We start from the raw sequence: 72,089 nt of genomic DNA, 5'->3' as shown, positions 1-72,089 counted from the left end.
CTTAACCTTCTTTCAGGCGGGATGGCGGGATGGGCTTTATTTGGGTTTCACAACCGCCTAGAGGTCGTTCTGGGGGCATTTTACTTGGCATAAATACAAACACTATGGATGTTTTGGCTAGTTCGGATGGTGAGTTTCACGTTAAACTCCATATTCGCAACAAAGTCAACAACTTCACATGGACCCTCGTCGCCGTGTATGCGGCAGCCCAGGATGAGTTCAAGGCCGGATTTCTCCGTGAATTGGTTAATCTGGCGAAAGATAATCTGAAGGAAATATGCCCTAGAGGAAATAATAAAGTTATTATTTATTTCCTTATTTCATGATAAATGTTTATTATTCATGCTAGAATTGTATTAACCAGAAACATGATACATGTGTGAATACATAGACAAATAGAGTGTCACTAGTATGCCTCTACTTGACTAGCTCGTTGATCAAAGATGGTTATGTTTCCTAGCCATAGACATGAGTTGTCATTTGATTAGGAGAATGATGTGATTGACTTGACCCATTCCGTTAGCTTAGCACTTGATCGTTTAGTATCTTGCTATTGCTTTCTTCATGACTTATACATGTTCCTATGACTATGAGATTATGCAACTCCCGTTTACCAGAGGAACACTTTGTGTGCTACCAAATGTCACAACGTAATTGGGTGATTATAAAGGTGCTCTACAGGTGTCTCCGAAGGTACTTGTTGAGTTCGCGTATTTCGAGATTAGGATTTGTCACTCCGATTGTCGGAGAGGTATCTCTGGGCCCACTCGGTAATACACATCACTATAATCCTTGCAAGCATTGTAACTAATGAGTTAGTTGCGGGATGATGTATTACGGAACGAGTAAAGAGACTTGCCGGTAACGAGATTGAACTAGGTATTGAGATACCGACAATCGAACCTCGGGCAAGTAACATACCGATGACAAAGGGAACAACGTATGTTGTTATGCGGTTTGACTGATAAAGATCTTCGTAGAATATGTGGGAGCCAATATGAGCATCCAGGTTCCGCTATTGGTTATTGACCGGAGACGTGTCTCGGTCATGTCTACATAGTTCTCGAACCCGTAGGGTCCGCACGCTTAAAGTTCGGTGATGATCGGTATTATGAGTTTTTGTGTTTTGATGTACCGAAGGTAGTTCGAAGTCCCGGATATGATCACGGACATGACGAGGAGTCTCGAAATGTTCGAGACGTAAAAAACGATATATGGGACGACTATATTCGGACACCGGAAGTGTTCCGGGTGATTTCGGAGAAAATCGGAGTGTCGGAGGGGTTACCGGAACCCCCCGGGGAAGTATTGGGCCTTAGTGGGCCTGAGGGGAGAGAGAGGGAAGAAGCCCAGGAGGTGGTGCGCCCCCTCCCATGAGGAGTCCGAATTGGACTAGGGGTGGGGGCGCGACCCCTCTTTCCCTCTCCCTCTCTTTCCTTCCCCCTTTCCTCTTCCTAGTTGGACTAGGAAAGGGGAGTCCTACTCCTACTAGGAGGAGGACGCCCCCTCCTTGGCGCGCCCCAAGGGTCGGCCGGCCTCCCCCCTTGCTCCTTTATATGCGGGGGCAGGGGCACCTCTAGACACACAAGTTGATCTGTTGATCCCTCCCAGCCGTGTGCGGTGCCCCCCCTCCACCATATTCCACCTCGGTCATATCGTAGCGGTGCTTAGGCGAAGCCCTGCATCGGTAGCAACATCATCACCGTCATCACGCCGTCGTGCTGACGGAACTCTCCTATGAAGCTCTGCTGGATCGAAGTTCGCGGGACGTCATCGAGCTGAACGTGTGCTGAACTCGGAGGTGCCGTACGTTCGGTACTTGGATCGGTCGGATCGTGAAGACGTACGACTATATCAACCGCGTTGTGCTAACGCTTCCGCTTTCGGTCTACGAGGGTACGTGGACATACTCTCCCCTCTCGTTGCTATGCATCACCATGATCCTGCGTGTGTGTAGGATTTTTTTTGAAATTACTACGTTCCCCAACAGTGGTATCCGAGCCAGGTTTTATGCGTAGATGTTATATGCACGAGTAGATCACAAGTGAGTTGTGGGCGATACAAGTCATAATGCTTACCAGCATGTCATACTTTGGTTCGCCGGTATTGTTGGATGAAGCGGCCCGGACCGACATTACGCGTACGCTTAAGCGAGACTGGTTCTACTGACTTACTTTGCACACAGGTGGCTGGCGGGTGTCAGTTTCTCCAACTTTAGTTGAACCGAGTGTGGTTACGCCCGGTCCTTGAGAAATTTAAAACAACACTAACTTGACGAACTATCATTGTGGTTTTGATGCGTAGGTAAGAACGGTTCTTGCTCAGCCCATAGCAGCCACGTAAAACTTGCAACAACAAAGTAAAGGACGTCTAACTTGTTTTTGCAGGGCATGTTGTGATGTGATATGGTCAAGACATGATGCTATATTTTATTGTATGAGATGATCATGTTTTGTAACCAAGTTATCGGCAACTGGCAGGAGCCATATGGTTGTCGCTTTATTGTATGCAATGCAATCGCACTGTAATGCTTTACTTTATCACTAAGCGATAGCGATAGTCGTAGAAGCAATAATTGGCGAGACAACAACGATGCTACGATGGAGATCAAGGTGTCGCGCCGGTGACGATGGTGATCATGACGGTGTTTCGGAGATGGAGATCACAAGCACAAGATGATGATGGCCATATCATATCACTTATATTGATTGCATGTGATGTTTATCTTTTATGCATCTTATTTTGCTTAGGTCGACGGTAGCATTATAAGATGATCTCTCACTAAATTTCAAGGTATAAGTGTTCTCCCTGAGTATGCACCATTGCGAAAGTTCTTCGTGCTGAGACACCACGTGATGATCGGGTGTGATAAGCTCTACATTCAAATACAACGGGGGCAAGACAGTTTTGCACACGCGGAATACTCAGGTTAAACTTGACGAGCCTAGCATATGCAGATATGGCCTCGGAACACTGAGACCGAAAGGTCGAGCGTGAATCATATAGTAGATATGATCAACATAGTGATGTTCACCATTGAAAACTACTCCATCTCACGTGATGATCGGACATGGTTTAGTTGATATGGATCACGTGATCACTTAGATGATTAGAGGGATGTCTATCTAAGTGGGAGTTCTTAAGTAATATGATTAATTGAACTTTAAATTTATCATGAACTTAGTCCTGGTAGTATTAGCATATCTATGTTGTAGATCAATAGCGCGCGTTTAGCTCCCCTGTTTCTTTTTTGATATGTTCCTAGAGAAAACTAAGTTGAAAGATGTTAGTAGCAATGATGCGGATTGGATCCGTGATCTGAGGATTATCCTCATTGCTGCACAGAAGAATTATGTCCTTGATGCACCGATAGGTGACAGACCTATTGCAGGAGCATATGCAGACGTTATGAACGTTTGGCAAAGCTCGGTATGATGACTACTTGATAGTTTAGTGCACCATGCTTTCCGGCTTAGGATCGGGGCTTCAAAGACGTTTTTTAAACGCCACGGAGCATATGAGATGTTCCAAGAGTTGAAATTAGTATTTCAGACTCATGCCCATGTCGAAAGGTATGAGACCTTTGACAAGTACTTTGCCTACAAGATGGAGGAGAATTGCTCAGCTAGTGAGCATGTGCTCAGAATGTCTGAGTACTACAATCACTTGAATCAAGTGGGAGTTAATTTTCCAGATAAGATAGTGATTGACAGAGTTCTCTAGTCACTATCACCAAGTTACTAGAACTTCGTGATGAACTATAATATGCAAGGGATAACGGAAACGATTCCCAAGCTCTTCGTGATGCTAAAATCGACGAAGGTAGAAATCAAGAAAAGTATCAAGTGTTGATGGTTGACAAAACCACTAGTTTCAAGAAAAGGGCAAAGGGAAGAAGGGGAACTTCAAGAAGAATGGCACGCAAGTTGCTGCTCAAGTGAAGAAACCCAAGTCTGGACCTAAGCCTGAGACTGAGTGCTTCTACTACAAAGGGACTGGTCACTCGAAGCGGAACTGCCCCAAGTATTTGGCAGATAAGAAGGATGGAAAAGTGAACATAGGTATATTGGATATACATGTTATTGATGTGTACTTTACTAGTGTTTATAGCAACCCCTCAGTATTTGATACTGGTTCAGTTGCTAAGAGTAGTAACTCGAAACGGGAGTTGCAGAATGAACAGAAACTAGTTAAGGGCGAGGTGACGATGTGTGTTGGAAATAGTTCCAAGATTGATATGATCATCCTCGCACACTCCCTGTACTTTCGGGATTAGTGTTGAACCTAAATAAGTGTTATTTGGTGTTTGCGTTGAGCATGAATATGATTTGATCATGTTTATTGCAATATGTTTATTCATTTAAAATCAGAGAATAATTGTTATTCTGTTTACATGAATAAAACCTTCAATGGTCATACACCCAATGAAAATAGTTTGTTGGATCTTGATCGTAGTGATACACATATTCATAATATTGAAGCCAAAAGATGCAAAGTTAATAATGATAGTGCAACTTATTTGTGACACTGCCGTTTAGGTCATATTGGTATAAAACGCATGGAGAAACTCCATGCTGATGGGCTTTTGGAATCACTTGATTATGAATCACTTGATGCTTGCGAACCATGCCTCATGGGAAAGATGACTAAGACTCCGTTCTCCGGAACAATGGAGCAAATAACAAATTTGTTGGAAATAATACATACTGATGTATACGGTCCGATGAGTGTTGAGGCTCGCGGCAGGTATCGTTATTTTCTGACCTTCACAGATGATTTGAGCAGATATGGGTATATCTACTTGATGAAACATAAGTCTGAAACATTTGAAAAGTTCAAAGGATTTCAGAGTGAAGTGGAAAATCTTCGTGACAAGAAAATAAAGTTTCTACGATCTGATCGCAGAGACGAATATTTGAGTTACGAGTTTGGTTTTCAATTAAAACAATGTGGAATAGTTTCACAAATTCGTGCCACCTGGAACACCACAGCATAATGGTGTGTCCGAACGTCATAACCGTACTTTATTGGATATAGTGCAATCTATGATGTTTCTTACCGATTTACCACTATCGTTTTGGGGCTATGCATTAGAGACAATTGCATTCACGTTAAAAAGGGCACCATCTAAATCCGTTGAGACGACACCGTATGAACTATGGTTTAGCAAGAAACCTAAGCTATTGTTTCTTAAAGTTTAGGGTTGCGATGCTTATGTGAAAAGGTTTCATCCTGATAAGCTCAAACCCAAATCGGAGAAATGTGTCTTCATAGGATACCCAAAGGAGACAGTTGGGTACACCTTCTATCACAGATTCGAAGGCAAGATATTCATTGCTAAGAATGGATCCTTTCTAGAGAAAGAGTTTCTCTTGAAAGAAGTGAGTGGGAGGAAAGTATAAATTGATGAGGTAAATGTACCTGCTACCTTATTGGAAAGTAGTTCATCACAGAAATCTGTTTCTGTGACTCCTACACCAATTAGTGAGGAAGCTAATGATGATGTGTTGGGAATCGTAGCATAATTTAAAATTTTCCTACGCTCACCAAGATGCATCTATGGAGTCTACTAGCAACGAGGGGAAAGGAGTGGATCTACATACCCTTGTAGATCGCGAGCGGAAGCGTTCCAATGAACGTGGATGACGGAGTCGTACTCGCCGTGATCCAAATCACCGATGACCGAGTGCCGAACGGACGGCACCTCCGCGTTCAACACACGTACGGTGCAGCGACGTCTCCTCCTTTCTTGATCCAGCAAGGGGGGAGGAGAGGTTGATGGAGATCCAACAGCACGACGGCGTGGTGGTGGATGTAGCGGCTCTCTGGCAGGGCTTCGCCGAGCTTCTGCGCGCGAGAGAGAGGTGTTGCAGGGGAGGAGGGAGGCGCCAAAGGCTGTGGTGTGCTGCCCTCCCTCCCCCCCCTTTATATAGGCCCCCAAGGGGGGTGCGCAGCCCTTGGAGATGGGATCTCCAAGGGGGGGGGCGGCGGCCAAGGGGGGAAGGGGTTGCCTTGCCCCCCAAGGCAAGGGGAAACTCCCCCCCCTAGGGTTCCCAACCCTAGGCGCATGGGGGGGAGGCCCAAAGTGGCGCCCCAGCCCATTAGGGGCTGGTTCCCCTCCACTTTCAGCCCACGGGGCCCTCCGGGACAGGTGGCCCCACCCGGTGGACCCCCGGGACCCTTCCGGTGGTCCCGGTACAATACCGATAACCCCCGAAACTTTCCCGGTGGCCAAAACTGGACTTCCTATATATAATTCTTCACCTCCGGACCATTCCGGAACCTCTCGTGACGTCCGGGATCTCATCCGGGACTCCGAACAACTTTCGGGTTTCCGCATACATATATCTCTACAACCCTAGCGTCACCGGACCTTAAGTGTGTAGACCCTACGGGTTCGGGAGACATGCAGACATGATCGAGACGCCTCTCCGGTCAATAACCAACAGCGGGATCTGGATACCCATGTTGGCTCCCACATGTTCCACGATGATCTCATCGGATGAACCACGGTGTCGAGGATTCAATCAATCCGTATGCAATTCCCTTTGTCAATCGGTATGTTACTTGCCCGAGATTCGATCGTCGGTATCCCAATACCTTGTTCAATCTCGTTACCGGCAAGTCTCTTTACTCGTACCGCAATGCATGATCCCGTGACTAATGCCTTAGTCACATTGAGCTCATTATGATGATGCATTACCGAGTGGGCCCAGAGATACCTCTCCGTCACACGAAGTGACAAATCCCAGTCTCGATCCGTGCCAACCCAACAGACACTTTCGGAGATACCCGTAGTGCACCTTTATAGTCACCCAGTTACGTTGTGACGTTTGGCACACCCAAAGCACTCCTACGATATCCGGGAGTTGCACGATCTCATGGTCTAAGGAAAAGATACTTGACATTGGAAAAGCTCTAGCAAACGAAACTACACGATCTTTTATGCTATGCTTAGGATTGGGTCTTGTCCATCACATCATTCTCCTAATGATGTGATCCCGTTATCAATGACATCCAATGTCCATAGTCAGGAAACCATGACTATCTGTTGATCAACGAGCTAGTCAACTAGAGGCTTACTAGGGACACTTTGTGGTCTATGTATTCACACATGTATTACGATTTCCGGACAATACAATTATAGCATGAATAATAGACGATTATCATGAACAAAGAAATATAATAATAACCTTTTATTATTGCCTCTAGGGCATATTTCCAACATGATGATCATGTAACTTCAGATCAAGTTACTACCGAACCTCGTAGGTCAACCAGAGTAAGATCCGCACCAGAGTGGTACGGTAATCCTGTTCTGGAGGTCATGTTACTTGACCATGACGAACCTACGAACTATGAGGAAGCGATGATGAGCCCAGATTCCGCGAAATGGCTTGAGGCCATGAAATCTGAGATGGGATCCATGCATGAAAACAAAGTGTGGACTTTGGTTGACTTGCCCGATGATCGGCAAGCCATAGAAAATAAATGGATCTTCAAGAGGAAGACGGACGCTGATAGTAGTGTTACTGTCTACAAAGCTAGACTTGTCGAAAAAGGTTTTTGACAAAGTTCAAGGTGTTGACTACGATGAGATTTTCTCACTCGTAGCGATGCTTAAGTCTGTCCGAATCATGTTAGCAAATTGCCACATTTTATGAAATCTGGCAAATGGATGTCAAAACTACATTCCTTAATGGATTTCTTAAAGAAGAGTTGTATATGATGCAACCAGAAGGTTTTGTCGTTCCTAAAGGTGCTAACAAAATGTGTAAGCTCCAGCGATCCATCTATGGACTGGTGCAAGCATCTCGGAGTAGGAATATACGCTTTGATGAGTTGATCAAAGCATATAGTTTTATACAGACTTGCGGTGAAGCCTGTATTTACAAGAAAGTGAGTGGGAGCACTACAACATTTCTGATAAATATATGTGAATGACATATTTTTGATCGGAAATAATGTAGAATTTTCTGGAAAGCATAAAAGGAGTTTTTCAAACAAAGACCTCGGTGAAGCTGCTTACATATTGAGCATCAAGATCTATAGAGATAGATCAAGACGCTTGATAAGTTTTTTCAATGAGTACATACCTTGACAAGATTTTTAAATAGTTCAAAATCGAACAGTCGAAGAAAGAGTTCTTGCCTGTGTTACAAGGTGAGAAATTGAGTAAGACTCAAAGCTCGACCACAGCAGAAGATAGAAAAAGAATGAAAGTCATTCCCTATGCCTCAGCCATAGGTTCTATAAAGTATGTCATGCTGTGTACCAGATCTATTGTATACCCTACACTGAGTTTGGCAAGGGAGTAAAATAATGATCTATGAGTAGATCACTGGACATCGGTCAAAATTATCCTTAGTGGAATAAGGATATGTTTCTCGATTATGGAGGTGACAAAAGGTTCGTCGTAAAGGGTTACGTCGATGCAAGTTTTGACACTGATCCAGATGACTCTAAGTCTCAATCTGGATACATATTGAAAGTGGGAGCAATTAGCTAGAGTAGCTCCGTGCAGAGCATTGTTGACATAGAAATTTGAAAAATACATACGGATCTGAATGTTGCAGACCCGTTGACTAAACTTCTCTCACAAGCAAAACATGATCACACCTTAGTACTCTTTGGGTGTTAATCACATGGCGATGTGAACTAGATTACTGACTCTAGTAAATCCTTTGAGTGTTGGTCACATGATGATGTGAACTATGGGTGTTAATCACATGGTGATGTGAACTATTTGTGTTAAATCACATAGCGATGTGAACTAGATTATTGACTCTAGTGCAAGTGGGAGACTGAAGGAAATATGCCCTAGAGGCAATAATAAAGTTATTATTTATTTCCTTATTTCATGGTAAATGTTTATTATTCATGCTAGAATTGTATTAACCGGAAACATGATACATGTGTGAATACATAGACAAACGGAGTGTCACTAGTATGCCTCTACTTGACTAGCTCGTTGATCAAAGATGGTTATGTTTCCTAGCCATAGACATGAGTTGTCATTTGATTAACGAGATCACATCATTAGGAGAATGATGTGATTGACTTGACCCATTCCGTTAGCTTAGCACTTGATCATTTAGTATGTTGCTATTGCTTTCTTCACGGCTTATACATGTTCCTATGACTATGAGATTATGCAACTCCCGGTTACCAGAGGAACACTTTGTGTGCTACCAAATGTCACAACGTAACTGGGTGATTATAAAGGTGCTCTACAGGTGTCTCCGAAGGTACTTGTTGAGTTGGCGTATTTCGAGATTAGGATCTGTCACTCCGATTGTCGGAGAGGTATCTCTGGGCCCACTCGGTAATACACATCACTATAATCCTTGCAAGCATTGTAACTAATGAGTTAGTTGTGGGATGATGTATTACGGAATGAGTAAAGAGACTTACCGGTAACGAGATTGAACTAGGTGTTGAGATACCGACGATCGAACCTCGGGCAAGTAACATACCGATGACAAAGGGAACAACGTATGTTGTTATGCGGTTTGACCGATAAAGATCTTCATAGAATATGTGGGAGCCAATATGAGCATCCAGGTTCCGCTATTGGTTATTGACCGGAGACGTGTCTCGGTTATGTCTACATAGTTCTCGAACCCGTAGGGTCCGCACGCTTAAAGTTCGGTGACGATCGGTATTATGAGTTTTTGTGTTTTGATGTACCGAAGGTAGTTCGGAGTCCCGGATATGATCATGGACATGATGAGGAGTCTCGAAATGGTCAAGACGTAAAAAATGATATATTGGACGACTATATTCGGACACCGGAAGTGTTCCGGGTGATTTCGGAGAAAACCGGAGTGCTGGAGGGGTTACCGGAACCCCCGGGGAATTATTGGGCCTTAGTGGGCCTGAGGGGAGAGAGAGGACAGCAGCCCAGGAGGTGGCGCGCCCCCTCCCATGAGGAGTCCGAATTGGACTAGGGGAGGGGGGCGCGGCCCCTCTTTCCCTCTCCCTCTCCCTCTCTTTCCTTCCCCCTTTCCTCTTCCTAGTTGGACTAGGAAAGGGGAGTCCTACTCCTACTAGGAGGAGGACTCCCCCCTCCTTGGCGCGCCCCAAGGGCCGGCCAGCCTCCCCCCTTGCTCCTTTATATACGGGGGCAGGGGGCACCTCTAGACACACAAGTTGATCTGTTGATCTCTCCCAGCCGTGTGCGGTGCCCCCTCCACCATATTCCACCTCGGTCATATCGTAGCGGTGCTTAGGCGAAGCCCTGCGTCGGTAGAAACATCATCACCGTCATCACGCCGTCGTGTTGACGGAACTCTCCCGTGAAGCTCTGCTGGATTGGAGTTCGCGGGACGTCATCGAGCTGAACGTGTGCTGAACTCGGAGGTGCCGTACGTTCGGTACTTGGATCGGTCAGATCATGAAGACGTATGACTACATCAACCGCGTTGTGCTAATGCTTTCGGTCTACGAGGGTACGTGGACATGCTCTCCCCTCTCGTTGCTATGCATCACCATGATCCTGCGTGTGCGTACGAAATTTTTGAAATTACTACGTTCCCCAACATAATCCATATCCCATTCTTATAGGTGGGGATTTCAATTTGCTTCAATTTCCAAATGAGAAAAGCCGCGGTAGGTTTGATAACCATTGGCCTTTCCTTTTCAACGTTGTCATTTGATAGTCTAGATCTGCGAGAGGTGTCCATGATTGGAAGACAATTCACTTGGGCGAACAGTCTTCCGAAACCGACATATGAGAAACTAGATCGTGTTTTAATGGATACTGACTGGGAGTCTAAATTTCCTATGGTGTATGTTCATGCTCTACCTCGTATCGAGGCTATATCAGACCACACACCCATTCTCTCCTAACTACTGGATTGCCACGACCACAACATAGACACAAGTCCAAATTCGAACTTGGGTGGTTGCTTCGGGATGGCTTCCATGATATGGTCAAGGAGGTGTGGGATAAAATGGTGACCGGGCCTACCCCAATACATAGATTTGATAACAAAATACATGCATTACGTAAATTCCTTGGTGGTTGGGCTAGGCATACAGTAGGTTTCCTCAAAAAGGAGAAGCTTCGTATTTCATCTATCATTGATGAATTAGAAGCTTCGGCGGAGGTTAGACCCCTATCTGAGCATGAAATCGAGATCAAGAATCATTCTAATGCACAGATAGCTAACATGCTGCGTGAAGAGGAACTTAAATGGTACCAACATTGTAACTCTCAGTTTATCCTGAAAGGTGATTCGAATACTAGATACTTCCATGGAGTCGCCAATGGCAGACACAGGAAGAAAATTATTCATTCCCTACAACAGGACAAGGGCACGATTGAGGGGCATGAGCAACTTAAATCTTATATAACTAACTATTATAAAAATCTGTTCGGAGCCCCAGGGGAAGAAAACTTCTCGATGGATGAGTCCTGAACAGATGACATCCATCAGGTCTCTGATGAGGAAAACAGCCTTCTAACAGCCCCATACTTGGAGGAGGAAGTTAGAAAGGCAGTTTTCCTAGTGGGGCATAACAAAGCTCCGGGTCCGGATGGTTTCCTTGTTGAATTCTACCAGAACTTCTCGGAAGTCATCAAACCAGATCTCCTACTTTTGTTTAGCGACCTTCATGCTGGCCAACTTGAATTGTTTCGCTTAGACTTTGGTGAGATTAGTTTACTACCTAAGGTTAACGAGGCTTAAAGGATACAACAATATAGACATATTTGCCTCCTTAATGTTAGTTTTAAAATATTCACGAAGGTTGCGACTATAAGGCTAAATTCGGTTGCTGAACATGTGGTTCGACCTTCACAGACTGCTTTATGCAAGGCAGACACATCCTAGATGGAGTCATTATCCTTCATGAAACAGTCCATGAATTACACCGAAAAAAGATGAACGGGGTGGTACTCAAAATAGACTTTGAAAAAGCTTATGAAAAAGTCAAGTGGCCCTTTTTTCAACAGACTCTCAGAATGAAAGAATTTTCTACATAGTGGCTCGCCATGGTCCATAACTTCGTCTCTGGAGGTAGTGTTGCCATTAAGGTCAATGATGACGACGGACACTATTTCCAAACAAAGAAGGGATTGCGACAAGGTGACTCGGCATCGCCCATGCTATTTAATATAGTGGCGGATATGCTAGCGGTCATGATTGAGCGTGCCAAGGTTGATGGCCAAATTGATGGGGTAGTAAATCATCTAGTTGATGGTGATCTCTCTAAACTTGAATATGCCGACGATACGATTCTCTTCATGGATCATGACCTCGAGAAAGCGAGAAATATGAAACTGGTTTTATCAGCATTCGAGCAACTCTCGGGTCTCAAGATCAATTTTCATAAAAGTGAATTGTTTTGCTTTGGCGACGCTCAAAACGAGGCCAGCCTCTACACTCAATTGTTTGGATACGGGTTGGGCCAGTTTCCGATCACATATTTGAGAATACCGATACATTATCGGAGACTCACAAATGCTGAATGGAAACACGTCGAGGAGAGACTGCAAAAAAGACTTAACAGTTGGAAAGGTAAACTGATATCTCTAGGTGGAAGATTGGTCCTCATAAATTTAATACTAATTAATATGGTACTATATATGATTTCCTTCTTCCAGTTACCGAAAGGAGTCTTACATAGATTGGATTATTTCCGATCAAGATTCTTTTGGCAAGGAGATAGCGAGAGAAGGAAATATCGACTGGCTAAATGGAGTGTGGTTTGCCGTCCCAAAGACCAAGGCGGGTTGGGCATTCATGACCTTGAGGTTAAGAATAGGGCCCTCCTCGCTAAATGGTTGTTTAAATTACTGACAGAAGATGGTGTATGGCAAACCCTCCAAAGGAGGAAATATGTGGGTTCCAAGGCAGTATCCCAAGTATACTGGAAGCCTGGGGATTCCCATTTTTGGGCGGGTCTAATGGCTACGAAGAAATATTTCTTTGGCTATGGATCCTTCTCAATTAAGGACGACTCGGAAATTAGATTCTAGGAGGACAAGTGGCTAGGAAATACCACCCTCCGGGAACAATATCCAGCTCTATAGAACATTATGCGCCACAAGGGTGATACTATTGCCACGGTAATGGAGTCATTTCCGCCAAATGTGACATCAAGGGTCTACAACAAACAAGAAGTAAACATCAGCGGATTTACAACTTCACATATTCAAACCGGAAGAGATATGCATCATGTTGCAGGTGTAGCCAAACACTTGAAAGCGAACTTGATATAACTTTGCAGAGTTGAACAAAGTTGAAAGTATACAACTTCATACAAGATAAAGCAAGCCAAATTAGAGGGGAAAGGAGGGCAGCAACATGCACATGCAGCAAGACAGGGCATAATCTCATGTTGTTGCTCTTTGAAACAAAGAACAATTTTATATCAACTAAAACCGGTCATGCCTAAGAAAAGGACATGTGTCTAAGTGACACAAAAATAGTCTTTTTTTTCAAACACACACAAACAAATTGATACAAGCACTACCTTAAAGCCTCCTTTTTTTTCGAATTTACCTTAAGGCCTCCTTAACTGGTAAGTATTCTTTTTTTATGTATGGGGATCTAAATTCTTAACATGCGCTGCTTGCTCAACAAAAGATTACTGAAAATACAAATATTTTCAGCGCAACATAGTTTTCAATGGGACTTTGTGCTGCCAAATTTAAATTTGTGCATACATCTCATTGCAGAAACCAAGCCACCGTTCTTTTTTTATTAAAAGGCGTTAAATTTTGTTACCATACGTGCTTGCCCACAACTATATCAATTAAATTATGGATATCTTTTAATGTGAATATGGATTCAACGGGTATCTAACGCAACAGGTCCACTAGTAGTCAAAAAGGACCCCACAAAAGGACATGCATACAACTCTCTCTAGCTATGCTACTGTAGCTAGCGTGAGTTTGTTGCAAGAGAAGGCACTAGAAAAAGCTACCCGTACCCCCGATAGTTACTGCCCGTGGCTGCATAGATCTGCTAAAACTGGCAAGCTTAAGGTAGCTCCCAGCTGCATAGTTACTGCCCCCGTCCTATATATAAGCTAGGTGCAGCTTGCTCACCATAACAAGCCAGCGCATCTATCCACCATGGCCAAGAAGCAGAAGCTCTTCTCCGCCCTGCTCTCCTTCATCCTCCACGGGACTAGGCCTCCGATCTCCAGCCGGGTCACTGCCACCGCCATGACTGAATCGTCACCGCACCCTTCCTCGCTGCACCACCTCGGCAGATCCTCACATCCTCCCATGGCAGAGAAGATCGCCGCCGGGCGAACCCTCGTCCTCGACGTCGACGCCGCGCTTCTCCTCCCGTCGTCGTCATCCCTCTTCCCCTACTTTATGCTCGTGGCTCTCGAGGCTGGAGGATACCTACGAGGCCTCGTACTCCTCCTCCTCTACCCAATCATCTTAAGCATGGGCCGCGCCAGCGATGTGGCAGTGAGGGTGATGGCCATGGTGGCCTTCTGCGGGCTGCGCGCGAGCCGGTTCCGTGCCGGCCGCGCCGTGCTACCCAAGTGGTTCATGGAGGACGTGGCGGCTGAAGGGTTCGAGGCGATGAGGATGAGCAACGCCACTGGCGGGCGGAGAGTGTGCGTGACGAGGTGGTTGCCGAGAGTGATGGTGGAGGGGCTCCTAAGGGATTACCTCGGCGCCGAGGCTGTCGTCGGAAAGGAGATGAAGGTGCTGTGGGGGTTCTACACTGGTCTAATGGAGGAAGAAGACGAGGTGGTGTTGGAAGAGGAGAAGAAGATCATGGCGGAGGGTGATGATGCTCTGGGATTCTGCGGGTCGTTAGAGTTTCTCTTGCATCCTCTTTCACGTTCTTGCAAGGTACGTAGTGTAACATAAATCTCCATCTAGCAAGCCTGTACGTGTTTTCTCTTGGCAATCACTCCCCAGGAAAAAACTAATCATTATATAAAGAATTACAACACCATACTCTTTATACATACATGTGTTTGTGTGTCTGTTAATTACACCCGAAAAGAAATCTAAATGGAAATATGCGAAGTACGGAGTAATACGTGTATCATGCACATTTCATCTGTCAAATAAGTTGGTGCCGTGCTTATCATGCAATCCTTCACCTACCTACACATGCTTTTCTACCTTTCGCTCATGATCGGTTCATGTCTTACTAAATAATAAAGTACATTTCCTCAAAAAAATAAAAATAAAGTACCTCCCTCGGTTTCATAATGTAAGATATCTTTTAAAACTACACTAGTGTCAAAAAAATCTTATATTATGGGACAAATGGAGTAGTAGGAGTATATGATTTGATCAACCTCTCACCACTCACAATTTTGATGAACGAGTCGGTGTCTTGTACCATTTGTCACGAGCTTACCTTTTGTATGACACTTTGTCAAAGATATCACGCAGTACAACACATACTACATGGCAAACTTGTGAGTTGTGACGCATTTACTCTGCTCTCTGGGTACGACGTCCAGGATATATACCTCGCGACAAGAGACGACAGGGCCACGTGGCAGGCGCTGCCGAGGAGCAAGTACCCCAAGGCCGTGGTGTTCCATGACGGCCGTCTCGCGTTCCGGCCAACCGCTGGCAGCACGCTCGCCATGTTCATGTGGCTGCCCTTCGGCGTTGCCCTTGCCTCCGCCCGCCTCACCGTCGCGCTCACCGTGCCATATCGATATTCCACGCCGATCCTGGCGGCCACCGGCATGTCATGGCGGCTCAAGGCCGGCGAGCGGCCACCGCTGCAGACCGCTGGCGTCGAGCGAGGTTGCCGGCGCGGGCAGCTGTTTGTGTGCAACCACCGCACTCTCCTCGACCCGGTGTACGTGTCAGTGGCGCTGGACCGACCGGTGCGCGCCGTGTCGTATAGCCTCAGCCGCCTCTCGGAGCTCATCTCGCCAATCGGCCGCACCGTGCGGCTGACACGAGACCGCGACGCCGACGGACGTGCCATGGGCCGACTCCTGGAGAGTGGGGACCTCGTCGTCGTCTGCCCCGAGGGCACCACCTGCCGCGAGCCGTACCTGCTCCGGTTCAGTCCACTTTTCGCGGAGCTCAGCGACGACGTGGTCCCCGTGGGTGTCGCCGTCGAGACGGCCATGTTCTACCCCACCACGGCGGGGGGCCTCAAGTGCCTCGACCCGTTCTTCTACATGGTCAACCCGAGGATGTGCTACACGGTGCAGTTCCTGGAGCGGGTGCGCACGGCGGTGGTCAGGGAGGGGAAGGTGCCGAGCGCCGACATGGCCAATCTCGTACAGAAGAAGATCGGAGATGCGCTCGGATACAGCTGCACTATGCTCACCAGGAAGGACAAGTACCTCATGCTCGCCGGCAACGACGGCGTCGTCCGCAAAGTAGACGGCAAGTGCTCGTCTGCTCCAGCGGGGAGGACTGACAAGTGACAACTGATGATGAATCATATCTACAGCTGTCTATTTTGTCCTTACAGTTACTCGTCATGGATGAAAGTCATTGCACACAGTTTTTCTTTGTATAAAACTGGTATAGGTGACTGTTCATTTTCTATAGCATATCTACTCCTTCTAATCCATGTTAATTGTGGCTAATTTAGTACTACAAAGTTGTACTCTACTAAATTAATGGATTGGAGGGAGTATAAATAGATTATTGCACACGCAAATTTTTAGTGGACAACCTGCAGCTACTCGTACACTCCTGCTTAGATATGAATGTTATCAACTTAATGGTAGGATATAATTACTTGGTTAATGGTGACACTGATATTAGGCATGATAGTACTTAGTGGATGGTGCAAAACGTGTTTATAGTGTTTAACAATTTAACGTTAAACACAAGAACAACTTATACTATTGGATAGATGCGGTTGAATGAGTGAGATTTGTTTGATCTCCACGTCTTTTTTTCTATTAGTATATATAAATATAAATAGTGAAAGTATATTATGGGACTGGCTAGAAACCAGTCGATTGAAAATGCAATTTGGGTCAGTCGACTGGTTTCAGCCGTCCGATGAAGAATGAACGTTCAGATGAGCGTATTCAACCTCCAGCCATCGTCTTCAACCTTGAAACGCCGAGCCACCGCCAGCCTAACCGCCTTTTCACCTCGCCGCCCCACCCTCCCCTAACCCCCCCCCCCCCCCCCCACCATCAAGCTTGCCGCCACCCAAGATCTTCCTTCTAACCCCGGCAGACCTCCAATTCCGACGCCGGCGAACCTGCACCCCACGCCACCCCTAAGATAGACAAGGAGGTTGATGCTCCCCCTGCACCCGCTGCACCCCTAAGATAGACGAGGAGGCTACTCCGCCGCGGCTCCTGCTGCCTCCGCTGGCAGCCTCGGTGCTCCTCCGCAGTTGCTACTTCCTCTCCACCGAATCGACTGGCCCAAATTTGAATTTCAGACGATTGCCGTGCAACAAAACTGGTATATTATTCTTTTTGTGCCCGCTAACAATTCAATTTCAACCACCGCCCGCCAATGGTCATCATTAACACATTTTTTTCTTTTAAACTCCACCTTCAACCCAACTTTTTTTTTGAGAGCCTCCATCTTCAACCCAACTTTATCGCATTGCACCAGTCCAAACCGTTACTTTCTCTTATTCAACGATTACGGGCACTGATAATGGAAGGTCGGTGGACAAAAAGAAGCAAGTTGCCACCACTTATATTCAAACAGAAATCTCTCGTCTCTGCCATCTGTGCGTTCACAACGGTGAAAGTGCAATCAAGATTGGTACGATCGTTTCATGGACGCTGAAAGGAACGTCCACACCTAAGGTATTGTATTGTACGTATTGATGTGCGCTTATTATTGTATGTGTGTGTGCGCGCGCGTGAGAGAGAGAGAGAGAGAGAGAGAGAGAGAGATTGACCTTTGACTGTTGATGTGGCTTGTGGGGTGCCAAAAACAAGTGACACGTCAGTCTCAATACCATTTTGTTTTGTGTGTATGTGAGAGAGAGAGATATTTTGACCTTTGACTGTTGATGTGGCATGTGGGGTGCCAAAAACAAGTGACACGTCAGTCTCAATACCATTTTGTTTCGGTTTTGGACGTAAGTTATGAGGTTTTGAGACATCAAGAACAAAATGTAGCACAAAAAATCTCCAGACACTAGATTTTTGTAAACTTGAGGGACAAAAACATATTGTACTTTGTACATGTAGTATTCCCTCCGTTCTATAATGTAGTGCGTACAAGTTTTTTGAAAAGCCAAACTTTGACTAAGTTTATAAAGAAAACTATTTATATCCACATTAATAAAAATATAAAATGTTAATTACATCTTATGAGAATCTAATGAGATATGTTTGACATTCTAGATGTAAATGTTTTTCTTCACAAACTTGACAAAGTTTGTGAGGTTTGATTTTTCAAAAAATCTATATGCACTACATTATGAAAGGAAGAGAGTAGTATGTCTAGCAAAGGCTAAGAGTATATTTATCAGTGCAGCCTTCCAGGCCTCCTTTCTCTTTGGTCCTCAACAGAAGATTTTAGTGGGGGCTCTTCTTTCTGAGGTTTGGAAAGGTGCAACGAATTCCTTTCTCAATAGAGAAAAAAATCCCAAAGAGTGATTTGGATGATCCATGTATCACTGTGACCCTATTATGAATAGGAGATATATTTGATGTATTCGTACGAGGAGAACGGGAGATGATCGGGACACGGCTGTGTTAATTAGAGGAACCGAGACCACGCCGGCTGGCGACTGATGAGTAGGTCGCTGGCCGTGGAAGCAACAGGCGGCGGTTAGCCATTCATGGCGACGCGAAAAGGCATACTGTACTCGTGCCACCGCTGCCCTCAACACACACTACTGCTGAGTTAATCACCGAGGGCGAGGGGTCTTCTTTGTGCGGCGCGTGAGTGCGCCTGATCAGGTCCAATCAAGGCGGGAGGCGGCGATCATGCTTCATCTGCCGGCCGGCCGGCCGGAATCAATGCACCGGCCAGTCATCTACTCCTATTACCACTCCCGATTTTTTCCTGCCTTCTTTTGATCCGAACCTGGACCCCAAACAAGTTATTTTGGCATAAGAGCATCTTCAACCGCCGCGCAACGTGCTGCGCGTTAAAAGTCAGAATACAGCGCCGGGTTAGCCAGCTTTTGCACGCAGCGGTGCGCTGGCTCCAGCGGCCGCCGCAAATTAAAGTGCGCCCGAGCTTCTCCAGCAAGCGCGCTATATTTCATCTGTTTTTTCCTACTACGATTTGATACATATAATTGATACAAAATGCATAGATAGTTTTTTCTTACGATAGATAGTTCATAATTCGTCACATAGCCTGCTTCTACGATACAAAATAAACTGAAAAACTAGTACTACTCGTCCGACTCGGACTCTGCCTCGGTGATGTCCTCGTCCGACGTCTGAGCGTAGGCGTCAAGGAACGCTCGTCGCCGGAGTCCCAAAAGGACGCATCTCCTAGCGCTTTGTTGTATTTAGCGACCGCCTTCCGCGTTCGCTTGTCCTCGCGATAGGCGGCTCGTTCCTCCCTCCTCTTCGTCCTCCTTTTGGCAAAGAACTGTTCCTCGTTGATGATGTCTTGCAGGAAGCGATAGCTCCACAGCGCCATGGCTTGCTCGTCCATCTCGGCCAGCCTGAGACGACGCTCCCGCCTCCGGTGCTTGCGACGATCCTCGTCGGTGAGAAGCCACGGGAAAGGCGCCAACTCCTGTGCCCGCTCCCGCGTCGCCACGTCGGCGAAGTTCATGTCCTGACGGGACCACAGGAGGCGCCATGCCGCAGCGTCGCACGCGCGGGCGCCCTCCTGGGCGGTGTCGAAGGTTCCGAGGCGGAGGCGCATGCCGCCGCCCGACTGAATCTCGGCGGAGTAGTTGCCGGACGGACGCACGCGGACGCCCGAAGCTCCCCGGCGGCAAGGCGGCATGATGGCGCGGTGGTGGCATGTCGGCGGCAGAGGGCGATGGAGAGATGAAAAGAGCGGCAGAGGGCGCTGCAATTTATAGACACGCCGGACACGGTGCGCCAAATGTAGCGTGCGAGCTGCCGCCTTTTTTCCCACGCGTGCAATCGTTTCCCGCACGCGCTAGTTTCCCGCCACCGCTGGAGCGCGTGAAAACGTCCCACGTGTGATAAAAAGCCAATTTACCGTGCGCGCGTCTTTTGGCGCGACTGTTGAAGATGCTCTAAGATCAGAGTTCGCGCGCAATGGAGGCCTCAAGGATCTACTGAGCGGCACTGGTCCAGGTGAAAGTGAATATGTGACTTGGATAAAATAAAACCAATTTCTGACAAATAAAAGAGAAGCTAATATGCTCTGTAGTAGTACCATCATATACTCCTATGACCAATTTCTGACAAATAAAATCAATACACCGGCCAGTCATCTACTCCTATGACAAATTAAAGAGCAGAGAGACAAATAGAATAACATAATATGTTACTACTCCCTCCGTCCGAAAATACTTGTCATCAAAATGAATAAAAAGATATGTATCTCAAACTAAAATATGTCTAGATACATCCCCTTTTATCCATTTTGATGACAAGTATTTCTAGACGAAGGGAGTATCATGTAGCGATTTTTAATGAAATATGACTCTACAAAATAATAAATAAGTTCTCGGTGTCCATAAACTGGGCTGTTCATTCGGGCTTCGAACAACAGCTGCTCTCTCCGGCATTCAGGCGGGATGACGACAGAAAAGTATCTCATTCATGCTGCTCACGGGTTAGTGAGTGGACTGAGCATATGTAATTTATTTTTTTGCTTTTGGGCAGGGCGGACCATGGCACACTTTTGCCACCACTGTGGTTATGCACATGACAAGACTCATTTTTCATGATCCAAATTACATATTCTACAAAGCTAAATGCAATGCAATATAATGTTGCTGCAGGAAACTCAATCAATCGATTGGGAAGTTGGCGTTACAGGCCATGTGGACATTAATGTCTAAAATGTCATGTTTAATCGTTAGATACTTGATTGTGCACATGAAACTAACTGCGGTCTACAAAGGACGATAGTACATATAATTAAATCAAGGGCCCATACTTTCAACACTAAGGATGAAAAGGAGGAGGGAGAATATCATACAGAAACCAATATTCAATGGAAACTTCGTGGAAATCATATTTTAAAGTTTCAAAAAAAATCTGAAAAACATATGGTATATTAAGAGGGTGATGTTTTATTGTCACGCAAAATTTCAAGTTGAAACACAATACGAGATGTGAGCTATGAAAAAGACAAATTCAGCCGTGAATAGTGACATTACTATTCAGCACTATTTAATGCTGATTTTGTCTTTTTCATAGCTCACATCTCGTAATGTGTTTTAACCTGAAATTTTGTATGGTAATAAAATATCATCATCTTAACATCCCAAATTTTTTTCAAAAAAATTTGAAACTTCTAAACATCCTTTTCTCGTGGTTTTCACCGGTTTCCACCGAATGTTGGTTTCCATATGATATTCTCCCAAAGGAGGAACTGTAACTGACATGATGCGGCGTTCATCTTCATTGTTCAGTGTATGCACTAACAAAATATTAGGCCATGAATCGTCTACTGCTGGCTGGTTCCAGATAATTTGTTCCGGAAAGAACACAGGCAGATTCCTGGTGTGGTTTCTTCGCGAATAATCAAAGTGATAAATAGTAACCTTAAAAACTTTACCTGTGTTGGCCCCAAATATATAATTTTTCAAGAGCTTTGCTTCTTTCGATTTATGTATATTTCTTCAAGAACCATGATTGGAATAGGCCAGTACCACAGCAATAGCATTAATCAGTAATACTGAGATCGGTAATTCTGAGCACAAAACCTTTTTTCTTCTTTTGCTCCAGCCAGGCGACCAATTTTCTCTGTACAGTTACCAGTCCTACACATCGAATCAACTGTCTTTTGTGCACAACTAATGTCACCAAAAATCTGAACAGGAGCATGATCCGCCTTTGAAATGGTGGAACCTATAAGGATCTCTCAGGACAATTTCCCTGTCAAAAACCATGCTGACAAGCTTAAATACCAAATGGCAATCCGCACAGACCCTAAGATTCTTGAATATCCTTACTGTACATCCTTCCGGAACAGTGATAAGGCCATATGCCAATGCAAGCTTCTCGCTGTGATTCCAAAGGTTCTGCTCTTTCTGTTCCTCATCTGTATCATGCAGTGCCGATGAGGTATCAGCAACATAACCTACCTCCCTGAGCTTCAGAAAGATTTCATCTAGCTTCGCGTAGATCTTTTCTGTGTCATTATGACTCCGGTCACCAATACCAAAGGTGCTTACTTCTTTCTTCTGCTTAAGCCAACTGCAAGCAGGCCTTTTATTTAAATTGATGTTTTTCATGTGACTTCTCAGTCTGTCAACATCGGACCATCTTGCACTTGTCGCATATAAGTTCGACAAAAGAACATAAGCTGAGTCGTCAAAAGGATCCAACTCAAGGAGTTTCTTGGCGGCTTTCCTCCCAATATCCAGATTTTTGTGAGTTCTACTAGAGGACAACAGGCTACGCCAAATTAGATCATTTGGTAAGACTGGCATGTCTTCAATGAACTTCTCTGCTTCTGTAAATCGCCCTAAACGTCCAAGGACATCCACAATGCAAACACAATGCTTTATTCCAGGGGAAACACCAAATACAGAAGACATAGAGTTATAGTAATCAATACTCTTGTCCACTAGACCAGCATGACTACAAGCTGAGAGAAGAGTGACAAATGTTACGTAATCTGGCTTTCGCCCCATCGACACCATATGCTTAAATGTGTCCTCAGCTTCCTTGAAATATCCGTATTTTGCATAACCTGATATCAATGTATTCCAGCATTGTTGGGGTCGAACGGCAGGATCAGGAAGCATTTTCAACATTTCATCCATTTTTCCACATTTCCCGTACATATCCATTGCAGCATTAACCACATGACTGTCATTATCCAGCCCACACTTCACACCAAGACCATGTAGTTGCATGCCTTCTTCTAGTGATGCCAGGCTTGCACTGGATGACAAACATTCAGCTAGACAAACATGATCAAGATTATTTCCAGCATGCCACATATCCATGGAAAGCTTTAAGCCTTCCTCTCCGTGGCCATGTTGAACATTCGCGGCGATCATAGCATTCCAGGAAACAACACTTTTCTTGATGATTGTGCGGAAGACTTTAGTGCTTGAATCTAAGTCGCCACAGTTTGCATACATTGTGATCAGAGAGTTACTAACGTAGTCATCAGCTACGAACCCAGTATGGATTGTGTATGCGTGCAAGGGCAATCCATAATTGCGTAACTCATTTGAAGATTTGAAAGAACCCTGGATATTCACTATTGTTATGTAATTTGGCTTTAATCCTGCACGTCTCATCCAAGTAAATACCTGCATTACCTTGGTACAATCCTCAAGCGCTGAATAGCTCCCAATAAGTACGTTGCAACTAACAACATCATGAGTGGACATCAACTGAAATACTCTCTCGACATCTTGGATACAACTGCATTTACCATACATCGTGAGGAGAGAATTACCAACCAGTAGATTGCAGTCAAGACTTAACTGCAATATCATGGCATGAACCATTCTGCCATCCATCAAAGCTCCTGGACTTGAACATGCTCCTAAAGCGCTGGAAAATGTCATGCGATCTGGAGATTCATTAGTCTGAAGTAACTGACCTAGTGTCTTCAATGCATCCATGCTATTACCGCTTTGCACATATGACGAAATCATAGTGTTCCATGATATTAGATCCCTTCTGCCCATGCTCCAGAACAGAAACTCAGCATCAACCAACTTCCCAGCAGTAGAATACATATTAACAAGGGCATTAATCACGGGAATGTAAGAGTGCAGACCACCCCTGAGACACAGGGAATGAATTCCACTTCCAATGTTGACATAATCTGACGAGGCGCAGGCGCATATCAGGCTGCACATAGTAGTTGCATCATGCCTTAACAATCCACCACGACGCATATCAGAAAATACCATAAAGCATTTGCTGCAGAGTCCTTCATGTGAGTACATTGATACCATAGCGTTCCATGATATAGTGTCACGTCCCTCCATTCGATAAAAGAGCTTCTCAGCATCTTTCACCCTTCCGATGTTACCAAGCATTGTAATCAGTGAATTTGCAACGGAGACCTGCCTTTGTAGGCCAGAAACTAAGACCTGGGAAAATACCTGAAGCCCAGCCATCTCACTCTCAAGTGACCCACACAAGCTGACCACCGTCGCAAACGCATTTGCATTGCACGCAACACCTTCCATTCTCATCCGGCGATAAGCTCTCAATGCCTCTTCCAAGTACCCGTTTGACGACAAGGCGACCATCAGTGCCGTCCACGACACGACATTCCGCTCAGGCATCTCCTGGAACAACTTCTGTGCGTCCAACACATGCTTCCGGGAGCCGTACAGGTGAAGGAGCGCTGTCCCGATGTACACGTTCACCATGAGTCCGGCTTTGTGGGTCAGCGCGTGTATGGCGGCTCCACACGCGCGGCCCTCCTCCTTGTCCCGGCGCTCGCACGCAGTGACGAGACTGGCGAGAGCGAAGCCACTGAGGGGAACTGCACGTTCACGCATGCCACGCAACAGGTCGAACGCAGTGGATTCGTGGCCACAGCGGACGCAGCCGGAGATGGAGGTGTACCAGGAGGACGGGGTGCGGTCCGGCATTGCGTCGAACAGGTGGAGCGCGGCATCTGGTGAGCGGTGACGGAAGTAGAAGGCGAGTAGGGTGTTGCTGTGGAAGGCGCTGAGCGGTAGCGCGCGGCGGAGGACGGTCGCGTGGATGGCGCGTGCGAGGCGCGGGGTGTCGGCGAGGTGGGAGAAGCCGGTGCTCGGGAACTGGGCTACCGCGGGGTGCGGGTGGTCGGCGAGGAGGTTGAAGGGGTGAGGCGGAGATGGGTCGACAGGGCATGGTTGCGCAGTGGCGGAGAGGCGACGGGAGGGGCAGGTGGCGGCGGCGAGGCGCGGCGCTGCTCGGTTGAAGCAAGCGCGGGAGGACTGCCTAGCCAGTTTGGCGGCTAGGAAAATGGCGGGCGGCTTCGTGGTTCGGTCCTGGTCGCGACCAAAGAAAGAGAGGGTGAAGAGAAAGGAAACGGATTTTGCGCGGTTTAGCTTCTCGGCCTGTCGACGAAATGTAGGGAGCTGGATACGAATTTGGAGGCCCAAGCCCACTGTCATGACCACGGGCTTCCCTTCGCCCCGCAGCTCTCGACTCGCAGGGAGTCGCGGTCGAGAGAGCGGCTCGGTGACGTCGACACGCGTGGATCCGCGTCCCCTCGGCGGTCGGCATCTTGTGGGAAGGACTCCCCTCCTCTTCCACCTCCGCCCCCGGGCTTGCCTCCTCCAGGGTCAGATGCGGCCTACCGGGCACGATGGGGGAGGCGGGGCTTCGGCTGGTGGTGGAGATCGCAGTCAATGGAGAGGGGATGAGGAATGGCGGCTGCGAGACGATGAGGGTGATCTTGCCCGGTCGGCACGGAGGGCGCAGTCAGGAGGAAGGACCGGCTCTGGTCGGAACACCTCAGAAGTTATGTGCTTCAAGTGTGGGCATAATGGTCATTACCAAATCGAGTGCAAGAATCCGCTGCTTTGCTTCGTGTGTAGAGAGGAGGGTCACACATCCAACAATTGTCCCACACGTCTGACCAAGCTAGAGCTCATCATGTATGGATTTGGGGTCTGATCAGGGCTTCTACCTGCTGGAAGGGTGGTGGATGAGGAAGACCAGCTTCCTGCCAATGCGGCTTCCTTGGTGGTCACGGATGGCGATGCCTCCGAGGAGTCGATTAGGTTTGATTTATTGGATATGTGGGAATCAGAGTGGGAATGGCAGGTTACAATGATTCACCGGAACTGTTTTTTGGTGGTGTACCCATCCAAGCAGGCATTGAGGATGGCACAAAAGAGTGGCACGATTACCTTGCCAATCGGTGGGCACAAAGCCGACGTGCGGGAGCCATTCATAGAACCATACGCCGTCTCGTGGCTACAGGAATGTTGGGTAAGGATCTCGGGCATACCCAACCGGCTCCATCAAGTCCCGCTCATCAAGGAGTTCCCCCAGATCGTAGGCAACGCGGTGGTGGTGGATGAACTGACAATCGTGCGGCCGGATATGGGTGGGCTGCGGGGTGCTCCTATGAGGGCAAAAATCTGGTGCAAAGACCCTACCAAGATCAATGGGTAGTTTGAAATCTTCTGCGGCCTCAGCGGCTTCATGATGAGGTTGGATCTTGAGACGGGTGGTCCATTGGCTCCACTACCCCCTGATACGTCTCCAACGTATCTATAATTTTTTATTGTTCCATGCTATTATATTATCTGTTTTGGATGTTTTATATGCATTAATATGCTATTTTATATTATTTTTGGGACTAACTTATTAACCTAGAGCCCAGTGCCAGTTTCTGTATTTTTCTTGTTTTTGAGTTTTACAGAAAAGGAATATCAAACGGAATAAAACTTTCGCGATGATTTTTCTTGGACCAGAAGACATCCACAGAGGTTGGAGAGGAAGTCAGAAGAGTCCCGAGGGCTCCACAAGCCCTCAGGACGCGCCCTAGGGGGCGCCCCTGGCTTGTGGGCCCCACAGGACTCCTCCAACCCTAATCTTCGTTGTATAAATTCCCAAATATTCCCCCAACATCAGAAGAATCCACGAAAATACTTTTCCGCCACCGCAACCTTCTGTTCCCGTGAGATCCCATCTTGGGGCCTTTTTCGGCACCCTGTTGGAGGGGGATTCGATCACGGAGGGCTTCTACATCAACTCTATTGCCCTTCCGATGAAGCGTGAGTAGTTTACCACGGATCTAAGGGTGCATAGCTAGTAGCTAGATGGCTTCTTCTCTCTCTATGATCTTCAATACCATGTTCTCCTCGATATTCTTGGAGTTCTATCTGATGTAATATACTTTTGCGGTGTGTTTGTCGAGATCCGATGAATTGCGGATTTATGATCAGATTATCTATGAATATTATTGAGTCACTTCTGAATTCTTATATGCATGATTTGACATCTTTGTATTTCTCTTCGAATTATCGGTTTGGTTTGGCCAACTAGATTGGTTCTTCTTGCAATGGGAGAGGTGCTTAGTTTTGGGTTCAATTTTGCGGTGTCCTCACCCAGTGACAAAGTAGGGGTAGCGAGGCACGTATTGTATTGTTGCCATCAAGGGTAAAAAGATGGGGTTTTCATCATATTGTTTGAGTTTATCCCTCTACATCATGTCATCTCACTCAAGGTGTTACTCCGTTCTTATGAACTTAATACTCTAGATGCATGCTGGATAGCAGTCAATGTGTGGAGTAATAGTAGTAGATGCAGAATCGTTTCGGTCTACTTGACACGGACGTGATGCCTATATTCATAATCATTGCCTTGGATATCGTCATAACTTTTCGCTTTTCTATCAATTGCTCAACAGTAATTTGTTTACCCACCGTATGTTTTCTTTCAAGAGAGAAGCCTCTAGTGAAACCTATGCCCCCTGCGTCTATTTTCCATCATGTATTTTCAGATCTATAAACCAAAAAACCCAAAAATATCTCGCAACAATTTATTTACTTTTCTTTTGTTTTACGTTTTAGTAATCTTTTATATCTATCGCTGTTAGACCTCATCCTTGCAAGTGACCATGAAGGGATTGACAACCCCTTTATCGTATTGGGTGCAAGTGTTTGATTGTTTATGCAGGTGCATAGATTGGAGACTTGCTTGTACCTCCTACTGGATTGATACATTGGTTCTCAAAACTGAGGGAAATACTTATCTCTACTTTGCTGCATCACCCTTTCCTCTTCAAGGGAAAAACCAACACAAGCTCAAGAAGTAGCAGAAAGAATATCTGGCGCCGTTGCCGGGAAGGTTCTACATCAAGCCTACCAAGTACCCACCATAAACTCTCATCTCTTGCATTACATTATTTGTCATTTGCCTCTCGTTTGCCTCTCCCCCACTACTAAAATGTTTTCAGAAAATCAAAAAAATATTTGCCTTTTTATTCGCCCTCTTTTCGTTTGCCTTTATGTCTTACTTGGTTTGTTTGCTTGTTCGCTTGGAATAATTGTGTATTTATTGAAAATCAGAAGCACAAAGTTTATGGATCCTCGTCCACTTGCTAATATTTTTAAGAGATCCAATTATGATGAACAAATTGCTAGTGAGTTGCGTGCACTAGATTATCTTTATGAAGTTTTGCTTGAAATTTGTGAATCTGAAAATTGTGATGAAGTGGTAAAAGAAGAAATTTATGAAGTGATTCACGATAGTTCCTTGAATGAAAAGCATGATTGCAATGATGTTATTATAAATTCTATTAATGTCAATTATGCTAATAATTTGCAAAACCTAAGCTTGGGATGCTAATTTTGCTACATACTTATTGCAATGATCATGATTGGGGTGATAATGTTTCTTATGATCTTGAAAATTTGTTTAAGCCTAATGATGAATATTATATTGATAATAATGTTTGCAATAATATTGAAAGTGGGTTTGGAAGAGTGTCAACTCTAGGAAATAATGATCCCACTACTTTGGAGATTGATCAATCTTATGAAATTTTTGATAAAAGTGGGCTTGGAGAAGTAATGACTTTATTTTATGTTGATCCCACTATTTTGGAAGAGTGACAACTTTGCATGCATGTGGATCATGAAGAGAATAATTTATGTGATATCTATGTTGTTGAATTTGATTATGATCCTACCTGTCGTTATGTTGAGATTGCTATTGTTTCTTTCTTCTTCCTTGCATATCCTAGTTTTTGCTTGTATTGATAATTTTTTTACTTACAAAATGCCTATGAATAGAAATTATGTTAGACTTAAACTTGTTTTTCACATGCTACATGATGCTCTCTTCGTGTTTCAATTGCTATCTTTCATGCGAGCATCATTAAAATTGTCAATGCCTAGCTAAAAGGCTTTAAAGAAAAGCGCTTGTTGGGAGACAACCCAATATTTTTCCTTTCTGTTTTTATGAAAATACATATTATTACCTCTATAGTAGTTGTGTTTTAGTGTTTTTTAATTAGTGTTTGAGCCAAGTAAAGCCTTTGGGATACTTTGGTATATCATTGATTTGATCTTGCTGAAAAACAGAAATTTTTGCGCCCATTGCCAGAATTGTTAAAAATCATAGAAGCGTGATAAAATCCTGATTTTTCTACACAAGATTGATATATGAATTTCCTATGTTTTCCCAATTTTTCAGAATTTTTGGAGTTATAGAAGTATACGAAGTTTTCAGATTGCTATAGACTATTCTGTTTTTGACAGATTTTGTTTTCTATGTGGTGTTTGCTTATTTTAATGAATCTGTGGGTAGTATCGGGGGGTATGTGATACGTCTCCAACGTATCTATAATTTTTTATTGTCCCATGCTGTTATATTATCAATATTGGATGTTTTATAATCATTTTATAGTCATTTTATATCATTTTTTGGTACTAACCTATTAACATAGTGCCAAGTGCGAGTTGCTGTTTTCTACATGTTTTTTACATCGCAGGAAATCAATACCAAACGGATTCCAAATGCAACGGAACTTCACGGAGATTTTTGATGGACCAGAAGACACCCAATGGGCCAAGGCAGCGCCTGGGGGGTGCTCCGAGGGGAGCACAACCCACCAGGGCGCGCCAGGAGGCCCAGGCGCACCCTAGTGGGTTGTGCCCAGCTCGGGTGCCCCCTGAACTGCCTCTTTGCTCTATAAATACCCCAATATTCCAGAAACCTTAGGGGAGTCAACAAAAATCAATTCCAGCCGCCGCAGAGTCCAGAACCACCAGATCCAATCTAGACACCATCACGGAGGGGTTCACCACTTCCATTGGTGCCTCTCCGATGATGCGTGAGTTAGTAGCTAGATGGCTTCCTCTCTCTTGTTGGATTCTCAATACAATGGTCTCTTGGAGATCCATGTGATGTAACTCTTTTTGCGGTGTGTTTGTTGGGATCGGATGAACTTGAGTTTATGATCAGATCTATCTTTTTATATCCATGAAAGTTATTTGAGTTTCTTTGATCTCTTATATGCATGATTGCTTATAGCCTCGTATTTCTTCTCCGATATTTGGGTTTTGTTTGGCCAACTTGATCTATGATGACCCACAATTATAGGAGATCAATTGTAGCTCTTGTCGATAAGTAAGAGTGTCGAACCCAACGAGGAGCAGAAGGAAATGACAAGTGGTTTTCAGTAAGGCAATGTCTGCAAGTGCCGAAATTGTAAGTAGCAGAGTAGTTTGATAGCAAGATAATTTGTAACGAGCAAGTAACGATAGTAGTAACAAAAGTGCAGCAAGGTAGCCCAATCCTTTTGAGGCAAAGGACATGCCAAAACGGTCTCTTATGATAAGCAAAGCGTTCTTGAGGGTACACAGGAATTTCATCTAGTCACTTTCATCATGTCGGTTCGATTTGTATTCGCTACTTTGATAATTTGATATGTGGGTGGACCGGTGCTTAGGTGTTGTTCTTACTTGAAAAAACCTCCTACTTATGATTAACCCTCCCGCGAGCATCCGCAACTACGAGAAAAGTATTAAGAATAAATTCTAACCATAGCATTAAACTTTTGGATCCAATCGGTCCCTTACGAAATAGCGCATAAACTAGGGTTTAAGCTTCTGTCACTCTCGCAACCCATCATCTAATTGCTACTCCACAATGAATTCTGTTAAGCCCAAATATGGTGATGTGTCATGTAGTCGACGTTCACATGACACCACTAAGGGAATCACAACATACATACCATCAAAATATCAATCACATATCAAGCTCACATGATTACTTGCAACATGATTTCTCCCATGACCTCAAGAACAAAAGTAACTACTCACAAATAATAATCATGCTCAAGATTAGAAGAGTATTAAATAGTATATTGGATCTGAACATATAATCTTCCACCAAATAAACCATATAGTAATCAACTACAAGATGTAATCAACACTACTAGTCACCCACAAGCACCAATCTATAGTTCGGTAACAAGATTGAACACAAGAGATGAACTAGGGTTTGAGATGAGATGGTGATGTTGAAGATATTGATGGAGATTTCTCTCCCCAAGATGAGAGAGTTGTTGGTGGTGATGATGATGATGATTTCCCCCTCCGGGAGGGAAGTTCCCCCGGCGGAATCGCTCCGCCGGAGGGCAAAAGTACTCATGCCCAAGTTCCGCCTCGAGACGGCGGCACTCCGTCCCGAAAGTCCTCTCCTTATGTTTTCTAGGTCAAAATGACCTATATACCAGAAGATGGGCACCAGCAGTGGGCCTGGGTGAGCACAACCCACCAGGGCGCGCCTGGGCTCCCTGGCGCGCCCAGGTGGGTTGTGCCCACCTGGTGGGCCCCCTCTGGTAGTTATTTGCTCCAATAATTCTCAAATATTCCATAAAAATCCTCGTGAAGTTTCAGCTCATTTGGAGTTGTGCAGAATAGGTAGCTTGACGTAGCTTTTCCAGGTCCAGATTTCCAGCTGCCGAAATTCTCCCTCTTTGTGTATACCTTGCATATTATGAGAGAAAGGTGTCGGTAAAAACAAAATACGGACATAGAAGCATCATGTTCATTATTATAACAACAACAAATTTAAACATAAGACTTTTATCATAGAATTCTCATGAATAAGTGACAATTCATCACACAATCGAAGTATAAAGCAAAAACTCTATTAAAAACCAACAAACTATGTTCTCAGTCAACTTTGCAACTACAATTCATCATCTTTCCAGGAAGGGTCATGTATCGGAGCCTTTAAGCAAGTCCACATACTCAACCATCATATAGTCTTCTATGATTGCTAACACTCACCGCGTACACATGAGCAAAACGTTTCAACCGGACACATAGAAAGATAGGGGCTTATAGTTTCGCCTCCCAACGTATTCACCTCAAGGGTGATGTTAACAATAATAACTCATGCTATCTATATTCAGCTGGACATATATGCCTAGATCTTTCCTCACCACATGATGCTTGCCAAAGGAGAAAAATAAAAAGGAATAGAAGGAAAACTTTGACTCTTTGCATAAAAGTAAATACATAAAAGTAAAAGATATGCCCTTCGCAGAGGGAAGCAGAGGTTACCATGCGCTTATTTGTTTGTATGCTCAACCCCTTAGTGCAAAAGAACGTCACGTTATATTGCCCCTTGTGATAGCGACCTTTATTATGAAGTCTGTCGCTTTTATTCTTCACCATCACAAGTTCGTGCAACGCTCAGTTTTCTCTTACACTAAATGATCTCACACATTTAGAAGCAATTTTTATTGCCTTTTTGCACCGATGACAACTTACTTGAGGGATCTTGCTCAATCCCTAGGTAGGTATGGTGGACACTTGAAAATAAGATTTGGGTTTAAGGGTTTTTGGATGCACAAGTAGTATCTCTACTTAGTGCAGAATTTTTGGCTAGCAAAGATAGGGGCAAGCATCACATGTTGAAGGATCTATGACAATATGACTTCTATGCAAATATAAACAAACATAAACCATTAAGTTGTCTTCCTTGTCCAACGTCAACAATTTTGGCATATAATATTTTAATGAAGGCTCACAATCACAAAAGATTTCTAGGATAGTATCACTACTAGGGAAAACCTTATACACATAACTTTAGCAGTAGCACTTGTTAGAAAAGCTCGCTACTGCTAAATAGCAGAGGCGCGTTGAGGATAACCGCGCTACAGATACATAGGTAGCAGTAGCGCGTCTAACGATAAAAGCTCTACTACTAAAATTCCCACTACTAAGCCGATAGGCTAAACATAGTAGTAGCAATGTTGTAGGAACAGCGCTACTGCTAATATCTTTGTAGCAGCGCGTTTACGTAGAAAGGCGCTACTGCTAACGAAAATAAAATGAAATGAAAAGCAAATAGAAAAGTAAATGAAAATGTAAGAAATAGAAGAAGGAGAAAGGAAAAAAATAAAATGTAAAGAAAAATCAATGAAAAAGGAAAAAAAAGAGAAAGGCATAGCAGTAGCGCGTTTTCTGAAAAGCGATATAGCTAACTTAGCTATAGCGTGTTTCCATAACGCGCTACCGCTATTTTTGACTTAACCAGCGGTTTCCCTCCCCCCGGCCACCACTTCTCCCCCAAATCCCTCGCCCCACTTCGCCGCCGACTCCCCAATTCGCTGTCGCCCTACTTCGCCACCGTCTCCTGCCGAGGTCGACGCCCGCAACCTCACCGTCTCCCCCCGAGGCCGCCCTCAACCTCACCGCCGCCGCCCGAGGCCGCCCTCGACCTCATTGTCGCCGCCCGAGCCCGCCCAAGACCGCCGCTGCCCGAGCCCGCCCTCCCCGCCCCTGCCTCCGTCGCCGAGCACCTCCCCGCCACCATCTCTCCCCTCTCTGTAAGCCCACCACCCCTCCTCTCTCTCTCTCTGCATTTTCTTCCGCCATGTTAATTAGCAGTGGTAGTAGATGTTAATTAGTAGTAAGGTTCATAGATAATGTTTTTTAGTAGTAGTAGTAGTACTAGATGTTAATTAGTAGTAGTGGTGGTACTAGTTAACTAGGGCAGTAGGGTTAATAGTAGATGTTTTATAGTTAGGGTAATAACATATGTTAAGTAGTAGATAGTGTAGATGTTAATTAGTTCAGTAGGGTTTAGTTTTTAAATTGAGTTTGTTTAACTAGATGTTAATTAGGTTTGTGTATATTTTCTTGAAGTGTCAAACATTTCCGTTCTGGCAAATGTTTTCTTGAGTTTCCGAGTGGCCTATGTTTTGCCGGAATGTCGATTCATTTCCGTTTCGGCAAATTTCAATAACTCGATTTGTCCACTTTTTAGCAAAGGTCATGCCAAAATTTTCCGTGAATTTCGGCATGACTTGTGCTACAAACTAGGACATATCGAGTTCCCGGGATTTGCCGCACCGGGAAGGAGTCAACGTTCCTGCAAAACATAGGCCTTTTTTATGTCATTATTCATTTTATTAGGTCTAGAATTAATTGACTAGATTTAATCGTAGGAAACATGGCTAGCAACAATGAAGGACAGGGTTCTGGTGATTGCGACGACGTCTACCTGGCTCCAGACGAATTTATGAGCCTTGCCGACGATCAACGGATGTTGTTGCTGGGCCCACTTATCGTATCGGGGACTGATACCGACATGCAGACCGGCGCTGAGACTGAGACCGGCGCCGAGACTAGCGGAGCCGGTCTAGAACCGAAAGCAAAGAGGCCACGGCGCCCAAACCAGCTAATGACTACTAGACTGGTGGTCACAGAGATGGACGACGGCATTTTTGAGCCAATAGCGCCCGAGGAAGCGCGATCGTGCTACGGCAATCAAATAGACTGCATCGTACGGACAACCGCCACCATCAACGATGAGAAACTAAAGAAGATAGATAATATGAGGCCCTCCCTCCTCAAGAAGTTGCACCAGATATTCTTGTTCTTGGGCCGGAATGAAAAGGATTATAAAGATTCAGATAAGGACCCGGCAATGAAGAAGATAAATAAACACGCCATGACCAAGTTTAGCGACGCGTTGGCCGCCTGGAAAGCAAGGGTGAAACATCGGATCGTCAACAAAAAGGAACCCTACTCCGAGATTGTAAAGGATAATCCGACTATCACGGAAGAGCACTTTGAAATATTCAAGGCGGCTTGCGAGGCCGAAGCTACCAAAAAAATGTCGAAGTACATGGAGGGGCTTCAACAGAGGAACATGGGGTGCCACCACCTCGGAAGCCATGGTTACGGCAGGAAGAGGTCCATATGGGCCAAGGAGGACGCGGAACGCGGGAGTCTGGGCATCCCAGACCCCTTGGCGGACTTCACAATCCCGGAGGAGCGTGACATCCTCAAGGCACGACACCATTGGGATTCAGTCAAGTAGGTTTTCGAGACGGACCCGGCCACGACGGAGTTCATGAGACTGCTGGTAATTTTAGTTTCTTATCAATTCAACTGCACGTTAGTCATATTTGTAAATGATCCTTGTTCCTTTTGCAGAGAGAGCAACACAGGATTACGGTCGAAAGCGACTCGCCGTCTGAGGCGTTGGCGAGGCCCAAGTGGGACACTCCATTCAACCGGGCGTTGAACATATTGAAAGGACTCCCGATGGACACTCGGCCGTTCTATGGATGCGTGCATGGTGTCGGAGACGGCGCCACGTGGAAGAAGTAGTACCGTGAGACCACGGAGGAGAGAAAGGAAAGACGGAGGTTAACTAAAGAAAACATCAACAAGAAGGTTGAGATTGCGGTTGAGAAGAATTCATTTGAGACAGGGGCAACAGCGGTAGCTGCCGCAAAAAGGTGATTGAAGATATGTCTACTGTCTTGGTTCCGGCCGTTTTCAATTGGGGCAGGCAAAATCCAGAAAAAAAAATGCAGCAGACTTTCCCCTTGCTGACTTCTTCGGGAGCAGCTCGACTAGCATTGCACCAGCACCTGCCCCTGCTCCTGCACCTGCTCTCGCACCTGCTCCGGCACCGGCTCCGGCACCGGACGTGCTCGGCGGTGCTTCGTCTTTGGCTGAGCTCAACGCTCTCACGATATCTGTCACACCGGCCCTCTTCAATAAATGTATAATCTCCCATTTCCGTTGCCTTTCGGATGTCTCACATCGCAGACATTTCTTTGCGGGCCGACGTAACCCCGTGCACCATATTGTACACCATCGGCGACCAGAAGGTGGATGTGGGGAAGGCGACGATAATGAAGCCGAAGGAACCATTGTTCCACAACCGACCGATCCCCCCTGACGTCTTCAAGGTTTCCGTGGTCAGTGTCAAACCGGGCCACAAGAATTTGGCTCCTCCGGTACTAGGGGGGATGACGACGAGACCCCGTGGCAGCTTGGTGGTTGCAATGGGTGGGTCCTGTTGTGGCCAAAGAGTCTGCTTTGTCTGGAGGCGGCCGGGAGCACACCCACGAGCACGCAACCTCAGCAAGGTATGAACATCAACACCCCACCTACCCAATTAGCGTCGGCTGTTGTGCTGGGTGATAGCGGACGGGGTGAGGAAGAGGCTCCATTAGTCGCTGATTACGTCACCATAGATGAGGATGAGGATGACGATGACACTCAACAGTATCTCAATACTGGCGCCTATGATGAGTACTCGGGGTTTGAGCGTCATGAGTCGGCGCCTGAATTGCCGCCTCCGGAGGCTGAACGCATTATAGACGACCTTCCAGTACCAAAGAAGCATAGGAAGAGAGCGAGGAAAGGCAACAAAGCTGCTTCTATGATCCAGCCGCCTCAGTAGCCTCGGGTTCAACCCGTATACCTATCCCCGGTGCCGCAAAATGGCATATCACCGGTGAACCAATCCTAACTAAGGCAGCGTTAGAGGCCACACACGGCGATCTAAGGAGACTTCATGACGATGTGCTGCGGAGAGAGAAAAGCCTCATCGCCTCGGAAAATCCAGGATACCCACTCTATGTGGTTAACGTGCCGCGACAAAGTTTGTACGTCCACACATGCGCCGCGGACAAGTTCTTCCTTCGATTCGATTACATCTTCGACATGTTTCACTTGAAGAAGCTGTATTTTACGTTTGTCCGCCTTTATGCCTTGTACATGAACTACATCATCGGGATTGAGCAGATACCTTATATGTGTGTCGCTGACCTGTACTTCATGCACGAGAGCTTCTTGGTAGTCTGCGCAGAGCACCGTGAATACGCGAGGGACTACATCGCCAATTTCATGGTTGCCAATAAGGACAAGGAGGCGATTCTCGTGCCTTATCATCCTGTCTAAGTCATCCGTGCGGATATCCTTCCTTCGATTTCAATCATTCATTTGCACGGTGGAGGCTAATTAATTTGAGGTGTACTTATCTTGCGCAGCGGCGGGCGCGCCGTCCTCATCATCCTCTACCCCTGATACTCCCACGCTCTTTACTTGGACTCGTCGAAGAACATGAACAAAAAGGATTACACCCACATCAAGTATGTTCTCAACAGTGCTATGTTTTACTATGGCGCACGGGGTGGAGAGGTCAAGGACAAGAAGAAAAGGGACGGCAGGCCCGCCTTCGGCCATAAGACCGACTTCTGCTACATCCAGCAACCGAGTGATACTCTTAGTGATGGATTCTATGTCCTACACCACATGCTGGAGTACACACGGGATCAGCAGAACCTTCGCATGTCACCTAAATTCGGCGATGCCCATATTCTGCAATGGGCAAAGAACGTAGGAGATATCCCGGATCATCGACTTCGAGGTGAGTTCTATCACATCCAGCGTGAACTTGCCAAGTCATCATGAAGGAGGTCCTTGACAAAGCAGGTCTGTTCTACGAGGAAGGGCAAATGTCGCGGGAAGACATCCGAACACGCGTAGCCGCTTAGTGTCTTGACCTGAAGCCTTTCACTAAGCTCGGGGACTATCTCCCTGACTTGGATGGATGGAACGACATGTTGGAGTGATTGACAATGTGTCCATTTAGTCCATACTTTCTGAATGACGAAACTTTGAGTTATGCACGACGAAACTTTATTTGTGGTTTAATTAAACCGTCCTCCTCAACTAGCGAAGATCACTCTCGTTAGGGCATTTTGGGTACGATGAACTTTGTTATTTATGCTTATGATATATTGCTTTTATTTTTGCCAAGTCTGTCTCTTTCTGTTGCTCAACTATGTATGTTGCATATCATCGACTCATGTGATGATGCAGGTGCATAGATCATCGATGACGAACAAGTGCAACACCAGGAGTATACGATGAGTGGCCGGAGTGTCAGGCCCAGGTGTACCGGTTTCCGGTTTCCGAGCGACAGCCAGTAGTTAGTTTAGGTTCCGCTAATGCGATAGAGGGATACGAACTCATGTACTGCATAGTTCCGCTCATAGTGATAGCTCTTCTCACGTATATCATTGTTTAGATGGATGACGATGTAGTTGCAAGTAATCGAGACTTGTATCGCTATTTTCGAGATGATGACGAGAGACCACTTTGTGTTGGATGATGATTATGATGATGACATGATTTGATGATATGGTTACATTTGTATGTGTATGATATGCTAAAGATTATTGTATAAAGCCTGTTCAAATACAAAACAAACATGCAGAAAAAAACAAAAACTAATAAAACTAATAGTAGCAAGGGAAAAAAAGTTAGCAGCAGTGTGCTCTTACCAGTAGCGCGCCCAAGTTAAAAGCGCTGCAGCTATTAGCAGTAGCACGTTGAACTAAAGCTCGCTGCTGCTAGCCATGTATAGCAGTAGCGTGGGGCAACACGCGCTACTTATACATGTTAGCTGTAGCGCCGTATCAGTAGCGCGGTACCCCGCGCTACTGATACACCAAATACCCGCGCTACCGCTAGGCTTTTCCCCAGTAGTGTATATTTATATGTGAATCTTCTCTTCCCTTATTAATTCTTTCATGAGTTTCATCATTGACTTATGCTATGTTTGTCCATCTCTACTAAATTTTTCTACTTATACTTTTCCTTATGTGGTGTCATCACCTACCATAAGATTAGTACATGATCTTCTTGATTTATTTCCTTTCCTTTATTTAATTCCTTTATATTTTTCTTTCTTATTTCTTTTCTTTTATTTGCAACATGAAAGTAAAGAAAGAAAAACTCAAACTAAACTTTAATATATAACTTGCACACGATTACAAGGATAGATAACTAAGCAAACTCTCAAAGAAGAAAGGATCGGACTAAAATTTTATTCTTCTAAAGCAAAAGATCGAACTAAAATAAGTAAAGGTAAAAAGATAGTGGGATGATACGATACCGGGGCACCTCCCCCAAGCTTGGCGGAAGCCAAGGGGAGTGCCCATACCCGATACTCAGTTGTCCTTTGGTGGTGAAGAAGATGATGGTGGTGATGAAGTGATCCTGTCCTTAAGGATCAAGAGATTCTCCAATCGACGGATGACGCTCCGGAGATGGATGATATGCTCTTGATGCAGAATATTTTTGCAAGATACTTATTTTGTATGCGAACTATTTCAATGATACGAAAGGCTTCAATCTCAGCAGGAGTAAGGTGAGTGAGGTAAGGCTTAAGGATATCTTCCTCTTCTTCCTCCTCTGCTGGCAGTGCTTGTTCTGCCACTGAGGATGGATCTACGGTAGCCTTCTTGCCCTTGTCTCCCTTGATGGCATCCATGGGCTCCTCCCTCTTCAGCTCGAACTTCATCAACCAAGCATCTTCTTCCATGTTGTTGGAGGAGGAGGAAGACATGATGCCTGGCTTGATAAATCTGACCAAAAACAGCAAGAAAAGAGAACAGAGGATTTCTCTGCAATACGGTGGTTAACAACTTCGGGAAGTATATATAGATTTTTTTATCTTGGAGAACAAGCATACGGTAGAAAAACGGAGTCCAGAAGGTGTCCCAGGTGAGCACAACCCACCTGGGTGCGCCAGGCAAGCCTAGCGCGCCCTGGTGTCTTGTGCCCACCACGGTACGCTCCCTGGAAGTTTCTTATTTTCCTATTTTTCTAAATATTCCAAAACTGATAAAAAATATTTTCGCTGATTTTTCGGAGTCTGTGTACTTACCGTATCACATACCTCCTTATTTTCACGATTCTAGAGTGTTCCAGAAGGACTATTTTATGTGTTCTTCCGGTGTCAAAGTTTGGATAATATTACTTTCAACATTAATGGGTGTACCTGAGATATAATGTTTTATTCATTGCCCATTGACAACCTTCGGGTTAGTCCCTTTGGTATTATTTATTTTGATGGCTCCAGACCGATAAACCTCCTCGATGACATATGGGCCTTCCCATTTTGAGAGGAGTTTTCATGCAAAGAATATGAAACGAGAGTTGTACAAAAGAACATATTCTCCGACTTTAAACTCACGCTTTTGGATTCTTTTGTCATGCCATCTTTTAACCTTTTCTTTGAATGATTTTGCATTTTTATAAGCTTGGGTTCTCCATTAATCTAATGAGCTAATATCAAATAACCTCTTTTCACCAGCAAGTTTGAAATCATAATTGAGTTCCCAATATGCTTTATGTTCTAACTCAAGAGGCAGATGACAAGCTTTTCCATAAACCATTTTATAAGCAGACATACCCATAGGATTTTTATATGCTGTTCTATAAGCCCAAAGTGCATCATCTAATTTCTTAGACCAATTCTTCCTGGACCTATTGACAGTCTTCTGCCAAATTAATTTTATTTCTCTATTGCTAAGTTCAACTTGACCACTAGACTGAGGAAGATAAGGTGATGCAATTCTATGGTTAACATCATATTTGGCAAGCATTTTACGGAAAGCATGATACGTCTCCATCGTATCTACTTTTCCAAACACTTTTGCCCTTGTTTTGGACTCTAACTTGCATGATTTGAATGGAACTAACCCAGACTCACGATGTTTTCAGCAGAATTACCATGGTGTTATTTTTGTGCAGAAATAAAAGTTCTCGGAATGACCTGAAACTTCACGGAGAATATTTTTGGAATAAATAAAAAATACTGGCGAAAGAATCAACACCAGGGGGGCCACACCCTCTCCACGAGGGTGGGGGCATGCCCACCCCCCTGGGGCGCCCCTGCCTCGTGGGACCCCTGAGGCTCCACCGACCTCAACTCCAACTCTATATATTCACGTTTGGGGAGAGAAAAAATCAGAGAGAAGGATTCATCGCGTTTTACGATATGGAGCCGCCGCCAAGCCCTAATCTCTCTCGGGTGGGCTGATCTTGAGTCCGTTCGGGGCTCCGGAGAGGGGAATCCGTCGCCGTCGTCATCATCAACCATCCTCCATCACCAATTTCATGATGCTCACCGCCGTGCGTGAGTAATTCCATCATAGGCTTGCTGGACGGTGATGGGTTGGATGATATTTACCATATAATCGAGTTAGTTTTGTTAGGGTTTGATCCCTAGAATCCACTATGTTCTGAGATTGATGTTGCTACGACTTTGCTATGCTTAATGCTTGTCACTAGGGCCCGAGTGCCATGAATTCAGATCTGAACCTATTATGTTTTCATGAATATATGTGAGTTCTTGATCCTATCTTGCTAGTCATTAGTCACCTACTATGTGTTATGATCCGGCAACCCCGAAGTGACAACAATCGGGACCACTCCCGGTGATGACTGATAACCCACAAGTATAGGGGATCAATTGTAGCCTCTTTCGATAAGTAAGAGTGTCGAACCCAACGAGGAGCTAAAGGTAGAACAAATATTCCCTCAAGTTCTATTGACCACCGATACAACTCTACGCACGCTTAACGTTCGCTTTACCTAGAACAAGTATGAAACTAGAAGCACTTTGTAGGTGTTTTTGGATAGGTTTGCAAGATAATAAAGAGCGCGTAAATAAAAACTAGGGGCTGTTTAGATAAAGACACAATAAAGTAAATATAGCGAGTGTGGAAAAGTGGTGGTAGGAGTTGCGAAATTGTCCCTAAGCAATTGACTACTTTACTAGACCGATAGCAAGTTTTATGTGGGAGAGGCCACTGCTAGCATGTCATCCCTGACGTGGAATTCTATGCACTTATGATTGGAACTATTAGCAAGCATCCGCAACTACTAACGTTCATTAAGGTAAAACCCAACCATAGCATTAAGATATATTGGTCCCCCTTCAATCCCGTATGCATCAATTTCTATGCTAGGTTGAAGCTTCTGTCACTCTTGCCCTCCAATACATAGTCCTATCAACATACAACTAACCCTATGGTGTGATCCACACGTGCGCTCATATGATGGGCACCAAAGGACAGCAACATAACCACAAGCAAATTAAATCAATCATAGCAATTCATCAACCACCGATAGGACAACGAAAATCTACTCATACATCATAGGATGGCAACACATCATTGGATAATCATATGAAGCATAAAGCACCATGTTCAAGTAGAGGGTACAGTGGGTTGTGGGAGAGTGGACCACTGTAGATAGAGGGGGGAAGGTGATGGAGATGTTGGTGAAGATGGCGGAGGTGTTGGTGTAGATCGCGGTGATGATGATGGCCCCCGGCGGCGTTCCGGCGCCATCGGAAGCGAGGGGGAGAGAGCCCCCCTCCTTCTTCTTTTTCCTTGACCTTCTCCCTAGATGGGAGAAGGGTTTCCCCTCTGGTCCATGGTCTCCATGGTGTGGGAGGGGCGAGAGCCCCTCCGAGATTGGATCTGTCTCTCTGTCTCTCTCTGTTTCTGCGTTCTGTTCTGCTGCCCTTTCACCGTTTCGTATATATATGGAGATCCGTAACTCCGATTGGATTGAAACCTTCGCCGTGATTTTCCCCCAAAAATTAGCTTTCTTGCGGCCGAAGAAGGGCATCAACCGCCTTACGGGTGGCCCGCGAGGGTCAGGGGCGCGCCCCTGCCTCGTGGCCACCTCGGGCACTGTCTCGTGTTGATTCTTCTTCCAGAATTCTCCAAATATTCCAAAAATATTCTCCGTCCGTATTTTCCTCGTTTGGATTCCGTTTGATATGGATATTCTCGAAACATAAAACATGCAACAAACAGGAACTGGCACTAGGCACTAGATCAATATGTTAGTCCCAAAAATAGTATAAAAAGTTGCCAAAAAGTATATGAAAGTTGTATAATATTGGCATGGAACAATCAAAAATTATAGATACGATGGAGACGTATCAGCATCCCCAAGCTTAATTCTTGCTCGTCCTCGAGTAGGTAAATGATAATTTTTGATGTGGAATGCTACCTAGCATAATCTTGATCATGTATCTAATCATGGCATGAATATTAAGACACGAGTGATTCAAAGCAATAGTCTCTCATTTGACATAAAAACAATAATACTTCAAGCATACCAACCAAGCAATTATGTCTTATGGAAATAACATAGCCAAAGAAAGCTCATCCCTACAAAATCATATAGTCTGGCTATGCTCCATCTTCACCACACAAAATATTCACATCATGCACAACCCCGATGACAAGCCGAGCAATTGGTTCATACTTTTTAACGCGCTTCAGCTTTTTCAACCCTCACGCAATACATGAGCGCAAGCCATGGATATAGCACTATGGGTGGAATAGAATAATATGATGGGGGTTATGTGGAGAAGACAAAAAAGGAGAAAGTCTCACATCGACGCGACTAATCAATGGGCTATGGAGATGCCCATCAATTGATGTCAATGTGAGGAGTAGGGATTGCCATGCAACGGATGCACTACAGCTATAAGTATATGAAAGCTCAAACTGAAACTAAGTGGGTGTGCATCCAACTTGCTTGCTCATGAAGACCTAGGGCATTTGAGGAAGCCCATCGTTGGAATATACAAGCCAAGTTCTATAATGAAAATTCCCACTAGTATATGAAAGTGATAACTCAAGAGACTCTCTATATGAAGAACATGGTGCTACTTTGAAGCACAAGTGTGGTAAAAGGATAGTAACATTGCCCCTTTTTCTCTTTTTTTGCGGGCTTCTTTGGCCCCATTTTTTTTATTTAGGCTTCTTTGGCCTCTCCCTTTTTTTGGGGCAATGCTCTAATAATGATGATCATCACACTTTTATTTACTTACAACTCGATACTAGAACAAAGACATGACTCTATATGAATGCCTCCGACGGTGTACCGGGATGTGCAACGATCTAGCGTAGCAATGACATCAAAAAACGGACAAGCCATGAACACATCATGCTAGCTATCTTACGATCATGCAAAGCAATATGACAGTAAATGATCAAGTCATGTATATGATGATGATGGAAGTTGCATGGCAATATATCTCGGAATGGCTATGGAAATGCCATGATAGTAGGTATGGTGGCTGTTTTGAGGAAGATATAAGGAGGTTTATGTGTGATAGAGCGTATCGTATCACGGGGTTTGGATGCACCGGCGAAGTTTGCACCAACTCTCGAGATAAGAAAGGGCAATGCACGGTACCGAAGAGGCTAGCAATGATGGAAGGGTGAGAGTGCGTATAATCCATGGACTCACATTAGTCATAAAGAACTCATATACTTATTGCAAAAGTTTATTAGCCCTAGAAGCAAAGTACTACTACGCATGCCCCTAGGGGGATAGATTGGTAGGAAAAGACCATCGCTCGTCCCCGACCGCCACTCATAAGGAAGACAATCAATAAATACCTCATGCTCCAACTTCGTTACATAACGGTTCACCAAACGTGCATGCTACGGGACTTGCAAACCTCAACACAAGTATTTCTCAATTTCACAATTACTCAACTAGCACGACTCTAATATCACCATCTTTATATCGCAAAACTATTGCAAGGAATCAAACATTCATATTCAGTGATATACAAGTTTTATGTAGGATTTTATGACTAACCATGTGAATGACCAGTTCCTGTCATCTCTCTAAATAGATATAAGTGAAGCAAGAGAGTTTAATTCTTTCTACAAAAGATATGCCCACGCTCTAACAAGTATAAGTGAAGCAAAAGAGCATTCTACAAATGACGGTTGTCTATGTAAGAGAAACAGGCAATCCAAACTTCAAATGATATAAGTGAAGCACATGAAGCATTCTATAAAGCCATACTCAAAAGATATAAGTGAAGTGCAAAGAGCATTCTATAAATCAACCAAGGACTATCTCATACCAGCATGGTGCATAAAATAAAAATGAAAACTAAATGCAAAAGACGCTCCAAGATTTGCACATATCACATGAATGAAACGAATCCGAAAACATACCGATACTTGTTGAAGAAAGAGGGGATGCCTTCCGGGGCATCCCCAAGCTTAGACGCTTGAGTCTCCTTGAATATTTACTTGGGGTGCCTTGGTCATCCCCAAGCTTGAGCTCTTGCCTCTCTTCCTTCTTCTCACATCGAGACCTTCTCGATCATCGAACACTTCATCCACACAAAACTTCAACAGAAAACTCGGTAAGATCCGTTAGTATAATAAAGCAAATCACTACTCTAAGTACTGTTGCAAACCAATTCATATTTTGTTTTTTCATTGTGTATACTGTAATATAGCTTTTTCATGGCTTGATCCACTGATATAAATTGATAGTTTCATCAAAACAAGCAAACTATGCATCAAAAACAGAATCTGTCTAAAACAGAACAGTCTGTAATAATCTGAACATTCACCATACTTCTGATACTTGAAAAATTCTGCCAAAATTAGGAAAAATAAAAAATTTGTATAGAAAGACATTTCAGAAAGAATCAGAACCATTTGACGTTCCAGTAAAGAATGTAAAATCGCGCACTACAGCCAAAGTTTCTGTCCTGCACCGTACAAACCAACAAGCATTGTAAACATCCTAAAGGCAAACCTTGGCACATTATTTTTATTTCTAAACTTTATAAAATCACACAACAGAAATAAATGACTCTCTAAAACTTTCGGGTTGTCTCCCTGGCAGCGCTTTCTTTAAAGCCATTAAGCTAGGCATATAGTGCTCAAGTAGTGAATCCACCCGGATCCCAAGGTATATCAAAGCCAATTTTAATTAGCAATGATTTGTAATTTAGTAGTGAGAACAAAGTAACATATATCATGCAACAACGAAGTCTAACTCTCTTCCTATGCATTGGCATTTCATAAAAGAACAATTCATGCACACAAAGTAAAGGCCAATGCATATTATAAACAGTTTCTTGCAATTTTTTCGTGTTGGAAACATAGAGAGGTGGAGATATAGTTCCTCTCTCATAATAATTGCAAGTAGGAGCAGCAAGCACATGCATATTATAACTATCAAAATCATCATGTGCAACGGTAAATGGCAACCCATCAATATAATCCTTAATAAAAGCAAACTTCTCCGATATAGTGTAGTCGGGAGAATTCAAAAAGATAATAGGACTATCATGCGTGGGTGCAATAGCAACAATTTCATGTTTAACATAAGGAACTATAGCAAGTTCATCTCCATAAGCATAATTCATATTGGCATCTTGGCCACAAGCATAGCAAGCATCATCAAAAAGGGATATTTCAAAAGAATCAACGGGATCATAATAGTCATCATAGCAATCATCCTTCGGTAAGCACGAAGAGAAATTAAACAATGTAAGAGTTGAAGAGTTACTCTCATTAGAAGGTGGGCACGGGTAGCTAATCCGCTCTTCCTCCTTTTGTCTTCGCTCTCCTCATCATCTTTTTCATCCAATGAGCTCACAGTTTTATCAATTTCTTCTTCCATAGACTCCTGCAAAATATTAGTCTCTTCTTGGACAGCGGAGTAGTCCTCAATATATGGTTCAACATAGGCATTAGAAGCATAATTATCATAGCAATATTTAAGTATGGCAAAATTTTCAGATTTGTAAAGAGTAGCATCATACTTTTCAATCAAAGAAGCAATTTCGCAAGCACCGTTAAAAGCAACAAATTCTTCAATTTGTTGGACATCATAGTAATTATAAACACCCTTAGCATACGAAGATACGATTCCATTATCACTAAACTCACATTGATAGGGAAGGTGTTTCTTAGGGTTTTCAGAACAACAAGTAAAGTCATATATTTCACATAAATTCCAAGCATAGCATTGCAAACGATGAATTTGACCCGGTAAAAGCTTCCCCTTTTCAGATATACGGTGTCGCACATAACAAGCATGCTCATCTAAAGATTTTCCCTCAACTAAGCTAGTTGGGGTTTCAGCACGAGCACAAAGGGATTGAAGATGATCCAAGTAATAAGCTTCAGGAGTGTGATAGATTTTGAGTGGTTCTTCAACCATTGGTTCAGTAGGTACAACTAATTTTTTTGGTATTTTGCGTTTCCTACCCATAACTAAAGATAGAAAACAACTAAGAACAGCAAATAAAAATTACTTAGTGATGAAGCAAACAAGCACACACGAGAATATTCACCCCACGCTATTGCTCCCCGGCAACGGCGCCAGAAAAAGGTCTTGATAACCCACAAGTATAGGGGATCAATTGTAGCCTCTTTTGATAAGTAAGAGTGTTGAACCCAACGAGGAGCTAAAGGTAGAAGAAATATTCCCTCAAGTTCTATCGACCACCGATACAACTCTACGCACGCTTAACGTTCGCTTTACCTAGAACAAGTATGAAACTAGAAGCACTTTGTAGGTGTTTTTGGATAGGTTTGCAAGATAATAAAGAGCGCGTAAATAAAAACTAGGGCCTGTTTAGATAAAGACACAATAAAGTAAATATAGCGAGTGTGGAAAAGTGGTGGTAGGAGTTGCGAAATTGTCCCTAAGCAATTGACTACTTTACTAGAGCGATAGCAAGTTTTATGTGGGAGAGGCCACTGCTAGCATGTCATCCCTGACTTGGAATTCTATGCACTTATGATTGGAACTATTAGTAAGCATCCGCAACTACTAATGTTCATTAAGGTAAAACTCAAGCATAGCATTAAGATATATTGGTCCCCCTTCAATCCCGTATGCATCAATTTCTATGCTAGGTTGAAGCTTCTGTCACTCTTGCCCTCCAATACATAGTCCTATCAACATACAACTAACCCTATGGTGTGATCCACGCGCGCGCTCATATGATGGGCACCAAAGGACAGCAACATAATCACAAGCAATTTAAATCAATCATAGCAATTCATCAACCACCGATAGGACAACGAAAATCTACTCAGACATCATAGGATGGCAACACATCATTGGATAATAATATGAAGCATAAAGCACCATGTTCAAGTAGAGGGTACAGCGGGTTGCGGGAGAGTGGACCGCTGTAGATAGAGGGGGGAAGGTGATGGAGATGTTGGTGAAGATGGCGGAGGTGTTGGTGTAGATCGCGGTGATGATGATGGCCCCCGGCGGCGTTCTGGCGCCACCGGAAGCGAGGGGGAGAGAGCCCCCCTCCTTCTTCTTCTTCCTTGACCTTCTCCCTAGATGGGAGAAGGGTTTCCCCTCTGGTCCATTGTCTCCATGGCGTGGGAGGGGTGAGAGCCCCTCCGAGATTGGATCTGTCTCTCTGTCTCTCTCTGTTTGTGCGTTCTATTTTGCTGCCCTTTCACCGTTTCGTATATATATGGAGATCCATAACTCCGATTGGATTGAAACCTTCGCCGTGATTTTTCCCCAAAAATTAGCTTTCTTGCGGTCGAACAAGGGCATCAACCGCCTTACAGGTGGCCCACGAGGGTTAGGGGCGCGCCCAGGGGGGCAGGCCCGCCCCCTGCCTCGTGGCCACCTCGGGCACCGTCTCGTGTTGATTCTTCTTCCGGAATTCTCCAAATATTCCAAAAACATTCTCCGTCCGTTTTTATCCCGTTTGGATTCCGTTTGATATGGATATTCTGCGAAACATAAAACATGCAACAAACAGGAACTGGCACTGGGCACTGGATCAATATGTTAGTCCCAAAAATAGTATAAAAAGTTGCCAAAAGTATATGAAAGTTGTATAATATTGGCATGGAACAATCAAAAATTATAGATACGACGGAGACGTATCAATGACCGTAGTTTGAGGAGTTCATGTATTCACTAAATGTTAATGCTTTGGTCCGGTACTTTATTAAAAGGAGGCCTTAATATCCCTTAGTTTCCAATAGGACCCCGCTGCCACGGGAGGGTAGGACAAAAGATGTCATGTAAGTTCTTTTCCATTAGCACGTATGACTATATTCGGAATACATGCCTACATTACATTGATGAATTAGAGCTAGTTCTGTGTCACCCTATGTTATAACTATTGCATGAGGAATCGCATCCAACGTAATTATCCATCACTAATCCATTGCCTACGCGCTTTTCACATATTGATCTTTGCTTAGTTACTTTTCCGTTGCCACTGTTACAAATACTACAAAACTGCTAATGTTACCTTTGCCACCGTTACTGTTACTTCCATACTACTTTGCTACTAAATATTTTGCTGCAGATATTAAGTCTTACAGGTGTGGTTGAATTGACAACTCAACTGCTAATACTTGAGAATATTCTTTGGCTCCCCTTGTGTCGAATCAATAAATTTGGGTTGAATACTCCACCCTCGAAAACTGTTGCGATCCCCTATACTTGTGGGTTATCAAGACTATTTTCTGGCGCCGTTGCCGGGGAGCATAGCTCTATTCTTTGAGTCACTTGGGATTTATATCTGTTGATCACTATGAGGAACTTGAAAGATGAGAAAACCAAGATTTATCCCTCAACTATGAGGGGAGGTAAAAATCTGCCATCTAGCTCTGCACTTGATTCACCTTTTGTTATGAGTAAACTTGCGACACCTACTCCTGCTATTGATTCTGATATGTTGCATGTTATTGATGATGCCACTTCTGCTTTGCATGATGCTTATGATGAAACTACTTCTATGCTTGATAATACTATGCCATTAGGTGAATTTCTTGATGAACAACTTGCTAGGGTTAGAGAGAATGAAATTATTAAAACTGATAATATTGATGAAAGTGATGATGAAGATTCTCCCCCAGATATTAATTGCCTGATGTGCCTGAGGGTTATGTTATGGATGAAGAAACCGCTAGAGACTTTTTTGCTTGCAAAGATAGATATGATCTTAAGAAACTATTAGCTAAGCTGAAAGAAAAGTCTTTGAATGCTAGAATGAAATATGACCCTACTTTTGCTACTTCACCTATCTGTATTTTTGATAAGGATTATGATTTCTCTGTTGATCCTGAGTTAATTACTTTGGTTGAATCTGATCCTTTCTATGGATATGAATCTGAAACTATTGTGGCACATCTTACTAAATTAAATGATATAGCCACCCTATTCACTCATGAGGAAAAAATTCGTTACTACTATATCCTTAAGCTATTTCCGTTCTCATTAAAGGGTGATGCTAAAACATGGTTTAATTCTCTTACTCCTGGTTGTGTGCGTAGTCCCCAGGATATGATTTATTACTTCTCTGCTAATATTTCCCACTCATAAGAAACAAGCTGCCTTAAGGGAAATATATATTTTTGTGCAAACTGAAGAAGAGAGTCTCCCACAAGCTTGGGGGAGGCTTCTCCGATTACTTAATGCTTTGCCTGATCATCCTCTCAAGAAAAATGAAATACTTGATATCTTTTATAATGGACTAACCGATGCTTCCAGAGACCACCTGGATAGTTGTGCTGGTTGTGTTTTCAGGGAAAGAACTGTTGAGCAAGCTGAATTGCTGTTGGATAATATATTGAGTAATGATAATGATTGGACACTTCCTGAACCAATTCCAAAGCCAACTCCGAAGAAAAGGGGTATTCTATTTCTCAGTCCTGAAGATATGCAAGAGGCAAAGAAATCTATGAAAGAAAAAGGTATTAAAGTTGAAGATGTTAAGAATTTACCACCTACTGAAGAAATACATGGTCTTGATAACCCGACACAGGTAGTAAAGGTAAATTCTCTCTATAGATTTGACGAAGGTGATATTCCTCGTTATAAGTCTGCTAGCCAATGCTTAGATGAGTTTGATAATTTTATTGTTAAACAAGAAAACTTCAATGCTTATGTTGGTAGACAATTGAAATGTAATGCTTATATGATTGAGCACTTGAGTGATTATATGTCTAGAGTTAAAGGTGAACTTAAACTTATTAGTAAACATGCTTCTATGGTCACCACTCAGGTAGAACAAGTGCTTAAAGCTCAGAACGATTTGCTCAATGAATTAAATAATAAGAAAAATGATAATGTTGTTAGAGTTGTGACTAGAGGGGGTAAAATAACTCAGGAACCTTTGTATCCTGAGGGCCACCCTAAGAGAGTTGAGCAAGATTCTCAGAACTAATGTTGATACACCTAGTCCTTCTAAAAAGAAGAAAAATAAAAATGATAGGACTTTGCATGCTACTAGTGAACCTGTTGTTGACACACTTGAGAATCCCAATGATATTTCTATTTCTGATGCTGAAACACAATCTGGTGATGAACATGAACCTAGTGATAATGTTAATGATGATGTTCATGTTGATGCTCAACCTAGCAATAACAATGATGTAGAAATTGAACCTGCTGTTGATCTTGATAACCCACAATCAAAGAACCAACGTTATGATAAGAGAGACTTCGTTGCTAGGAAGCACGGTAAAGAGAGAGAACCATGCACTACAAAAAAAGACACATCCGTGACATTTTGGGCCGAACGAAATTTTTTTCTGTCATACATATGACACTTCTATGATGATAATTGTGACAAAACCCGGTATCATCATAGATGTGGTGGGCTCCTACTTCTATGACAAAAAATCATGACAGAAAATGGGCTTTTCGTCTTGGGCGGGCCGGAGACGCGGCTGCATGACATTCTTTGGGCCGTTCATGACGGAAAAAACCGTGGTAGAAGCGAGGGCGAGGAAAATTTTCGGGAGTTCCCGGTTACGGTGGGAGGTCGGGGCCGAGCGATGCGCGTTTCTCTCGTACACGTACGCGCGTGTGTGCGAGGCGTTGGCTCTAACTGAACCCGAGCGAGGCGTTGGGCTCTAACTGAACCCGAGCGATTGCACTACAGGCTACGCGTTACTGAACCCGAGCGATCGATGGCTGTTAACTGAACCCGATCGAGCGATTCCTTCGCTACTGCTGCTAAATGAAGCCGATCGATGCTGCCTCTGGATGAACAGTGAGCGTTGCTGGGGGGTTTGGATGAACAGTTCCCGGTGGGGGTGGATGAACAGGACCCCGTGGTGTTGCCTCTGGATGAACAGCACCCCGATCGATCGAGCCGGTTGGGGCTGGATGAACAGGACCCCGTGGAGGGCAGGATGAAGAGGACCACCCCGTGGTGGGCAGAATGAACAGTAGATGGTGGAGGGCTGGATGAACAGTAGCCCGTGGAGGGGTGGTTGAACAGGAGCCCGTGGAGAGGGCTGGTTGAACAGTAGCCGGTGGAGTAGCGCGTGGTGGAGGCTGGATGAACAGGAGCCCGTGGATGAACAGTCGCAGGTGGAGGCTGGAGGAGGTCGACGGTGGATGAACAGTAGCCCGTGGAGGCTGGAGGGGGTCGACAGTGGAGATGAACAGTGTCCCGTGGAGTCCCGTTTTGCGGTACGCCACACCCCTCCCGATGAACAGGACCCCCGTTTCGACCGTAGCGCTCCAACACAAGTCTGTTTCCTCCGTTTTGCGGTACGCCACACCCCTCCCGATCAACAGGACCCCCGTTTCGACCGTAGGAGGTCCGTTTCCTCCGTTTTGCGGTACGCCAGACCCCTCCCGATGAACAGGATCCCGTTTCAAACGTGGCCGGTCGAACACAAGGCCGTTTCCTCCGTTCTGCGGTACGCCAGGCCTCGTTTCCATCGGCTGTTCCGTCCAAGCCCTCCCGATGAACACGACGACGCATTCCGTTCCGACCCAGCCGGTTGGCTCCCCATGAACACGACGACGACGCTGTTTCTCCGTTCCGACCCAGCCATGTACACGAGCCCTGGCCGTACGTATGCGCGAGTAGGCGTTCGAGACCCCGCCCGTATGTACACATACGTGGCCGTATTTTCTTTCTTGCACCCTGGCCGCTGTACGTACGTGTACATGCTACGTGCGCACCTCTACTACGACACGTACGCGCCTCTACTACGACACGTGCGCGCCTCTACATCCACCAGTATATATGTACGTACACGTTCGCGACCAGAATGACAACGCTACGTACGCTTCGACCAGGTGGGTCCCGACTGTCAGGCACTTCCTTGCCTGCGAAGATGTAGCTGGTGGGTCCCAGCAGTCAGGGGGCGAATCTTTTTTTTTGCCCGGACGCACTTCCTTGCGTGCGAAGATGTAGCTGGTGGGTCCCAGCAGTCAGGGGGAAATGTTTTTTCATGAAATACAGTGGCCCGTCCGGTGGGTCCCAGCTGTCAGGTGGAGGAATAATTATTTTCCGCGTAATAAGGAGGCACTTCCTTGCTGTGGCCGTGGACCCAGCTGTCAGCCTCTCCACGTACAGTCCACGTCCGATGGAAGTCGTTCCTTGACCACGTTGACCACGCCGCGCCGAGAGCACCAGGGCGGTGGACGACGGCGAGGCCTAGGAAGGGGACGACGGGGAGCCGGGGAAGACGCGGCAGTGGAAGCCCGCGCGGAGAGGAGTACGAGGGTTCACTGGTTCGGCTGCGGTGTGAGGCTGCCGTCGCCGCAGGGCCTGGCCAGCGGTGGGAATAGTAGGGGGCGGTGAGGCCTCCGCGGCAGCACAGCCGGCCACGGGAGGCAGGAGCATGCGGCACGACCGGCGCTGCTTTGGGCGGCTGGAGCAAGAAGACCAGAGGTTGAAGAAGCACTACGGCCGTTGGATGGACATCGTACGGTCACTGGAGCTAGAATCGTGCATATTGACTAAGTTGACAAAGCCCTCCGTCCCCGTCAACTTAGTAGGCCCACAAGTCAGCCTGCCACTATACTGGGTCCCAGCTAACAGGGGGAGTATTCATTTTTTTGTGCGTAATAAGGAGGCACTTCCTTGCGTGCGAAGATATAGCTGGTGGGTCCGAGCTGTCAGCGGCGGTAACGTTTTTTTCACGAAATACAGAGGCCCTTTCGGTGGGTCCCTGATGTCAGGTGGAGGAATCATTATTTTGCGCGTAATAAGGAGGCATTTCCTTGCGTGCGGCCGTGGACCCAGCTGTCGGCCTCTCCACGTACAGTCCACTTCAGATGCATGTCGGTCGTTGACCACGTTGACCAGGCCGCGCCGAGAGCACCAGGGCGGTGGACGACGGCGAGGCCTAGGAAGGGAACGACACGGAGGCAGGGAAGACTCGGCAGTTGTTTCCCACGCGGAGGGGAGTACGACTGTACGAGGGTTTACTGGTTCGTCTGCCGTCGCCGGAGAATAACAGCAGGTGTGGGTGAGTAGAGGGATGGCTAGGCCAGCGATGGGAGTACGGTGGGGCGGTGAGGCCTGCGCGGCAGCAGAGCCGGCCGCGGGGAGGAGGGAGCAGGCAGTCCCGCCGGCGCTTGTTTGAGCGGCTGGAGCAGGAAGAGCAGAGATTGAAGAAGCACGACGGCCGTTGGATGGACATCCAACAGTCAGTGCTTGTGCGTCAACCTTTTTTTAGGAAAGCCTCAAATCTGTGGAAAACAGCATACAGCCCATCTGCCATTATTTCTAATAATTTACAGCCCATTTGCTAATTATTAAGGTTTTTTTGGAGCCCATATTCTTTTTGTTAGCATTACAGGCCATATTGTGGCCACGGTTAAAAAATTATACGAAATTTTGCATATTTCGGTGCGGTCCGAACTGTTTTTAATCCCGAAATTTCGACTCACATTCAAACTGATTTTAAAAATAAATGTATATCAATATAAAATCCAACAAATTCTCCACGCATAAAAATTAATGTAATTTAAAATCTCGAAATGAAAAAAAGATATTTGAAACTAATTGCCGGTTTGATGTGTTTTAAAAATGTACAGCCCATTTCTCATTACTGATGGGCCATTTTCTCGGCCAGCCGAATGAAAGCTCTCCTCGTCTTGAAAGATTTGCAGCCCAACAGGCCTGACAAAGCGACTTACTTGGCAAATCACAAAAAAACTGGGCTGTGGCCGTGGACCCAGCTGTCAGCCTCTCCACGTACAGTACTCTTCCGATGGAATGTCGTTGACCACGTTGACCACGCCGCCGAGAGCACCAAGGCGGTGGACGACGGCGAGGCCTAGGAAGGGGACGACGCGGAGCCGGGGAAGACGCGGCAGTGGATGCCCACGCGGAGAGGAGTACGAGGGTTCACTGGTTCGGCTGCGGTGTGAGGCTGCCGTCGCCGCAGGGCCTGGCTAGCGGTGGGAGTAGTAGGGGGCGATGAGGCCTCAACGGCAGCACAGCCGGCCACTGGAGGCAGGAGCAGGCGGTCTCCCCGGCGCTGGTTTGGGCGGCTGGTGCAAGAAGAGCAGCGATTGAAGAAGCAGCAGGACCGTTCGATTCAAATCCAACGGTTACTGCTGCTAGAATCGTTTGTTGACTAAGTTGACAAGCCCTGCGTACGCGTCAACTTAGTAGGCCCACAGGTCAGCCTCCCAACCGGTGCGCCCCAGATGTCAGTGGGAGGAATCATTTTTTTCGCGTAATAAGGAGGCAGTTGATTGCGTGCGGCCAGGCCAGCGGAGGGAGTAGGGTGGGCCGGGGAAGCCTGCGCGGCATCACAGCGGGCCACAAGAGGAGGGAGCAGGCAGTCCCGCCGGCGCTAGTTTAGGCGGCTGGAGCAGGAAGATCAGAGATTGAAGAAGCACGTCGGCCGTTGGATGGACATCCAACAGTCACTGCTGCTAGAATCGTGTGTTCACTGACAAAGCCTTGCGTAAACAAGTCAGCCTCGAAATCTGTGGCGTGTACAGCCCATTTGCTATTATTTTTATAATTTTTACTCATTTTCTAATTCATATGGAATTTATTGCAGCCCGTTTTCCATTTTTAGAATTGCTGGCCATTTTCTGGTCAGTACCAGGGTCAAAAAATTAACTAAATATGTGGGAAATTTTGAAAATTCGCAAATTTTTGCTGGGGAACGAAATATTCTTAATCCAAAAATTAATAGCCATACTAAAACAAATTTAAAAATAAATTAGTACTATGTCATGTTAAATCCAATGAAATACGTATAAGATATCAGTGAAGAACAAAAACAAAAAAAGAAACTTATATCCCATTTGCTATAATTTTTTGGAATTTTCAACCCCTTTTGATATTACTTTTAACAGACATTGACCATACTCTTAAGCCAGGCCGGAATGCATCCCTCCTCGTCTTGAAAGATTTGCAGCCCAGTAATTCGGAGAAAACAAATAGGCCTAGCTTGGGTATTCTTCAAAAAGAAATACTGGGCTACCTATTTTCCCAAAGAACTGGTGCATGAGCATTTAGCTTTATTTATTTTACTTATTTATGTTTAGGGGACCATGAGCATGTACCTGGGCCGGATTCATGTGAGAGCCTCCCTTCCAGTTAATTATGGGCTTCTCTATTGGGCCTTCATCAGTGGGCTGCATGTTATCAACAAGTGGAAAATGTGTTCCGTACGAAAAATAGTATGCGCTACGTACGGTACGGGGCACTAAAGGATCGAACCGTGCAACGACTTCCAAAACATTGTGTTTGTCGTTCTAACAACACATTTATTCAACCAACAGACGAAATATACTACTGATTGTACATTGAAAACAGCAGCAGCAGCAACCAGGGCTGGGGGTGCAACAGAAGCAGTAAGCAGGCCAGAAGAGTGAAGACGCAGCTCTCTCTTCCAAACCAAACATCAGCCATCATTACAAAAGGGCTACCAAAAAAGAACAAGTGTATGCATCAAACTAAATAAAGATCCTACTACACCAAGTGTACGCATCTAACTAACTGGCTCAGTTAGACGTTACTATTTATTAAGCTGTGGAGATTGGCTGACGGCTTGAACCAGATGGGTGCCTGACGGGGGAAACTCCAGCCAGCAGGTCGAAGTCTGATACTTGCGACCCTCTCTCCTACTTTGGGCTGCAGAGCGTGGCGGCACATATCAGGGTATGGTGCATGCAGAGACGCATGGTACGCTGTGTACACACAGTTTTGCCTGATGAACGAAACCGCGCTGCCATCATGATCCTTGCCGTCGGTTATCTCCTGGTTAATCGGATAATTCAGTCCGACAAACAGAGAGCGTGTACCAAGGCTACTTACCAGCCTCCAGTCAAAAATTCCTGAAGGCCCAGAGAAGCTGGGATCCTGCTCAAAGACCTTGCAGTGACTGTGATTGTATTCCGCGAAACAACACGTCCGGTACGTGCGAACGATCATCAATCTTTCGCCGTCGTCTGATCGAGCCAGGAACCACCTGCAACTGCCATGCCGCTTTTCTTTGAAAGGTTCTGGGATTAGGAAGGGTAGGGACACCAGGCGGCCTACAACATCATATCAAGTTGGAGTCAAATAAAAAAGGGCTCTTGATTTAGTCAATCTTAAGAACAGCATGTTATGAGCATGAATATTTTTTCAGCAAATGTTGACAGTAATATAAGCAAGCCATCATGATATCATAGGAAAGTAACATACTGCTGTAACAGCCGTTTGTAGCGATGACTGGAGTAGGCCAGCAATACGTCCAGCCATAGAAGGAGTCGACAGCGTAAATGAAGCCCTTGTGTTCAATGGCATCAGAGAACCATGGAGGATGTATGATCCTGCGATGGACGTGCAGATTTATCCACTTACCGCAGTGACCTGTCAGATAGGCGAGACCGCGGTTGAAGAACGCAATTAGCCTGAAGTCTTTATAATTCGCAGATCTTGTGGGCACTTGGCAGATTACAACCTTGAGCAAATCAAACTTGGTATCATGTTGGCTACTGTAAGATTCCGAGTATTCTGGGCCGCGGTGCCAAAGCAGTGCAGTGTTAATCGAAGGAAGGGGGATCAATCGCCGGGTGTAGACCTCCACGAGCATCCAGCTGCCGCGACCGTCGACGAGCACCATCCAAGACGTGTTCATGCCGACCCAGTACATACCGTTAATGTAGTTGAGGCTGACGGGGATCGGATCGCAGTCAAGGGGGTTGATGCTCGCCACCCTACGATCGTTATGCTGCGTGACACGCCGTTTCTGAAGATCAGGCGGCATCAGCAAGCAAGGAGCTGGCTTAAAAAGCTCCGGCCTGAGGGCTTTGAGTAAACGGTACAGCCCCGACGAGCACGCGGCGAGCGGCATGGTACTGAGATTGTCCACACGCGAAACAATGAGCTTGATTACCTCTGTGGGGAGCGAATTCCAGCCACTCTTTCGGCGGACGCTGCTCGGTTCTGCCATTGTTAGCGGGGATGGAAGATTGGACGAGATTATGTGCGGACAAAGATGGAGAAGCGAATATGTGCTGCGGGAAGTGGACAGGTGATGATGACTACAGCACGCCGCTTGACTTACGAGACACATACCAGCAGCGTAGGGTCATGTCGATGCCAGACAACTTGCTTGAGTGATCACAGTACTGGTACTCCCTACAGTGCTATGCCCTAACTTGCTTGAGTAGAGTAGTAGAGTAGGACTCTGCTCTACTACTAGCACCGGAGGAGTAGTATATTCTAATCTAAAATAGTTACAAACTTCAATGCCCGAGCGTGGAACGACTACGAACCGTGCTCAAAGACCGTGTCTACGTGGTGTTTGGACATGGGCGACAACCTCAACGCCAACGGTGCTGCTCCCGTTGCACCGTATGTGTTTCTGTCCTTCCTGTTCGAAATCGTGGTAGAATTCATGTTTCTACTCTGTATCCTACTACTATGCTAGTCCACATGATTAGTTTCATCTCTGTTATAGCCGTCATGATTTATTTTGTGCTTATTCGGATTAAATCTCGTAGTAACTTGCTCATATATTCAACTGGCGCAACGTCCCCTACAGCCACTCCCGTTTCATGGACGGCCTGGTCGATGCCTCCAAGGAGCCCTTCGTCCACTGCTATGAGTGCCCGATGCCGTTTTGTGGCTCGCCGGCGGACATGGTGCATCACCTCACGGATGCGTGCAGCGGTCACTGCTGGCCCTTGGCGGAGAACATCAAGTACGAGACGTGCTACCCGTTCACCATGCCGGAGTCGCTGGAGGATCACCGCCGCCTGCTAGTCTCGGAGGAGGACGGCAGCGTCTTCCTCTTGATCGTGGGCACCGGCGAGGCCCGCGCAGGCCGCCGCCCCGTCTCTGTAATGTGCGTCAGGGGCGACGCCGCTGACGCTGACACTGACACGAGGCCGATGTACGGGTGCGTGGTCAGTGTTACTACCCCTCCGGGTCGCGTGGGCGGCGACACCGGCCTCATCGAACGGACTTGGACTCTGGGGAGCTGGGACTATCCCGCCAATGTGGACTTGGAAAACCCATGGCCTCCTTTACCCGCCGACGCGGTGCACGGGGACTCCAAGGAGGTTCACCTGGAAGTACGCATTATCAAGTTAAATGTTGATCATTAGTCTTCGCTCAATGTAATCCGCTGTCTAAGCATGTGGAGACTTCCATGCAGGATCTTGCTCTATTGGAGTATCGCGCATGAATAAAAGTGTATCCGTTTATGGTTTAGTCTAGAATCTTCCATGTATGAATTTTTACTACAGTACTGGTGAAAGACTTACGATGAACCATTTCTTACATCTCCTCTGCCCGCTTGCAAGTCATCCTGATTTAATCCCTCCGTCTAGGTGTATAAGGGCATGGTTAATATTACTTAATAGTATAGCCAACTGTTGACTATAAGAAAGTGCCATGTCATCTGTAGCCAACATGTATAACAATCGATACTCAAAAACTAATTCTTAAAGATCATTTCTTGCAAAGCACAATAAGTGTTATTTCTTCACAAGTTTTGGATGCAGGTTGAACAGTTGAACGCTTTTGTTTGCAAAAGATACCTTTTTATCTATTTCACCCGGATGTTTGTGAGCTCTAGAGATGAAATAATATCCGAAGAAACCTATCGATACCCGTTACACATGAGATGACCCCCACATCCTTTGTCAAAATAAACAACTCCCCGATCAATGCATTTCACTCTTCGGTGCAACGCACGGGCACCTTACTACTATAGATTAGTACGACCAAAAATTGAACTAACATTATATATAGTACGATAAATGCTGATGCATGTCACCTAAAATTATATCATTCAAAACTATGTTCAAATACGAATCCAACGATATAGTTTTTGTTGACATGCACTAACATTTTGTCAGTTAAATCTTCAGTCAAATTCAATGGGGGACTAATAAACCACGACCGATGTAGTACAAGTGTAGAGGGCGGCGCTGCACGGGAGTCTCACCTCTCACCCCGCTCGTGGCGCGGCAGTAAAGCCGTCATATCACAAAACCCAACCACTCCCAGTAATAAGTGGCCTGGTAAAATAAACGGACAAGCAACCATCACATCCCTCCGTCTTTTTTGCATTTCATCTCTCTGCATTTACTTTCTCCGGTTCATCTCGCACACTCGATCCCTAGCTACTACTCCTAGGGCCAGTTCTTTTGGCGGCTTCCCCAGCTTTTCCCACAAGACTAGTCACAGTGGAGAGTAACAATAAGGCGCCTCACTCATTTATTTGGGCTTCTAAACTACTACTCCGTCCTGGTTTATTCCTCACCATTGTAATTTGTGCTAAATTTTGACCAAAGATTTAACTGGTTTATTCCTCACCATTGTAATCCCTCCGTCTAGGTGTGTAAGTCATCTTACGAAAACCAAATAATCCCAAAACACTTAGGCGCGGTGCATTAACTTCTACCTCGTTTCTTGTTTCTTGACATATCAACCAATAAGAGATAAAGAGTGTGCATGCTTTTAATGACTTGAGATATCAAACACGACATGCAGTGGTTAGTTCATTGCATGCAATACTATTAATTAGCAAATAAACATTAACGTTTCTCGTTTTCTCCTCCTCCTTGGTCACGGTGCACAGCCTAAGATGACTTACTCACCTAGACGGATGGAGTAGTGCATGTGACATGCACTAACATTTCATTAGTTAAATTTATGATCAAAATTTGACACAGATTACAATGGGGACCAATAAACCAGGACGGAGGTAGTAGTTAGAGCATGGTTAATAGTATAGCCAGCTGCTGGCTATAAGCCAGTGCCATGTCATCTACAGCCCATCTTATAGCCAACATGTACAATAATAGATCAAAAGAGTGTACTACTTTTTTATTATGTGGCCCACTTCTCATTCTCACAAAGTGCCTAGGAGCACGTGCTAGAGCTGGCTCTTCACGAAGAGCCCGCTTACCTTCTCTCTCCTCTTCTCTTTCCTCCAACTAAGCAGAAATATACTAGTTTATTTCTTATAGCCCGCTGACTCAGCTCTATTGTACTTGCTCTTATGGGATTACTAATCTAGAAGCCTAAAAGAACTGGCCCCTGGTACTCCTACTAGTAGTAGTACTCAAGTTGGAATTCCAATTGCACGGCACAACTTGTTAGGCAAAAAATTCGATACAGGGTGTAGGAAGCGGTTTGGGAATTTGCATGCCTTTCCAACCAGTGAGATACTCCGTACAAAGTACGACAGAGAAATAACCACAGAGAAGGAAGCTAAAAGTAAACAATCAAACGAGCATTTTTGCATTTGTTTTGCATTGAATCGTTTCACAAGCTTGACTAGTGCTGTTTTTCTACTTTTACAAAAACCGCATCGTAATGTTAAAACGTGCATTTGCACGTACATAAGTAATAGTAGTACTCCCTCCGTCTAGGTGTATAAGTCTTCCCTCCTTCTTGGTCACGGTGCACAACCAAAGATGACTTATTGACCTGGACGGAGGGAGTAGCACAGTCTGCAAGCATATATCGAGAGAGACGTGTAGTGCGATAGTATATAGTAAAGTTTGTGCTATATGCACGTACTTGCAAAATGCGTACGAATACACAAGGTTTCCAAACTTTCCCTTTTACATACTTAATTAAGGACGCTAAAAATTCCTGAACGTTCGGGATTTATCATTTGCGTCCCAAAACTAATGAGATCGCCTTACGAAACAAAAATTATACTCCTCCTAAAAGCCACGGCGCTCGCAGGAGCGCTTGCGGCGCGCCACGAGTGCCCTGGTGCGCGGCCGTTTCCCAGCGCGCCGACACAACGCCTCTTCCTCAGCCTCGCAACTCGCGAGGTGCTGATTGGCGGCTTGCCGGCGGGCGAGCGCGATCTCACCGGTGTGGTGATCCGGCGCCAACAGGTACTCCTCCTCGCTGGAAGCGTGCACCCGGTCCACGTACCGCCAAGCGTAGATGAGGCGCTTGGGCCCGACTGCACTCAGGGCGTCGGCACGGGCGTCCTCCGCCACCCTCACGGCCCTCGCACGAGCCTTCTGCCAAAGAGCCAATTGCCTGACTCTCTCGGACGCGACATAGGCCTCCCAGGCAGCTTGTTCCGCGGTGCGCTTCTCTTCCTCGGCCTTCTTCTCCGCCTCTATTTTGGCGCGCTCTGCTGGAGGCAAAGCCTCCCACAAGGCGACATCCATTTCTTTCCAAAGCTCCTCAAGGCTGGGGGGGTTCGGCGGGCGGCGCGGTGTTCTCCTCATAGCGGGGAGCCGATGCGTCCTCCGGCGCGCGTGCTGGCGAGATGGGGAACGCCGACGCGTCCACCTCGACGCGTCGCGGCGAGGAGCGGAACGCCGACGCGTCCTCCTCGACTAGTGGCGGCGAGGAACGGAACGGCGACGCGTCGCGTAGCGGCGAGGAGCGGAACACCGACGCGTCCTCCTCGACTAGTGGCGGCGAGGAACGGAACGGCGACACGTGACCGTCCGCGCGGTGCAGCGAGGGGCTCCTAGGGCTTGGGAGGGGCGATGCCATGGTGGTCGACGTGAGAGGGAGGGGGAGGAGATAGCGATGAACGTGAACGTGAGGGGGAGGAGATAGCGATGTCGTGGGAGGCGCAGTATTTATAGCGAGCAATGGCACACCTACATAAGATATGGACTGAGCTGCACTGACTTAACTGCAGGTCCAGTTGCGTCACTGACATGTGGGCCAGACCCCTGTTGGGCCCATATGTCAGTGACCCAATGCACCTGCAGTTAAGTAACAGCTACGTGGGCATATTTGTTGGAGTAAATTACGGGGGAGCGAAGGGGTGGAAATATTGCTGGTCACAACGGATTGGACGAGCGTGGGGGGAGGAGAGTCATGCATGCAGATTTTTTCACACGGGGTGGAGTGGTGGGACCGCCGGAGGGAGAAGGAGAGTTTGGCAGGCATATTGTTTCCACACATGGAGAGGAAAAGATTTGGAGACGAACGGGCTTCCTGCAGGTATGGGGAACGGTGCATAATAAGTCATCTTGCATGCCGGGCTAGGTATAGTCTCAAGTCATTAAAAACATACACGCCCCACACATGTTCATATTTCAAGGTGCACTAAATTATTGCATGCGATGATTAAGGCTGGCCATAATGGTGGTATCTTAGCTGGTATCATGCACACGGGAATAGCAAACATGCTGATGTGGCAAAGAATTAAAGAAGAGAGGGGGGTTAGAGTAACTAGTGTTCATGCATGCATTGGTAAACACATTTTTTTGTGAAGAACGACAGCACTAGTTGAGTACTTTTGCAGACTTCAAAAACTATTCCACCGCCTCTACTATCTTGCTAAGAGTAGGTGAAATTTTTGAATCGAGCCCTTTAAACTAGAAGGGAGGTAGTGGTACTCTAAGGCTGGTCATAGTGGGGAGTAACTTAGACTAGTAACATGCATATGTTACTAGTCTATGTTACTACCTCTATAGTGCATAGTATCATAGATTAGTATCATAGGTGGTCTCATTTATTGCCATGCATGACACATAGTAGCATCACATTTATTATGTTACGGTATCTACCTATGTTACTATAATCATCTCTCTCTTATACTCATTATAATCAGTATTGTAGATATTGATATTTTTAGTATAAATTTGGTCGTGGGATTTCATTGATGCCTGTCAAAGCGTGGAGGAAGCGGAGCTTAGGGCTTGCATTGCCGGTCTCTACATAGGTATTTCTCTTCATAATCCTGTAATTTTAGAGACTGATTGCGCTTTTGTGGTAGCGTCTCTTGCATCGGGGGACTATGACAGGTCTGCTATGCGTGACCTGAAGATGAAAGCGTTGAGCATCTCGAAGTTGATCAACAATCTTCAATTGTCAAAGATTAGCCGTTCGGCCAATAAGGTGGCACACTTAATCGCTAAGTATAGCTTTGACAATAGATTAGATGGTATTCTTGTAAATAACGTACCGCCCTGTGTGGTGAATATTGTATCGAATGAGTGTACTGGTGTGGCTGGTTAATTAATATAAGGTGGTGTTCAAAAAAAGTATAAATTTGGTCAAACACTTTGCAAACGGTTGACGGGAGTAAAAAGGACCAGAGGGAGTATCATGCATGCGGAGTAGGCAAAAAAATTGCTTGTCTAAAAAAAGGCAAAAAAATTGCTCATTTATAGCCGGTCGAAGTCTCAAAGGGCGCGACCGCGCGAGGGAGGCGAAGGTCGTGGGAGGCGCGACGTTTGACGGAATTAAGTGAAGTTACATCCACGCGCCGGCATGGCGTGCGAACAGGCAGAAGCTATACCGTCAGGCCTACGATATGGGTCTAGTAGACATGACATCTAGTGGGTCCCGCATAGTTCTCGAGAACTCTTTGGGGGCTTGCAGCCGTTTATCCACCGGGCAAGCCAGCAACCCCACGCCGTTCGCACGCCCTACTCGTCCCCGTCTTCTACCTTACAACAGTTCGCTCCCAGTCGTCCCGTCCTTTCACATTAGTTCGCTCCCAGTTTTTTTTGCGGGGTACAACAGTTCAACTTCTCCTAACCCTCCTCCAAAATCCATGGCCTCCCAAATCTCCATGGTCGCCGCTGAGTACCAGGTTAGAGCCATCACCGGCGATCAGTTCATCGTCATCTACACACGTGGATCCGAGACGGTGAAAGCATGGCTTGCTCGCTTCCTACGCATGTTCAACAGTTCAACGGATGAGTGGGTCGCTGGGCTAGATGTTGAGTACACCACAGTCCTGGGACGAGAGAAGGATCTAAAGGACGAAGAGAGGAAGAAGCCCGCCGTGATCCAGGTTTGCGTACATAACGTTTGCTTGGTCTACCACATATGCCATGCCGACGTTGAGTGCCAGGATTTTAAGAACTTCCTCAAGGACAAAAGAGTGAAATTCGTTACTGTAGGCTTTAAGAACGACAGGGATGTCCTGCGTCGGATAGGTCTCGTTGTAGGCCAGCCCTTCGATCTCCAGAAGGCAAGCCTGGTGTCCTCCTCTCAACCTTCAATGCTGACCCTGGCAGCAGCCATGATTGATCCTTCGTACGCTAAACTGAAGAAACCTCATCACGAGTTTCATCATGCATGGGAGTCGAAGACATTAGATGAAGATCACATCCTGTACGCAGCAATGGATGCCTACCTTTGTTTAAATATCTACAAGGGTTGGATGAAGAAGCAGAGCCCAGTGTCCGGTTCAAGCAAAGAAGCGTCGGCGAAGAGGAAGAGGAAGAGGGACGAGGACGAAGTCGAGGACGTGGACTCGGACTCCGAGTAGGTGGCAGTGCCGTCGCTCATGCTGGTTCTACTGCAGTGTCAAGCGGACTAGTTGCTTAGTTTATTTTCAAGGGTGTGTTGTGCTGAGGCCCCAGCAGAACTATGTTTATGTTCTTTCTCGTTATTTGAACTCTTTAGTACGTACAGTAGTACTAGTACTATGTCTTACTACTGTTCTTCTTGCAGTTGGTACTACTGCTCGTATCTTCGTGTTCCTACTGTACTTAATACGTTCGTACTAGTAGTATAATTTGGGTCAGTCGATTTGTGAAAGAAGTTCGACGGAGCGAAGGAAGAAGACGGCAGAAGAGGTGGAAGAAGCCCTTCTAGCCATCCATGTTGCATCAAACGGCTCACATGAGTCGACTGACCCAAATTGCTCCTTCAGATTGCAGGATCCACGTGGCATTCAAGGTCTCGAAGGTAGATTCCGCGTCCGCACCCGGTTTGCGGGCTCGACGCGCGCGCGACCGGCTTCCGCCGCGACAGCCACCATGCGCGCCTCCTCCGCGCGGGCGGAGACGACAATGACACGCTAGTTCCTCCTCGCCGGCGTGCTGGAGCACGCGCTCGTCCTCCTCTTCGTACGCTGCGTGCATAGACGCGGCTCCACCAGCTGCTCGCGTGCTTGGCAGCGCGGCGGCATCGCGAGGAGGGACTGCAGACGACGTGAGCGGGCGAGCCTTCGGCTTCATGGCACAGGGATGGCGGCGACACGGCGGTGATGGGCGAGAAATTGTTGGCCGGAGCAGGCGGGCGCCGGCATGCGCAACGGCGGCGGCGGCATATTGATGAGTGCGCGTGTGGGAGCTTACTTTAGTTTTATATATAAGGTTGGTCAAACTTAAAAGAAAACCGTACTAGTACACGTAAACATTAGACTTAGGCAGCGCTTTTATTAGTTAGTACCACAGCCACGATACGGAATCCTGTGCAAGCGCGTGAACCGCGGCCGCGCGGTCGATCGAACGGTGCGTCACCGTGTCGCGCTCGAAGGACATCCACCGAACCTTTTTGTGTGTGTGAAAACAATCCTCGAATATTACTCAACTTTTTTTCCTGTGAAAGTTCTTGACGCTGCAATATTTCCATATATTTGAATTTAGCTCCAGTTCGTGTTTATTTGGATTTGGACGTTTTAGGTGCGCCCTAGTTTTTTTAATACTGATTTTGTGTGTGTGACTGAGAGAGAACGTGTGTATGTGTCCATATGTGTGTTGTGGCGGAAGGGCAATGTGGAGACGGTGTGCGTGTGATACAGACATAGAGAGGTGTGAATGTGCAAATGATCATGCATGAGTGAGACATAGACAGATGCCGATACGTTGTGTATACATGAGAGAACGGTCTTCTAGTTTACTTTGTGTGTGTGTGTGTATGTGAGTTTGAGCATGTTGTGAAGTACTATAGACCTTGTATACATCTTGGGATTCGACAATGATTGTAACTATTGAATTGTATAGACCATTACATTCGAAGTCAATAGCCTAATATATTTATTTCACAATTTCAACAAATGATTAGTTCACTACAAACTAAGAAAACAAATGTGTACTCCCTCCGTTTTTATTTAAGTCCGCGTATTAGCATTGGTCAAAGTCAAGTTTTGTAAACTCTCAGAAAGCTTATAACAAAAAATATTAACATATACAATAACAAATAAATACCATTAGATTCATTATTGAATGTACTTTCACATCATACATATTTGTTATGGTAAATGTTTATATTTTTCTATAAACTTGGTCAAACTTTAGGAAGTTTGACTTCGGTCAAACCTAATATGCAGAGTTTACTACTACTACTCGCTAGTTGCTTAGCCGAATCACTCAACACGCCACACGGGGAGTCCAGTGTCACAAAATTTTGAGGTCGGCGGGAAAATCTCCCGCGACCCTGATTCGAGCAGTGGGAAGTTACCATCATAGCCTTCGGAACAGGCCTACGGATGACGCTTGGTAGGGGGCTGTTTTCGTAACTTCAGGTTCACCCTACCCAGCCAACCCCACCCCGGCACCCAGAGTAGTACACCTGAATACTCCCCATTTTCTATCCCCACCGCAAAATAGACTTCTCCACGGCACCGCAGCCTTCGTGCTCCTCCCCTTTACATCGGCGCACTCGTCCACCGCAGCGCATCTGCCTCATCGACGACCTCGTACGCCGCACTGGAGCCGGTCCACCGTCGTCGTCGTACACGGAGCCTCTTCCCCGGCATCGTCTTCCACGGTCTCGGATCTGCTTCCCGGAAGCCGACGCCAAGCGCAGAAGTACCACCGTCGTGGACAATGAACTGACTCCCGTTGCCGACCATGACTCACAGAGGCCGCCGCGACCATCGTTCTCCTCCTCGATTGGTAATGTGTGTATTGAATCACTTAGCAGTACATGTGCAGTTCCAATTTTGTTCATACCTACCCTTCAAATTTCCTGGGTGCTATTGTTCCCGTAAAAGTAATTGGTTATAGCCTCCATTGTCCAACAGAATATCAGCTTGTAATTGTGCGTCGCTCCTGTATCGCGCTGTGCTTGGGTAGGTTTTTCATCTGCAACCAGTAGTGTGGCAAATGATGGAAAGGTTTTTAGAACTAGCAAGATGCCCATGCGTTGCACGCATCAAGATGCATTTGTATGAGTAGTTTATCTTGTGGGAGAAAAGGATGAACGAGGGAAGGCCTTATTTGCAAATCTGGAGAGGGGTATGGGTATCTTTTTGCAAAATTCCCATTTGTTTCCTTCCTATCTGTCAGATATAAATCGGACGGCCTATATTGCAAGAAAAAAAGTATAGAGAAAAAAAGTAGACAGTAAAGGAAGTAGAGATAAATATTAAATATAAATATAAATAAATATAACAGTAGAGAAGAGAGTAGAGATAGCAGAGACGTCGGGAAAGGATCGCGCGCGCGCGGGAAAAAGCGGCCGGGCGTGCGCTAGTTTTGGCGCGCGGCGTCCGGCGCGCTTTATAAAATCCAACGCCCTCCCACCGCTCTGTGCCTTGCCACCGCTCTCTCCCCGCTCTGTGCCTCGCCACCGCTCTCTCCCCGCTCTTTTTCGCCTCGCCGCCGCCGCGCCACCATGCCGCCGCGTCGCCGGGAAACTTGGGGATACCGCGGCGTCCGCGCGCGCCCCTCCGGCGGCTTCTCCGCCGAGATCCGGTTCCGCGGGATGCGCCTCGGCCTCGGCAATTTCGACACCGCCAACGAGGCCGCCCGCGCGTACGACGCGGCGGTGTGGCGCCTCCGGTGGCCTCATAGAACATTGAACTTCCCCAACGTGCCGACGCGGGAGCGGGCGCAGGAGCTCGCGCCTCTGCCGCGGCTTAGCACCGACGAGGATCGTCGCGACAACCGGAGGCGGGAGCACCGTCTCGGCATCGCCGAGATGGACGAGGAAGCCATGGCGCTGTGGCGCCAACACTTCCCGCAGGACATCATCAAAGAGCGCGAGTTCTACGCGCAAAGGAGGGCGGAGAGGGATAAGAGGAGGGCGGAGCGAGCCGCCTATCGCGAGGACAAGCGTAGGCGAAAAGCGGACGCTCAATTCAACATGAGGCTAGGAGCAGCGTCGCCCTGGGAATCCGACGACGATCGGTATCTTCACGCCTACAGTCAGACGTCGGAGGAGGACATCACCGAGGAGGAGTCGGACGACGAGGAGTAGTTGAATTATCTTTTTTTATCTATCTATGCTGAGAACTATCCTCTACTCTCTAGTATCTACTTCTCGATCTCAGCACTGTAAACGCTTTTTTAAAGCGCCGCGCGTTGCGATTCTGTTGGAGATGCTCTAACATGGCAGACGAGTGCTTTAATGTTGCCCACAAGATGCGCGAGTATTACTAGTAGTATATTTTTCTTGCCATGTTGAGATTTTAAAACCACGAGTGCGAACATGCAGAGGAGCAATGAAGACCAAACACGGGATATTCGGGACATCTTCAAGGAGCGTGGCAAGTTAAAGAGGAGCTGCACCGAACCTGTAAAACGAGCTTTGGTAAGTAACACCCTTTCAATTACTTTCGTGTAGCCTCGTGTTCTTCGATGTGTATATGTTGTAGTTTCTGTTTCTCTTAAGCGTGGTGTTCTTCGATGTGTAATAAGAAGAGTCTTAATCGTCCTAATGCTTTCGTTTTTAGCTTGATGTAGGAAGTGGGTGTTCTCACCTTGTAGTCTGTTTTTATTTTTTTCCTTTTGAATTCACTTCTCCGAGTTCTGTTTATCTGGCTTCTACTAAATGGATCTAGGTTGCTCTGAGTATTGATCTAAAAAAGAAGTAACTTCATGTCAGGATGCAGTTCCTGCGAGGAGGGAAGTATGGTCAACCTCGAGATCATGTTTCCAAAATGAGGCTGGATTACACACAAGGTGCCAGTTCCCTAATGATGCTGGATTAGACACAAGGTGCAAATTCCCAGATGATGCTGGATTACACACAAGCCAGGTGGAGTCGTCAGCTGTTCGTGTCCTCGTGGCATTAGTAAAGGCTGAAAGAAAGCGTGCAGCAGCCCTTGAGAATGTAGCTGAGTTCCTGAAGAAGCGAAAAGAGCAATCAGATGCTCTCTTCACCCAAGCCAAAGAAGAGATGGAAGAAGCCAGAAATAAGCTAGCAGAGGCAGAGCAGGCTAGGCGTCTCCTGCTATCTAAAACTGTTGTCAATACAAAATTTCCTTCATAATAGCTAGGTTCAAATGTTTATCCAGTCAGCATGCCTGTTGTGATGTCCGTGCATCTACTGATGTGGCACAAAATGTTTTTTTCGGGTCATGTAATAACAGCAATTACTTTCCAAACAATAACAGACGAAGCATTGGACATGGTATAGTTCACGCGCAAGCCCGACATTCCAAGTTCAACTTCCACATCAAACTCATGTTCACAGATATCTGCACATTCATACATAATGTCCACAACCATGATTCACTTCAAAGCCAAAAAAATGTGAGGAGAGTTATAAATAAAGAAAATCCTCTACTAGTTCCTGCTACCAGTGCGAGCACAACAAGTCAAGACCATGCGTAAATTAATTATATTTTAGTCATTTTTTGTGTTCTAAAATGCCTGCCGGCTCGCGGAAGGACGTGTTGCCGGCACACGCGCGGATTCAATGAAGGCAGGCGGGGCAGTCTTAAGCTGGTTGCACGCGGCGAGGAGGCGTGCTCAGCCGGGCCTGCAGCGAGTGCGGCCCTCTTGGCCGGCGCGCCGGTTCAATGCCTGCGCTATGAGAGGTCGCGTCCGTGTCAGAGCAATCACTCCCTCCAGTCCTTTTTTGTTTGGGTATAACAAAATCTCGTTTTCCATTCACATTTTACAAGTAAAATTCGTGGACAAACTTTGACCCAAAGTACGATGGGGACTAGTAAACCAGAATGGAGGTAGTAGTTTTTTTAATCAAAGAAGGGTTTCCCCTTCCGATTTTCATTACTGAAAACCAGCATCTAAATCTAAACCATAGTATTTGCCCTAGAACTACCAGGTTCAACATCTCGCAACATAAACCCATACAACCTCCATCGCAAAAAAAACCATACAACCATACGCCAAGGAGGTACGTAGTACTATGAATTCCATTTTCGCTCCATACCAATCGTTCTAAAAACTACTTACTACTTATAACGCGCCATTGAAAATCGGAACTCTTAACCCCGCTAAAAAACGATATTTTAAACGTGGCTACTCGATCTGTGGCAACTGGCGAGCCACCGCGCTCCAAGTCGTTCACCTGTGGTCCCGACCATCAACTCCTACGGATCAAATTATCACGCGAGCTGACTATTCCTACAAAGGTGCTCCACCACGTACCCGGTACCCGCGAATGCAGCAATCGTGCACCTAGGGTTTTAGGGTTTATTTGTTAACGTCGCCTTTACGTAACACTCATGTGTGCGAGACAGCGAGAGGCCGACTGCGTGCGTGCGCCTCTTCTCTTCGTATATGTACTCCACCGTTTGTCTGGTGTCCAAAAAATTATAATAACTACTAGCAATGTGCCAATGCGTTGCCACACGATCAAAGTAGATTAATACATATTCACCGATTTGATAGAAAAAAAGTCTAGTTTTGAAATACGTATATCACTAAAAATATGTTATGTTTCACTCAAAATATATTCCTTTGGCGGTTTTGATGAGATAAGGGAGGAATGTTGTTGGTTTCAAGATTCGAGAAGTGGTATATGTCTAATTTCTACTCTTACTAGCAAGATGCCCGTGCGTTGCACGGAACATCAAGATCTTGTGGGAGAAAAGGATGAACGAGGGAAGGCCTTATCTGCAAATGTGGTGAAGAGTGCGGGTAAATTGCCATATTTTCCTTCCTATCCGTCAGATATAAATCGGACGACCTACATTGCAGGATGGCAGGCCCACCATCATCACCAACTCTATTTTTTATCCCTACTCTTATAAAAAGCATTGTCGGTGATGATCGTGTGCCTGCCATCCTGCAATATAGGCCGTCCGATCTATATCTGACGGATAGGAAGGAAACTATGGCAATTTTGCAAAAAGATACCCACACCCCTCTCCACATTTGCAAATAAGGCCTTCCCTCGTTCATCCTTTTCCCCCACAAGATAAACTACTCATACAAATGCATCTTGATGTTCCGTGCAACGCATGGGCATCTTGCTAGTTGTTGCAAAAAGCCCATGTGTGTGTGAGAGAGAGGGAGAGTGGAGGAGGACGGAGTGCATGTGTGACAAAGACACAAGGAGTGTGTGTGCGATAGGTATCAGCTTAAAATGAGGCGATAGTGTGTGTGTGCACGATCGAGAGGGCGTGTCTCAAGAAGGGAAGAAAAATCTACATAGATACAAGGAGCGGGAGAGAGACATGTATGCGATGGTGGAAGCACGAGTGTGCGGGTGTATAAACCTATCTAGAGGCTAGCTAGTCGATAAATGTTTGTGAGAGAAATACGAGTCGGGGTGCGAAAGCGAGAGTTTTGTGTGTGTGAGAGAGAGACGGTAGTCGGGAAGGGGAGTGGAAGCAGGAGTTGTGTGTGTGTGTCTGTGAGAGAGAGAGAGGAGACGGTAGTCGGGGTTGTCTGATCGGTAAACAAATGAATAATGTCAGTCTGGGATGGAGACGAAAAGGAGACCGCAACAAATGTTGTGTCTACAGGAGAGAGAGAGAGAGAGTAATTTTAGTGGTATGAGTCATATGTAGAGACATATAGGGTGTGTGAGAGAAT

At 45.8% G+C, this 72,089-nt stretch overlaps 2 protein-coding genes across 2 annotated transcripts; one reads left to right on the top strand and one right to left on the bottom strand.

The window, feature by feature from the left end:
- Window positions 1-14,086: 14,086 nt before the first annotated feature.
- LOC123096772 (probable glycerol-3-phosphate acyltransferase 3) lies at window positions 14,087-16,386 on the top strand. The gene is made up of 2 exons (XM_044518559.1): window positions 14,087-14,827; window positions 15,454-16,386. Exons 1-2 carry the CDS (start codon window positions 14,087-14,089, stop codon window positions 16,384-16,386), a joined length of 1,674 nt encoding a protein of 557 aa, XP_044374494.1.
- Window positions 16,387-21,443: 5,057 nt separating this feature from the next.
- Window positions 21,444-25,052, bottom strand: LOC123096831 (pentatricopeptide repeat-containing protein At3g24000, mitochondrial-like). The gene has a single exon (XM_044518604.1). The coding sequence runs from the start codon at window positions 24,636-24,638 to the stop codon at window positions 21,867-21,869; it is 2,772 nt and encodes a 923-aa protein (XP_044374539.1). The 5' UTR covers window positions 24,639-25,052; the 3' UTR covers window positions 21,444-21,866.
- Between the last annotated feature and the right edge of the window lie 47,037 nt (window positions 25,053-72,089).

The sequence above is a fragment of the Triticum aestivum genome, chromosome 4D (assembly GCF_018294505.1).
Source record: "Triticum aestivum cultivar Chinese Spring chromosome 4D, IWGSC CS RefSeq v2.1, whole genome shotgun sequence".
NCBI lineage: Eukaryota > Viridiplantae > Streptophyta > Magnoliopsida > Poales > Poaceae > Triticum > Triticum aestivum.
Note: the sequence above shows the minus strand (reverse complement) of the source record. Positions and strands in the feature narration are given on the sequence as shown.

Excerpts from the sequence above, each read along its gene's own strand:
- LOC123096772 (XM_044518559.1), top strand. The coding sequence starts at position 14,087 with ATGGCCAAGAAGCAGAAGCTCTTCTCCGCCCTGCTCTCCTTCATCCTC. Across the intron at positions 14,828-15,453 it reads CTCTTTCACGTTCTTGCAAG|GATATATACCTCGCGACAAG; the intron begins GTACGTAGTGTA and ends TACGACGTCCAG.
- LOC123096831 (XM_044518604.1), bottom strand. The coding sequence starts at position 24,638 with ATGCCGGACCGCACCCCGTCCTCCTGGTACACCTCCATCTCCGGCTGC.